General features: G+C 43.5%; 1 protein-coding gene across 3 annotated transcripts; it reads left to right on the top strand.

The window, feature by feature from the left end:
* Positions 1 to 20,230: 20,230 nt before the first annotated feature.
* Positions 20,231 to 35,994, top strand: C21H1orf159 (chromosome 21 C1orf159 homolog). Of its 3 annotated transcripts, none has more exons than XM_032201609.1 (11): positions 20,231 to 20,282; positions 21,399 to 21,515; positions 25,091 to 25,246; positions 25,392 to 25,482; positions 27,488 to 27,563; positions 29,470 to 29,574; positions 30,493 to 30,558; positions 31,893 to 32,027; positions 34,081 to 34,106; positions 34,427 to 34,457; positions 35,360 to 35,994. In XM_032201609.1, the coding sequence occupies exons 4-11, from the start codon at positions 25,411 to 25,413 to the stop codon at positions 35,455 to 35,457; spliced, it is 609 nt and encodes a 202-aa protein (XP_032057500.1). In that variant the 5' UTR covers positions 20,231 to 20,282; positions 21,399 to 21,515; positions 25,091 to 25,246; positions 25,392 to 25,410; the 3' UTR covers positions 35,458 to 35,994. The 3 variants fall into 3 exon arrangements, with proteins under 3 accessions (XP_032057500.1, XP_032057502.1, XP_032057501.1); XM_032201611.1 differs by lacking the exon at positions 20,231 to 20,282 and adding an exon at positions 20,430 to 20,479; XM_032201610.1 differs by lacking the exon at positions 20,231 to 20,282 and adding an exon at positions 21,171 to 21,197.
* The last annotated feature ends 24,954 nt before the right edge of the window (positions 35,995 to 60,948 follow it).

Below are 60,948 nucleotides of genomic sequence, written 5' to 3'. Positions count from 1 at the left end.
TTTACACCGCTGACAACCTGGGCTTGCCAGAAACTTTGGGAACACCACCCAAAAACCCTAAACCATTCGGGACAGCCACACTTGCTCGGCTTCAGACCCGAGGGAAGTAATTTCCACCTCTCAGCAACTTCGAGAAAAACTTCTTTCCATGCCATAAAGTCAGACAAAAGCCACCACGCGGCTCAGAGCGTGGCCAGCCCCGTCCTGTAACATAAACCCCGATGGTATCTTGAATTTAGCGCTACCGAGCAGACAGCAAGTCAAGAGGCGTACGGCAGATTAAAGGCTATAAATACCTGGTCAGAGGGCAGTTAGAAGGAGCAAAGCATGTTCTGGGCTCTTGCTTTCTACCCCTGAAGAGTCTTCTTTCCAGAGGATAGGCTTAGGATCGCAGTCTTTTTATTTACAAGTTTTCTTCTGGCATTTCAGCTCCCGGCAGCTTTCTGATTTCTCTCCCAGCGGGGCAGGTCGGGCGAGAGCAGCGCCCTACCCAGCTCCCTGCGCCCGAGTGGCCGCGGCGCTGCGATCCAAGTATCTTTTATACCTTCCTGCCTAGGGGTGACTTACCTGCTCCACCTGCCTTTCCCAATTACCCCGAACCCGTCATTGGCTGCCAGGGCACTTCCACTCCGGGCCGGTTCCTGTGACAAACAGGGCAGGCAGGAATGCTCTCGATAAGGCGCCCCGGAGAGCAGAGCGAGCTGCTGGTGGCCAATGCCCCCGGGAAGTGCCGGGAAGAAATCTTTGTTTGTTCGTCCTCACCTTGCTGAAAAATATCCTCCTTGCAAGTTTTTACAGCTCTTCGCCCAGTTCAGATGTTTTTGTTTTTTTTTTTTAATTAATCTCTCCAATTTTCAATGCCTTGGGATCCTGGGCACTTTTTTCACAAGGCAGCAAATCACCCGAAGCAAAGCTTCGGGACACCTAAAATCAACAATTATTTTCCTCGTGTTTCTTCCCAAAGGCCAAATAATTTGAAAATGCCTTAGATTAGGGGCAGAAACGGGATTCTGACAGTCAAATTTCTTGTGATTGGTAGGAAAAAGGAAATAAAAGGTTGCAATAGAAAAATCCAGTAGAAATTTAAATGCACAAAAGATGTTTATAAACTAATTGAAGCACTCTGTACAGTTCTACGTCTGCTTTCAGGCTCCTGTGGAATCACTCAAAATAGCACCGTGTGGCTTCTGGCAGAGAAGGACTTTTATTCCTTGCAGCTTTTGGCAGTTATTGACAGGGAAATATTATTCAACGTACAAGGCTTTTGTAGTTCAAAGGGCATCAGTTCACGATCCAGATAAATGAACCAACAAATTCGTACCCGCGTGCAGATAAGGAAACAGATGTGGGGGCGAGGAGGAATGGACAAACCTGCAAAATTTAGCCTCGTTCTCATTTGTTGCAAGTAATTCTTTGCTTTGCTCAATTTCTCCAAAAGCAATACAAGATTGTGTGTGGGTTTTTTAGGGTGGTGTCAGGAAGTCCCTTATGGATGGGAAACTTTGCTGTAAAGTGCATGGAACTGTTTGCTTTTTTTGGGACAGAGAACTGTCAAAATCCCCCAGATTTTAGTGACAGTCAGAGACAACTCACTTTGGCTTCTAAATTCCTCTACTCCAGGTCACACAGCTCAGCTCTAGCGAGCTGAAACCCTAAAGGAGGCCTTCAGGAATAAAAGAATGGTGAAACGACTTGAGGTTTAAGCAAGCTTTAGGCTTAAATCTAGGGTTACCTGATCCTCCCACAGCTGGAAGGACCTGGCCTAGGGCACGGTCCCTGCAGTGAGCTCCCACCGAGCTCCACGGGCTGACAAGTGCCTCAATGGAGAGGACAAATTAGGAGCAGCTTTCCCAGACCTTAATCAGTGGGGAACATCCCTCAGCAGGCTGTATTGATAGCAGGAGAGATAGCAACAGCCCCCACAACTCGGCTGAGCGATGCTTCCCATCTATTTATAGGGCTGCGCGGGGACGAGCGAGGCTGGGAGAGCAAACGGTGCGCGTGGCTGACAAAGCAGGATGTCGGATGAGTGGCTGCAAGGCAGGATTTAAGCGTCTTGCCCACTTAGTCACCTGCGTGAGCACTTTGGTAAATTGAGCTCAAAATGAGCGATGTTTGGGTAACGTTGCAGCGTGCCTGGGGATGCTGCTTTGGGTAGCGCGCTTTGGGTACGGCTGAGATCCTCTCCCCGTGGAGTCACTGGAGCACCAGCGAGCTTTTTATGATCAGCAGAAAGATGAGCTGTGCTCTGAAGCCAGCCACAAGCACACTTTAAGCCCTTCACCCCTTTAGTCAGCCCAGAAGATGGGGAACTGGGCCAAACACTTGCCCTCGCCCTCCTCCCCCCGTGCAGAGGCTCCGGCTGTGCAAGTGCTGCGTGCGCCCAGGTTTAGCGCCGCGCTGGGTTGATGATGATGATGATGATGATGAAGGGGTTGGCTTCCAAAAGCAAGTGGGAGGCTGTCCCAGTGTTATTTCTGTCCTCTGCTTGGAGGAAGATGCTGAGTGTGTCAGGAGCTGGGCTAGGAGGGGGATCCACGAGGACCAGGAGCACATCCCCACACCTTGGCACTTAGAGACCCCGTGGTGCCAAGTAGGAACAGTTCCTCTACATAGACCTCTATTCATCATTTCCAAAATACATTTAAAAACAGGGCTATCAGCCTTTTTTCATCATAATCTTTGTCTGCATTGTGTATCTGGATGGGAACTGGCTCTCACATAGGGCTGGTGGCCCCAGCCAGAGCCCTGACCACGCAGGACCCCACCTGCAGCAAATAACCCCGATTGAAACACTGAAGCCTTCAATTATTGCAGGCTCTCCACCATCACCTCTCCTTATTTTCCCAGTATCAGCAGCCCTTGTCATCTCATCTAGGACTGCGGGTGAAGTGATGAGATCTTCTAAGTAGTATGTACTCTTTTCGGGGACTTTGGGAAGGTTTGTAATGGAAAAGATTGTTTCTAACAGCAGCTACCAGTGGGCTGAGGATGTGGCCATTTAAAAACCTGCAGGCTGGTCTTCTTAGTGTAAAAAGAAGTGTGTATGGTACGGAGTAGTGAGAAGAGACTGCTGAGTGTGGCTTTAATCAATTTCCTTGGCTTGTCTTCACCCCTGCTGCTGTTGCTCAAACATAACACCTTTTGTTTTCTGTGTAGTCCATCTCAGTGTATAAACTAAAGCCACTAAATAAGGATGGCTGGCAAAACAAAGAAAATAAATGAAAAAGCACCAAGCTGCCTCTGACCTCTCTCTCCCTCCCTCCAAGGCTAGCTAGTTTCTCAGTATGGTGTGCTACCTGCCTGGGGATGCTCCTTTTTGCTTAGGTTTCGGGTACTGCCTACAGCTCCTTCCCTTCATTAGGACACAGCCTAGGGCTGTACAGAGCCTGGAAGGGCTCTGGAAGGTCTTGCATGAGGAGAGGAGCCTGAGGGAGCAGCTGATGAAGCGCAAAAGCATCCCGAGACAGCCTGCTCGGTCTCAGCTTTTGCAGGACAAAACCAGGCGAGAACAAGCCCACCTAAAACAAACCCCCTCGTGCAACATATAACAGGACCCTGCACGGGGTTAAACGCTCACAGCTGGGCGATGCTGCTTCGGGTGTGTTTGCTATTAGCTCACACACTTCTGTGCCTGCTCCCACGCTTCTGGAAGGCAGTGAAAACATTTCCCACCCCCCCCCTCCACAGCCTCTGAGGGTTTGGGCACGGCCCCAGCTCAGTAGCTCTGCTCTCCACCTTCCTCTTTCATCTTAACCAGGGGGTGAAGAAATGGTGAGAGGCAGTAGTGGGTTTTCCTGGCATCCCTTTTTGATCCTCCGGTGTTTCTGGGAGTCAGAAGGCCCGGCACTCCTGCAATTAATGCTCTGGGGTGGTAAACAGCATTACCGAGTGATGTTTCCCATGCTAACTCACGGGCTCTTGTGTTTGTCGGGCTCCACGTGCAGCCAGGTGTTCCCAGTGAAGCCTTATCATCGTGGCAGCAGTTTGTACCTGCGGCAAGACTGGGCTATTTAAATTCCAAAGCAGATATTGTGTACCGTCAGGAAAGAGCCTCGGTGAGTCACCAGCTAGACGGGAACTCACCCTGGGACACTTCTAACGCGATTATATTTTGCCCTGCCGTAGCTGTTTCTATCAGACAATCTCCAGACACTTTATAGACATAATGAGCTATGTAACTTCCAGTAACTATGGTTATCAAGGAAGTTATCTGACTTTATAGGAGGGGAACTTTTGTGCTGCATGGGGAGGCAATGTTGGGAAATGCTCCGTGCAAGGAGCAGGGCCTGGGCAAGCTGCACCCCTTAGCATGGCAGTGACCCCTCAGAGCAGAGGGAGAAGGTTTTAAACAGGATTTGGAATGGGAAACACCACCAGAGTCATGCACTGCTGATAAACATCCACTAAGGCAGCTTGGTATGGATTTGGAGAGAAACTGTTCCTGTTAGAGCTGTGGATTGAGCCCCTCAGGTGCCTCCTGCCCTGTAAGCGATGCCCATCTTGCCTAACCCATCCAAACCCGAGTCCTGGGTCCTTTGCACTTCACCTCATTCAAACTCCAGATCCTCCTGGCGCCTACCTTAGCACTGCCCTCCACTTCCTGTAGTCACCAGGAAAGCAGCACGATTAGATAATCGTTACAAGGCACCGAGGCAATGCCGTAATTTTCCTGATACTCTGGAACTCGTGAGCGTGACTCCTCAGCAGCTTGAGGCTGCGTGATTCAGCCACTCATGGCTGGCTTCTCGAATAGCAGGAATAGCAGCCATTCCCTGCACATAAGGTCAGGTCTTTCTTTCTTTCTTTTTTTTTTTTTTTTTTCCCCTAGTCCATTATTTCAGGAGTAAGTGACTCGGACCGATGGATACACCGTGGTTTATAAATCACTGGTGAGCTGTGACACCGAGCCTAGCAGACTGCTGGCTTCCCAAATTGTGCTGCTTCTACAGTGGTTTGCAAGGAAAGTTTGATATCAGAGGCAGAGCTGCTCCAGATTTCACCAGTGCCTCCTACTACCTGCCACCAGGGCAGAAAACTGCGTGCCCAGCTGACGAACTCTCTGAGATTTCAGTCTCTACAATTTTTACTATTTTCTATAGTCACGAACCTGTGCAGCCCGTCTTGTATAGCAGAGAGGAATCACCTTACAATTTAGCAAAGCCTCCAGCGTTTGCAAGAAGTGAGAGCTTCGTGCAACACTGCTGTGCCTACACAGGCATACCAAATCTCAAAAGAACCGTTAAAAATAAAATAAAAATTGAACACAGCTGCATACACAAGTCCCTTTCCGCAGAGCACTTGTTGAGCTGCTTCTGTGGCTCTGCTAAGAAATCCTGAATGATGGTATAGGATTGAGAACCACCACGATATAGGATTGAGAACCTAAAGAAGTGAATATACAAGGTTGTAGCTCAAGCTTTTTTTTTTTTTTTTTCCTACCATGACTTTTCCAGCCTAGACTCTCAAACTGTTGTCTTTAAATGTGTTTATTAAATTTAATCAAATAAAGCTATTTGATTAAAATACCTTCTTTTTGGAAGGATTATTTTCATCAACCTGGCAGATCTAAGATGGCTTTTTGTAGAGCTTTTCACATTTCTAGCTGAGCAGGTGGCTTTTCCAGGACACCTGCTAATCAGTGACTGACACCTAGGACACCACGGACATCCTAACCCTCTGGCCACATTCATTAGCAAGAAGGGAAGGTCCCTGGCACTTCCAAAATTAGGGATCGAAAGATCTTAGGGTTCCCAAGAACTGCAGTGCCAGCTCCCTTTGATACTGTAAGTGGCTTTCAGATGGAGCACGTGGCATGTGCAAGGGAACCACAGCCATCACCCTCCTGAAACATTAATATGATGCTCTTCCCACGACCCAGTGAGGTGGCTGATGCTGTTGCAAGCCCTAAAATGAGCGCAGAGGCAGCTGCAGCCACAGCATGTTGCTGGTGAAGGAGACCAGCAGCAGGACTAGAGGGGTGGCAGGAGCAGCATGACCAGGCTCTCCCCAACACGTTATTAATTGCTCTCATGATTGTCCCGCAGAGGTCATGTTCCTGCGGTTACTCACTTCCCGGCCCTGTGCAGTGAGATGATGAATTTGGGAAATGGGGTGTGATGTCAGTGAGGAGGGGATGTCTGCAGGGACATCTTGCTTCCCCAGCAACTTCTCTTATGTAATGAGCTGCCTGTCCTCCGCTGCCTAAATCCTCCCCATCCATGTTGCCTAAATCCTCCTCTTCTCCACTTAAACTGTGCTTGGCTCAGCTTGCATCTATATGGCAGAATGGATGGTTCACCCCACAGTGGGTTTGTGTGCGCTCATGGGAGCATGTCCTGCCAGGACGGAGGTGTTGGGCTGCTAATTTATCTGACCAGGGATATCTTCTGGTGTGCCAGGCCTGAATTCCAGCACGTTGCTCCCCATCAGACCACTACAGAAAGGATCTGATGGTGACAAGGACCAGGCTCCTCCGTGGTGGCTGTGGTAAGCGCTCACACCCTGAGAGCTCAGTGCTAACGCTGATGTTTTGGGGTTACAAACAGCATTTTACGGGTTGATCCCTTTCACCTTCTTCAACCTGAAAGAGTCCACCAGCTTGAGGAGAGTCAAACGGAGTGCATCTTCTCAGCAATCTCCAAGGACAAACATGAATCTAAGCTCTCTATTTCCCTGTCGTGTTCTCCCACTTCAGGAAGAAGCTGCAATCTTCTTGCTCTTACCCCCACAGATGTAACCCTCAGTCCCTGTGTATGTCCACAGAGCCATCAAAGCAGGGAGAGTGGTGGACCTGGTAACCTCTAACTTCCAGCTGGGGGACGGACCGTCACACTTTGGTCCCAATGATACCACATTTCTGAGCAAGCATAGGACTCCACCTACTGTTTCCTTCCCTTTCCCATCCCAGAAGCTTAATTATAGCTCCCTGAGACGTATCATGGTCATAAAGCTCTGCAGGAGTGAAAAGCCTCTAAAGCCCCAGAGAGAAATTGTTCCTTCTCTGCCCTCTACCCACCCAACACAGAAATGATGGGATGTGTCATCACACACATCATCTCTGTGTAAGGTGTCTGTGCTTGATTTGCACTCCTTCAGTATCTCAGCCATTGATAGAGCTGATCTCCAAATGGTGGCTGAGTGTTTTTATGTGTGTGACACATCCGTAATGGCCAGTACTTAACTCGGAAGGATTCATCGGCTTAGTTCTTGTAATTGTATTTGCAGTTGGATATACATTTGTGTTACTATCATATACAGTTAATCATTCAACTGCTTAAGGAAGTACAGGAGGAGTAGAGGATGATCCCCTAGGTACAAGATTGGTTTGAAGTACAGTAAGCAAAGTATCTCAGTGCTTTTTCCATGCTGCAGAGAGCAGTTTGCACTTTGATCCTAAAGAATGCGGTGGGACATGAATGCAAAACATGTCCTCATATGAATTTGTAAATCTAATCGTAGATGCAGAGATATATCCCGAGTCCCTGCGAGATAAAGCAAAGTGAACAGCAGTCTGTGTCGCCACAAGGGTAAAACGCCCTTCTAGTGCATCAGATAAATTGTCACTATTACCTGTATATAGAGACATTTTTAAAAAAAAAGAAAAGAAAAAAAAAAGTGGGGGTATTCTTTGTGCCTTCACTAAAGTTTAATTTATACTTTCATCCCTGGGCCTCATTCTGTCCCCAAACTCTTTGTGACATCTGGATCTGGGTCAGCGAGGCGCCCTTATGCTTTGCGTTCCAGCAAGAGGCACCAGGTCAGTTAAGGATCCAAAGGGAAAGAGCAATCGGGAGCAATGTCCTTTTAATATCTCTCCGCCATGTTCCACATGCATATTTATTGTGCTATTTTGGCAAAGTAGGACACCAGAGCGCTTTGCAGCTCTCTCCTCGGGCTCTTGATGTTCACCCTAGGGACTGGCAGAGAGCTGGTGTTTCCCAGTGTGACTGAGAACAAAACCAGGCGATATCTCACCAGATCCTCTGTGGATACAAGTGGGTTTCACTCTGGAGTTCTCCAGCATGCTCATGGATGCTGAGGATCCAGTCCTCAGAGGAAGCAGATTGGCACCTGAGCAGCATTGGTGTCTCCTGTGCCCGGTGTGGCTGCACATGTACGCACACAGCAGCAGAGATAAACACTGCTCTCCTCCTGCTTACACCATCCTGCCTTGTTCTTTATTCACTGTGTGCTCTAAGCCATATGCCCCGAATCTCTCCTTTGCTCAGCACTTTGTACAGCACGGGGCATCAGCACCTTGCAGTTCCAGCGTAACAACAGCAATATTCCAATAATATCACAATATTACTGGGCAGGATCTCTGATTTTTTTTTTTTTACACTCACTTTCAAGCATAACCCAGTGTTACACAACTGCTTGCACCAACTTCAGCAGAAAATGAGGGTGCTCATCAGCTTCCAGGAACAGACCTTGGGCTATAAGGAAAATTCAGTGTATCCTGCCCTGCCTTTCATTCTGAGGAGAAAACTACCCTCAAACGGAGGAATGAAAACTTATAAAGTTAGGCAGTAAAGAACTATAATTGCTGCGTATTCTCCAAAGAATACCCCCAGCTAGTTAGCAGGATGAACGATTTAAGTTCTAGACCGCGGGCACGAGGCAGCAGCCCCCAGAGGCCTAGTTCTGAATTCACAGCCAGTGCTCAATTTTCGAGGCTGCCATGTGGACACACGTTTCTTCAGCTACTAAATGAACTGCATGCCCCAGAGATCCTTCCTATCACTGCTCCATCTCTGTGAAAGACATCGGGGAAGATATTTGAGCTCTCCTGCTTTGGTGAAGGGGAAATATCAGAACAGAGATGCTGAATGCACATAAGCCAGGGCAGGACTGGCCTCCAGCCTTCACCAGTTATTTTGTGGTGCAGGCTCCTGACCCCTCTGTCTGGGAATCCTTCCAGACCTAGAATCGGCCCCAGAAAGCGAGCATGAGAAGCCCCAAGACCCCCACCACCCTTTGTAGATGCCAGGCCTTCCTTTTAACTGCATTGCCCTCGCCTTGCAGAAGGAAAGTTAAATACCGAAAAGTCTGGCACCTCCAAAAGGAGGCGAGAAGCTGGGGGCTTTAGTTGCTCAGAAATAAGATTTGTCTCCCCAAGTCTGGCTTTGTTGCTATTTTCTGTAAGAATTCCACAACAAAATATATTGCAAGATTTTTTTTTTTTGCTATATACTTATTTATTTTGTGCATCATTTACATTTATTTTAAGAGTTCGTGAAACAAATGACATCCACCTGCCTTCCTCACCCAGCACCACCTACTCCTTCGTGTCTCTCCCTGAGCTGAGGGGTGAATTACCGTCCTGAAAACAGACTGAAATGCCATAAAAATAAGGTCTTGCAGCCTGATCAGTGGGATCGCTGGTGCAGCACCACTTACAGGCTGAACCACTTTAGGGAAGATAAAGCTTTTGCAGAAGAGACAGGTCATCTCCATGGTTTTTCTTTAAACTGCAGAACATCCTACTTCGTCTTATTATTAGTAACAGGGAGAAAGTGCCGGAGTTCTGGTTTTGTAACTGTGTGCTCTGAGGTGACGAGCTAGAAGACATACAAGGAGCCTCGGCTCGTCCTTGTGGCATTTACAGTGAAGGAGAGAGGAAAAGAAAAGCTGCTCCGTGCATAATCTGAGCGATCAAATGTGGCAGCTCTGCACATCTTTTATTTAGGGAGTTCCTTTTCGTCTGGGCAGGTGGATTCAGAGATTTTGATCCCCAAACCAGCCGCCCCCAGGAAGCAAAAAGCCAGCTGGCTCCATCCTGCTTATTTGTTTATAACAAATAAGAGTTTTAAGAGGTCTCTTTATGCCAACGCAGCACACCGAGGCAGTTTACAGCTGTCCGAAACGTGTCGCTGCGAGCGTGGTAGCCTCCAGCAGGTGAGAAATCACAAGTGCCATGTTCTAATACTGTATAATAGAGATTTTACAGCCATGAGTGGATGTCGGGAAAATTGCTGGTTCATCTGCTGGCTTCCTGCCCCTGAGAGGAGGCGCATTACGTGCTGGCCTTGAAGCCCTGGCCAAACACGCACTGCCTCACCGCCACCATGCCCCCAGGTGGTGATGGAGGAATATCGTGTTAGGGAGCAGGGAGCACATCATTTAGGGTGCTCAGCACCCAGGAGGGCTAAAGAGGCACACCAGTGGGATGGGATTGATCCATCAGAAAGACCATGAGGTGCCGAGGCCATGGCTGGACCTGGTGGCCTTGGGCACAGGAGAGCCGGTCACCGCCAGGATGAGAGCGTGCATTCCTCATCACTCATCCCCTGCTAAGGTCTAGAGGCAAAATGCTCACAATTATGCGACGGTGAGCATGTTGTTTCATTGTCTGGAGGGTTAAAATTTATGTTTTCATAAACATTCAGGTGAATTCCTTAAATTTTTATTGCTTTGTAATATGCTATGCTCTTGTCTAAGCTTTTTTCCTGGGTCTAGTTGTTTACTTTTCATTGTATAATCTTTAGGAACATTCAGAAACTCACAGAACACCTTTTTCAATTATTTCCCTTATTTATTTGCATTTTCTGAGAACTACATATTTAAAAAAAAAAAAAAAAAAAAAAAAAAAAGCTGCATGTGAGGATGAAACATTACTTCTGGACCCAGAAAACTGAAGGCACGGAATGACAGATTAATTAGCTATTACATAAAAGAGAGGGGAGAAAAGGGAGAGAAATCATCATATTTTTTTGCTCAATATAAGGCAAACACGGGGTTAAAACCACTTCAAGCCAGAGCTCTGATCAGCCAGCTCCTGGAGGTGTGCCCACTGAGGAGGTGTTAATTTGGGAGGACTGGAGCATAAATAGGCAAGCCCAAGCCTAGGAAGGTTTTTTTTCCTCCTTTTGTTGTGCCTTTTTCTTGGTGAGCTGAAGATAGAAAACTGCGAATCAAGTCTTGGAGGATAAACCTGAAGAAAATGAGCTGTGATTACGAATTTGATGCCCACTGATGTCTCACCTGCGTGGCAGGTGGCAGTGATTTCCATTTTATGGAAGCTCTTTCACTTGGCGAGGTCTTCTGGAAGATAGTGCCATGCTGTCATGCCTGGCTCTTCAAGAAGTTTTTCCTACCCTTTGTGTGCATCAGGTAGCTCAACCTAGTGAGCAGGTTATTTTCTGTAAGCCTCTCTTGCCGTAAGCTGAACTAATTCAAATCAAAATATAAGTTTTAAAGCTAGCAATGGATTTCCTCTGTTATTCGAGATGACAGCTCAAAGCTGAATTTGTGGGCAAGTCTGAGAGCACAAAAGCAAGGGTTTGTACAAAGTGGTAATAGCTTTTAGTAGACGAATCTGTTAAGCTTTCAGCTGTGAGAATGGCTGAAAGAAAATTGCCCTGAGCTTTAATGGAGAGATCCAGAGATAGGGATGTGAGGCTGGGGATCATGTGCTGCTAGTCTCCAAAACTATGGGAGCTATTTACTTTCATAAAAGCAAAGAAAAAAAAAAAAAAAGACGCCAGGCTCCTTCCTCTTTCAGCAGCTACATGCGTGCCTTTTGAAGTATGCTGTGAATTTCCTGGATGTGAGAAAGATATTTACAAAATTATCAACTGCTTGCTCAGGAACAGCAAACGTAAGCCCCCGGGGACAGCTTAATAAATGGCAGAAACCTCATTCTCCGTGCTGCTTCAAGCAGGAGAGCCATCAGACCTCCCAGTTTCGGGGGCTGCAACAGAAGCCTCCTGGCAGGAAATCCTCTTGCGCAAATCTGTTTCCTTCTTGCTTCCTCTGCTGCAAAGTTTTTATTTTTTTTCCAGAAACAATCCCTCTCCTGAATGTTGTGGAAACTGATTTTGTTGTTTCTTGATTTATCCTTCGCTTGACTGTTCTCTTAGGTCCTTTTGATAAATGCTAGAGCCAGGCTTGCTCTCTCCAAGATGCTCTTGTGCTCTTTTCTTTTCACGTAGGGCAAGCTGTAAGTGCTGAGCTGTGAGCTGGTTTTTCTGAGACTCGGTGAGCCTCCTGCGAGCAGAGCACAGACATGAAAGAGGCCCTGACAAAAGAGGAACGCAGCGAACACTGACAGTGGGTACGGCAGTGAGAAAATGCAGCAGTTCACTCCAGTCCAGATAAAGAAGCTTTTCAGGGGAGGAGAGCAAATTTCCCTTGCTGCTTCATAAATTGTGCTGCTCTGACAGCTGCTCAGGTGCACCTGGGATGGCGAGGACTTCATTTTTGGTGCAAAAAGATGAGTTTTTTCTCTGTACGTGACCATATACCTCACGTATTGAAAGGATTGTGGCCTTTGGTTTTAATATATAAATAGAGGGGCTGCAGAAATGATGGTGCTGTATTTTGAAAATGCAGTTAACGATTCTGATGGCTCAAGAACATGATGCTTCTGCCCTCAACTTGGTACCAGCCACCTCGCTCAGACATTGCTCCTTCCTTCCCAAACACATTCGAGTTGATTTTGTAGCAGGTCCCATGCCAGCATATGTTGTGTTCGGGGACACCTGGGCAACACACTGATCTCTTCAGGCCGTGATGTGCCTTCACTGACACCAATTTTTGTGCTTATCAAGCCAAAAAAAAAAAATATATCCTACCAAAGCAGAATGCAATTTAGTTTTTAATAAAACTTAAATGGAAGCCAATATATCACTGGGAATCTCTTTTCAATGTGATAGTAATTAAAGCTATATATAACTGGGATCATTAAAACTTTAATATACTCTCATGTTTATTTATATAGCTCATATTTAATCTTTGTACTCACACCAAGAGCCTCAGGAGTGATTTTGTTCCTCCTCACCTCTTTGCCCTCCCTTCCTTCTCCCTGGTTGTGAAATGCATAGATAATGTTTACAAAGCCAAGGAAATTGGACAAGATTTAAACCTTATTAGGTGTAATTCATTTAATTATGCATATTTGGTAAATTTACCCTCAACTAAGCATGCGGAAATAAACGGTTCATTAGGAATGATGAATATTTATGTTTTTCCACTTCCTACCTTTGCGTGCTTGGCAAATGTTTGCACGCGAAGACATTGCTTTGTTATATCACAAAGAAAGAACACCCAAGGAGAGAAGAAAATGTGTAACACCACTACTACAATTTGCAGAGTGCTGTTTCTAGCGCTAGAAAGTTTAGCTAATGGAAACATAAATCATCCTGATGCTGTTCTGTGCCTGTATAGAAATCGTTTAAATTAAGTAGAACAGAAGATCCTCCCAATGTTACAAATCAGCAGATAGTTGGGTAAAAAAAAATATATAATTTTTTTTAAACAGTGGAACCTAGAGAGTTTTCAATCAGTGTTGTATTTATCTATTCAAATTGCTTAGCTGCACAGGCTGTTGTGTACTTGGACAATCCTTTTCAATCCACTTTTCCAGGCAAGCTTTGCCTGCAATATTTAGCATCGGACAATCTGCTTTGGAGGTGTAGTCTTCAGTTAGGTTACACGTAGATGCTTACACTGATTAAACCAAATAATAGTTATGGTCTTAAATTTCTAAGCTGAAATTAATTCCTTAGTATAGGAAATATAAAAGTGTGTGTATGTCACATACTGCCTTAAAATTATCAGGGTTTTTTATACATTTAAAAGCTGCATTTTGCAGTTCTCATTTATACAGTGTCAACATTTCTGACCAAATGCCAATAAGCAAGCACGTAAATCATTGTCTTGCAATGGGGAAGAAAGATTTTAAGAAAACTGAGAGAAATCTATTCTAACATCTATGGCTCTGGCACAAACGTCGCCAAAGCTAACAAATAATGTTCTGGTTTGGAAAGGAGTGGCCCGTGACACTGGGGTTCCTCCCAGCACGGGTCCTGCTGCCAGGGCTGGATGCTGGGGGGGAATTTGCAGCCTGACAGCCCTGCTCTGAGCGGGGGACAAGCCATGGGCCAGCGGTTGCAAAGGCATCTGTGCAAACAGCTGCCCTTGGCTCTTGCTAGCTTGCTGCACGGCGAAGGCGAGATAAAGATGATGACCAATTTCAGCACGTCTGGCTTCCCGATGGAGCCGAGGAGGTTTCTAGTTTGCATACTGTAACTCCGCCGACCTGCAACCGTCGCTGCATGGCAGAACACCTGATGCGACCGAGGAGGAGTTGACTCAGAAATGTCAGATTTAAAAATAGAAGGCTTCAAAAGTCGTAGGACAGCCCTGCGGCTCGGGGAGGTCGGTCATCCTCCTACACATGCAAAACAGCAGCAGGATAAAGGGTGGGGAGCAGGCTGGGATGGAACAAAACCCGAGCCATAATGACAAATGTCCCTTGCAGAATGAGTTTGCTGTTGTTCCTATGGTTCCTAATCCACGCTTTGCAGATATCTAGGAATGCGTAGATTACTTCAGGGAGATTTACATATTGGTATTTAGCTAAGAAAAATAGCCCTGGTTCCTCCTGCGCAGGAATCCTTTACAAAGAACTGCACAGCTCCATTAAAGGAAAAATAAAAAAGAAAAAAAGAAAGAAAAGCAGAAATGGTTGAAAAGCACCATACAAAAGAGAAGTTTTCAAGCTTCTGTTCTTTCTTTGTGTACTACAGTAGGAGCAGTGTAATTACGTAGGCAAAACGATTTTGTTGTCTGGTAAGCAGAATGCTTACAATGACTCTGAGCTTTTCACCGCTGTCTACAAAACCACAAGCGTGGTAGCAGATTGCCAGTGACAGCGCGGCAATATTCTTTATGGTAAACATAGTTACAGAGCATTAGTTTTCATATTTTGGAGAGAAAGGAGGTTTATCATCAGGGACAAAATTTTATGCTTCTGAACTTACTGTTTTTTTTTGCTTTTCTAAACAGGAAAAAGTCCAGTTTCAAAGCAATATTCTTATTAACACTTGATTGCGTTTCCTTTAACTGCTTGTTTTTATGATGTGTTTTTATCTCCAGTCCTTTCCAGCTGGGTTTCCAGGGATAAAACTGGAATTTCAGCTGACCTTCTAAATGTGGACTCCCAAAATATTTTAAACGGTAAGGTATTTCTGAGTTTGCACAGGTAGGAAAGTAATACAGGGTGATTGTAGCCTGAAGAAAAAAAGGGCTTGAGTTCTTCTCTGATAATTTGTACCAAGCTTGGACATAAGAATCATCCCATTGTTTTTAAATGTCTTTTGTTCGCTATCAGACTACATGTAGTCTGTGGAGTCCTTATCTCATAGCTTGCTATAAAACAAACAGCTATTATGCCCATCTGTTTTGTTCTTTTGAACTCTGGAAATATCTCCTGTGTGGATCAAGCCTGTGACTGCTTTCCTTTTATGTTCTACGCTAAAACTTGCAGGGTTTACCATAAAAAGCACTTGCAATTTAATTTTCCTTTCTAGAGCATTGCCTTAAGGGAAAAAAATGTGTAAAGGAAACTTGTAATTAAAATAAAGTCAAGTGATATGCATGTTCTTTCTGGTGCTATTAAAAATCCCAGCTCAAAAGAAATAGTAGAACAAGTTGTTTTAGTGGTAGTACATTCGTTTCAAACTGTCCATGAAAATCATTCTGGAATAGTCCCCTTCCCACCAGGACCCCTGTGCTTCTGCTTGGTAGGAGCATCACACACGGCAGCATACAGACCCATATGTTTTATTTCAAATGCCTAATCTTTGAAATATCTTTTGGCTTCTCTCGGTGTTTCTCAAGAAGGTCTTTCATTCCCATAACCCAGATAATGAGAAGCAAGGGAATCATCTCCATATTTCTCAATTAACAGTTAGGTATTCCAAAGATGCTAACTGTACAACCACCTCAATCTATCCAATTACACCGGTAATACAGTTTGGAACGGTTGCTATATGTGCCACGAATCCATCAAGATGTTTCCCCAGTCAACAGAAATATTGCCACCAGATTAGCAGACCATAAAACGATGTCAGTGCTAGCAGTGATTCTTTTGACAAGACAACTAATGTTTTTACTTCTGTTATGTAGGTCATATCTGCTTAAGAGCAATAACTTTCTGCTTGACTGCCTTGCTGTGTGTCATCCAGGTAATCTTCCAGGAAGAGTACAGGATGAGCAAATGTATTTGCAAAATGGAGTATCGTTTACCATCTGGCATGCATTGTTTGAGTCTTGTTACAAATTTTACAAACATCTTGTATATCCTTCATAAAAGCAGAAAGCTTTCAGGATTTTCCTTAGTATTAATGCATATCTACCAGTGGGCTTTTACCGTTTAAAGCTGATATGCGAAAGAAAAGGCTTAAGCTTTCCTATTACTGCTTTGATCCAAACCAGACCTTCACAACTGTCAATATGGAATGAGCACTGCTTAGTGAAGAGAAACCCTGGATATTTGTGATGTTGTCATTTGGAAGCACTGGCTGGCAGGACAGACAGCCTAACAGAATTTCTGAGCAGGAGATTAAAGATCATGACTAATTTGGGGCAGTTTGAATAGGAGTGAGTACGTATAAGAAGTAACGCTTTAATTAGCTACAAGTATAGTAGGTTGGATCTGGGAAAGCTTGTCAGCATGGGTACAGGTTGTGTTACGCTCTGCAAATCAGTTTTCCAAGTTTTTTTTTTCCTTAAGGATATGGCATTCACTGAAAATTGTCACTGGTCAATGAAAAAAGGAACAGGCTGTGCTCTGGGGATTCCAGCTTTCTACAATAACCTTTACTCTCATCCCCGTTACCAAATCTATCAAAGCATCCTTTCAGACAGCAGCATCAGCAGGCAGTTGGGAATTTTCTGTGCTTTGGATGACAGCAATCAGGTTACACACTGATGTGCATACCTTTAGCAGCCTTGCAGAACAACTTTGTGGCAGGCTTTCTGTAAGAGCAGTTGTGGCGTAGAACAGAAATCTCTGAAGAAAATCATTGCCCAGGTAACTGTGCGCTGTATTTTCTGCTTTGCTTCCAAAGCTGCTATGTAATGTGCACAGTGACAGCATGTTTGCTTTGTTTGTTAGAGGAAATCTTGGTAACTGCCTCAACCGATAGCTGAAAGCCACAAATCAGGAAGCCGTAAGTGACAGAAAGCATTAGTGGCAGTTGTGCACCGAGAGAGATGAGTCGGGAAGCCGAATACAGAAATCGAATGTAAGTGATACAGAAGCAAGGCTAGACTAAACTTGTGGGATGCTAAAGTATCCCTAAAGACAGCAGAGATGGGGCAGCTTCCTCGCAGCTATACGGACCTCTGGGGATGCCCACATGTCACGCAGATGTACTGGGATAACCTGCAGAGAAAATAGATAATGTGATCTGTAAGAGCATTTTGTTTTCCTTTCTCACAGCCTCACAACAGCGTTGTGAGACCTATCAGTTAAGCAACATGCAATAATGGTCTTGTTTATATTAAAGCAATTTATAACTCTCGGTCTACCAAAGAAATGCAGTTTTGACACATTCTCTGCCAAGCACTCAAAAGAATACACAACAGTTAAAAACACTGCAAAGTGATGTCTGCCAACATCATATGTTATGTGAGGGAAGCTTAATAAACAGAGCTGAACAGAATAAAATAATTCTTACTCTCTTGAATTAAAAGCAGTATTGAGGAATAGTAGTCAGCCTTTGAAAAGACTTTATGAATCATGTATCTGGATGTAATTAATTGTCATAGTAGCTTGCATTTTTTTGCACAAACAATGAAACTTTCCATAATACCCCAATTTTTCCCCAAGCTCAGATTGAAAGGTCACTGCAAAAAGCTGCCTGAACCTTATGTCCCATTTACTTACTCATTTGTGCTGGTGAAACTTGTGTTCATGAGCAGGAGTGTACTTTTGAAGGACTGCACTTTAGTTTTACTGCTGCAGTGGCAATAACTATGGGACTACCCAGAAAGACAAATATTTAGTGTATTCATTTGTTTTGTCAACATCTACAATTTTTCCAGCAATTTTATTTCACAGCAGTGCTGCCCACTGAATTATGGAAAAGTAATAATAATAATAAAGAACTAGCCATGCCTGTCAGAGTGTGCAGAATTTCCTCCTGACTTGTAAATTAAAGTGTTTGTTGACCCTAAATTCAAAACTCACAATTTCTACCTTTTCTGTCACCATCCATAAGCTTTAAAGTAGCAAACCTTCCCCTGCACAGGCATGTGTTGTACAGATACTGAGTTTTATGAAGTAACTCGTTATTCTAGTTATTGAGAAATGTAGTAAGTTTGGGTGTTAACTACTAAACTATTCATCAGATTTAAATCACAGCCTCTAACATGCATTGAATCTGTTAAGCAAAAAAATAACAATTAAAAAAAAAATCCAATCTCACTGTCACACAATTTGTTCAGCCAAGTGTCCTATTTTGTGAAACGTTGATAGAAGGCTGGAGAGAGAAGGGATTGCAAGCAGATTATGAAGCTGCAAAACAAATTCCTAGTGACATATTTACAAAGTAATGCAAACCACAACATGCGGCTGAGAAAGCGAGAAATACTTCTCCTGGCTGTGAAGACATCACAAGTTTTATAACTAGTGAACAACACAAAAAGCAGAAGGCTTAGTTGTTGTAGAGACAAGGATAAATCTGATATTGAGATGAAGAAGTGCTTTTAAGTCAAAATACTTTGTCCTACTATTTTATGTTTTCTCATCAAATAACTCACAGATTCCAAAGGCATTTGAGAACCTTTTTAACCGTTCTGCTAATGTGCAAATTATGCATCTCTGCAAGTTCTGCCTAACCACAAGTAAAAACAATGATAACTTGTTAGCAGTTTCAGCCCTTCAGCTACTTGGTGTATTTCTTTAGCAGAAGCTGAACTCCATATATCACGAGATGCTGCACACAGAAGAACAGAGAACAAGTCTGTCTCCCCACTGTCTGTCTCCCCCTCTTCATCTCTCTCAAGCAAGATGTACTGTATTATACCACAAATTCACACTTTGTGGGAGAAACACTAGAACCGTTGTATCAAAAGTTACTTGGAGGAGTTTTCCTGCTCTATCATTTGACCTTATTCTCAAGTAGTGCACTTCAGCCTTTCTTTGAGGTTCTAGGTTCTGTTCTGAATCACTGTACCTACTTTAAACAAACAAACAACAATAAGTTGTGGTTCTTCTAAACTATCTAGATTACAGAATTTGTAAAGAGTGTCATTTAGTTTTCATGTTTCAGCAGTTATATTAATATTCTGTAACTGAATATGAATGTAATTGGTAAATATTTTTATTCTTTATTACACTCAAGTAGGTCGCTTCTTAATGGAAAAATATTTTTTTTTTATGCTGTCCACAAATTTTCAAAGAGTTTAAATATTTTTGATTCTTTTATTAAAAAATAAAGTGATAGAATGATTTCTGTCCCCATTTGGCATCGCCTATAAGCTTTATAATTCAACCTTGTAACAAAATGTACTGTCCTGTCAAACTCAGAACAAATTGTAGTTCACTCTTCAAGAGCTCAGTAACTTTCTCTGCAGGAAGCCTTAGATCAGAAGCACGGCTTTTATCTTGCCAGCTGTTTCAAGTTTTGAGTTTTGCCAGGAGGCTCTGCCCTTTCTGCCACATTTCAGCAGTAATTAGTCAGGGTGAGGCAGGACGATGATAGCAGCGTGCTGAGGTGGGCAGTGGGTGTCATTCTGGAAAATGAGCGTTGCCCTGCGTTTCTCAAGGCTTCCTTGAGAGCCCAGTGCTTATCAGGAGGGTGTTATCAGGGTGATGCAAGGGGATGACATCAGGTTACTGGTGTGAGGTGGAGGGGCAGGGTTTGGCCATGCTGCAGCCTCTTTGTGTTCCTGTCCTGATAAGTGTTTAATACAACATTTAATCGTTTTGTCACGATAACCCCTACTTAGTATAAGGCTCAAGGGGCGAGCAGACTAGCCCTTGCTTCTCACTTGAACACCTTTTCCCCCCAAATTGACGTTTTTCGCCTCTGCTCAGCTCCTGAGCTACCTGCAGCCCTCCCCCCCCCATCCCTCTGGGGCGTCTGCGTCGCCCAGCAACCCTCAAAATGGCCGCGGCCGCGCGGTGCACGCCGGGAGTTGTAGTGCCTGGACCCTCCCATTCCTTTGCCCGTCTCCAGGCAGAGGACTCGCTTTCCCATGAGGCATCGCGCGCCAGGGGAGCGGCGCCGGCGGAGGCGCTGCGGGAGTGGGCTGAGGGAGGGGATTTACCTGCGGGGAGGCGGACACAGGTAGGGCGCGGCGCGGGGCCTGCTGGGACTTGTAGTTCGGCGCGGCGAGCCCGCTCGCTGGGCAACAGCGCAGCGGGCCGGCGGAGGAACTACAACTCCCAGCGCGCCGCGAGAAGGAGCGGGCAGGGCGCCGCCTGAGGGCGGGGGGTACGAAAGGGAACCTGCCGCCGGTGCTCCCGGGGGTCGCCCCCTGAGGTGAGGGGACGGCGGGGGGCGATGAGGGGAGCCCCGGGGGCTCTGCCCAACGCTGTTGGGGGTCGGGGGCGGGCAGGTGGGGGGCGAGGAGGCGAGGGGGGAGGCCTCAGGCCCGCTGCCGGCACCGGGCGCCCCCCTGAGGGCCGCTGGGCGCCTCCTGCCCCCGGCCTCGCCTCGTCCCCGCCGCGTTAATTGGGGTGTGTGTTAATTAGCCAAGGCGGCGGGTGGTGTTTCTGGCGGTCTGGGGCTGTGGGTGGGTTTTTGGGGTGTTTGTTTTCGTGGGTAAAGCCTCGAGATGGCTGTGAAATAGATATTAATTGGGCTGGTTTGGAGGGGGGAGCTGGTAATTTGGGGCCTCGAGGTGGTGGTGTGGCCAAGGGGGGCAGCGGCGCCCTGGTTGTGACAGGGAGGAGGTGACCGTCCCCTGTATCTGCTGTGGTGAGGCCAAACCTCAGTGCTGGGGAGGCTCAGGTTGGAAATGAGGAGATATTCCCCCTCAGAAAGAGCAGTCAGGCCTTGGGACAGGTTCCCCAGGGAGGTGGTGGCATCACCATCCCTGGGGGTGTCCAAAGAAAGGTTGGACGTGGTGCTTACGGTCACTGTTTTAGTGGGTGACATTGGTTAGGAGCGTGACGGTTGGACCAGGTGATCTTGAAGGTCTTTTCCAACCTTAATGACTCACGTTTCCAAAAGATCATCCCCTGCAGTGTGTGGCTACGCCATGGGCAACCAAATTACACCATGGGCAACCAAATTACACCCCTGTTCACCTCTGCTCACACTTCTAAAGACTTGTAACAGCAGGAGGTGTTACTGTGCGTTGACAGAGCAGCACATGTTGGCATTAACTACCGTCTCCTCTAGGTGTGTTCCAGGCATGTAACTGCTTTTGAAGCAAAGCCTAGCTCAGAGCAGGTAACTTCATTGTCTTGTGCAGGTGTGTCGTCTTAATTGTTGGTTGCTGGCGCATTATACAAACATTTGGATGTAAGGGCAGGGACAGTAGGTCTTTTCACAGGTGTATGGTAAGGAAGCTGGAAAAACAAGTCCTGCTTCAGCTTTAATTTAGGAAAGATTGTTGTAAGCGCAACCCGCATCTGTTCTTCTACCGTGCAGGTTTATTGTGAAACACTTGCAGTGTCAATGAGAAATTAGCAGTCAGCCACACATCATCAGCCTGCAGCATTACCCGAGGAAGATGCGGTGTTCTAGAGCATGCTTCTGAAGGAGCTGGTAAGTGAGAGCTTAGGCTGCTTTGTGAGTCTGCATTTTGACTTTTCTAATGCTTTGCTGTCTTATCACAACTAATTCAAGGTCACATCAGAATTAAGAAGCACCATGGCAGTGCGATGAGGGTGATACTGGTTTAAACTCTGATTTGCTTAGTGAATTGTAAAGCCTGAAATTTAGGCAATGTATCTTTTTACTTCCTTTTTTTTTCCTTGTACTTGAAAAAATTGCCTTGCTCGTACAAAGCTCCTGCAACACTCAACGTGAGAGATACTGACAGTGCAACAGAGATAATAGATGCACAGCTGTATGTATCCAAGGTATAGACTTAAAGCTTCACTGAAGGACTTCAGATTCCAGGAGTGGGAGGAAAAAGTCATTGAGTGTTTAGTATTCATCATGAATTGCTTTCATTTTTTAAAAGGCAACGAGAGGAAGAGTTTACTTAGTGAATCTTGACATGCTTAGCTTATGTGTATTGTGGCATTTGAGACGCGAGTTGACAGTGATTTGAGATTTCTTTCTAATGTGGAGCTCTGGTGTGAAATACTAGTTTTAATTAAAATGTCTGTGTTCTCATAACTGTTGGCATCTCAAGCATAAATACGTTCTAATTTGGGCTCCAGTTTGTGCATGACATTATCTTTTTTTTTTCCTCCTTACTCCAAAGAGAAAACACTACCAAACATAAAACATTCTCAGAGCTTGCAAATTGTTTTGCTGCAAGTGTCAGATCCCGATCAAACTCGTGCTTAATTTAAATACTCAAACCTCATCTGTCTCATTCGAGGCATGGTTAGTCTTCAGTGTGTACTGAACATCTTAGAGGCTCTAGGGTTTTCACTTCCTAAAGTTTAAATTACGGTGAAATACATCATTCAGGTTGGCAATAAAGTGGTTCTGATTGACTTGTGGCTGGAAAGCAGTAAAATGGGTTGTTATTTCGGTGGTTTTGCAAGGAGAGAACAATTAACAGTACAAATCCCTACCTGAAGTTGCTTTCTTGTTTCAAAGTTCTGAGCTTGATTTATTCGTTGTGTAAGTCAGAAGCACTTTGCAGCCTTGCCAAGGTGCAGCACAATCGCTTTAGGAACACTAGATGTGTTTTTCATATTACTGCAAATAAAGAATATGGATGCTTAGAGCTGTCTGACACCTTTCACGGGCATTACCCTAAATGAAAAAGTAGCTGTCTAGCGTTACCTTCATGGCCTGAATTCTCCCTCTTTCAGACAGATGTTATTTATGTATTATCTTAAGGGCTTGTAATTTTTCCTGGCAGAAAGCGAATCCAGCAGGATGTGAAGAAGTGGTTCTGGGACCTGGATTAAAATGTAAATTGAGCAAACCCAACATGAGTTTAATATGTTTGGGAGTTTGAAAGCAGTTTGTTCACGCCCGTCTTCCTTTTCCTGCATTCAAAGCTGGTTCAACAAACAATGTATATAGAAAGCTTAAATATTCTGTCTCTCACGGGGTAAAAAATTTGATTTGAGAGCAAATAGATCTCATGTCCTATTTCTCCTGGAACAGCTGCAGGACATGTGTTCTAGTTTGTTACAACCAGTAGTGGCTGTGAACAAATATCTGCCTGTAAATGCAGCAGGATTGTTGATTAGTATCTTAATTTATTTTCAGAATGGAAGTGTAACCAATATTGAACTCTTGCTGTGCAGCTATTTTAATTTACAAACAGGAGGATCGGGTGGCTAGTTTCCCAAATGCTTTCTTGTTTAGCATGACTTGCTCCTGAAAATAAGTGGTTTTTCTAGGTAACAAGAATATGCTTGTTTAAATAAATGTCTTTTTCATCTTTGTTCCTCTAGTATTTACAGATATTATAATAGTAATTGGGTATTGACAAAAATCCGTGCATAGCTTCCAAAACAATTTATCAGCAAATGTCTTTACCAACTGTAACTATTTACCCCGGAGGAAGTCTTTCTCAACCAAGAAGCGGTATCTCACTTTGAAGGTGGGTTGTAGTGAACTGATAGGTAATCAGGCAAGCTTTTAAAATCCATCCATCCGTATGTAAATCCTCGAGATTGTTTTAATGTTACTCTGCGGGAATGCCTTGAAAAAACCCTCAAGTTGTATTACTTAACTTTTACTGCAGTAGAAGGGCATAAAAAAAAGAAATCACCCCATTTTTTAAAAGGTTAAATGCACAAGTTAAGGTTGCACCCATGTAAGCTAAAACAGATTTATCCAGAGCATTTATATAAGTGCTCTTATACTGCCGTGCACAAGGAAAGCTCTCTGTCAAACTGGATGAGTGCAGCGCCTGCATCAGCAGTCATTTACTGAGTCATAAGTGGCTTCTGTTCTGCTGAAATGTGCTCAAGAAGAAAGTGTTGCCTTCAAAGCTCTCAGCTAGGTGTTCTCGGCTTCTGGAGGTGCGCGCTGCGCTCCAGAGAGGTTGTCTCCTTTCATCTGCTGAGATGAGTTCACTTTTTTGTTAAAACAGGTGTTTGCATTTGAGGTATCTTGTCGCTTCGGGTATTGCTTTTTAAAAATATATATTTTCAGGCAGCGTTTTGTGAACCTAACTGTAGGATAGATATGTGTATCTCCATCCTTGCGATGTTTAAATCGAAAGGCATCGTGTCAGTGCAAGCTTTTCCTGCTCTCTTCAAATCCTCATTAGCTGGAGAAGTTACTTGTAACAGTAAAACTGGAGTGTGGCTTTCAGGATTTTCAGTCCTTGATCGTGAAGCTTTTAGCTGATTGCAGAGGATAATAAGGAGTTTTCCCACTGAGCTGGGCTAATCTTATTTTGAAGTTTAGGCACTGTGTGTTATACTTTAAGTGATTTTAAAAAAAGCTGAATGGAAATTAATCATAGGAACTGTTCAATGACTTCTTCAGCTAAACAGCTTGCCAAGGGTTACGATGCATAATTGAGAGTAATTTGAAATTCATCCACTGGATTTTTATTTGACAGAAATAGTGACAAATGTCAGTCTGTGAAATGACTCACTGAAGAGCTTTTCCCCACAGCTGAAGGCTGCCTTTCCTCTTATTACGCTCCAGAGAGAGGAAGTTGCCTGTCCCCTGTTTTATTTATTACAGGAAAGACTTTCTGAAGCTGCCAGGTATGCTAGCTGCGAGCACTGGGTGTGGTATCCAGCAGTGCATTGACCAGAGGCTGGGCAGGTGCTGCAGTGCTCAAGGAAGTGTCTGAACAATGCAGACCACGCATGACATGGCGCTCCTTAGCTTAGGAGAACAATTTCACAGGTGTGGGCCTTCTCCAGGTTGTGTGGAGTTATAGGTGGAAAGCAGAGGGGGAGCAAGGCTTGTAGCAGTGTTCTCTTCCACATTAAGGAGGTCTGTGTTCAGGCAGTTGAGAAATACTGCTTATTAGCAGACAGACTTCATTAATGCTTCATGGCTGTGCTGTCATGGGAAAAATTAATTGCGGTGTTGCCTTTTCAAAGTGGCGTGTGCTCTCTGTCCTGATACAAATCCATCACAGTTCAATGCTGCAGCCAGAGGAGGCTGTATCTGCGGGGAGGCTTATCAGTGGTGGTGCCAGGCAGTAACTGTTCTATTGCAATCACATTGATTTTCAGATCCTGGGTGTGGAACAGCCTCTGCGTGGCCCAGTTTGGAGCAGACTGATAAGGCTCCTTGTTCCTTAGCAACCGCAGTCTGCCATAGCCAGAAATCTGCCCTTCTGCAGCTGGAGGGAAAACTCTGAATGTCTCAAATCTGTGTCTTGAACCAAGGTAAGTCATCCCCCCCAGCATATTTAATTTAGAGGCCTTTGCAATCAAACAAAAGGAATGTCTTGGCAAAAGTTCCCTCGCAAAGGGAAAGCTTAACTTCTCTCATTAATAATTCATTCCAATTTCTTTCCTTGTTCTTGTGCAGACCTCTGTCTTTCCGGGGCATGGAGGTGCCATATGTCCTTCTCTTAACTAGGCTTGTAGCAGAAGTTGCCAGCAAATCTACTGAAAGTTCGGTAGGTACTTGATGTTTTTGTCGTGCTGGGAGCTATACGAACAGAAGGATCAGATTGCTTTCTCCTCACGTTGCAGTTTATGGAGGCTTTCTGATTAAACAGAAATGAACTATACTAGCAGTCATTAACCGAAGCGTTTACACGGGGTGAATTTGCTATGAGGGCTGATTGCCTGCTAAAGCACTGAATTCATCCCAGTCATATGCTTGTAGGCTAACAGGGATGCAACTGGCAACGCTTCACACCATGGAAAAAAAAAAAACAGCCTCATGATCGAGAAAACACTTGTCAAGCTGCTTGGTAGTTTTACTACAAATGCTTAAAAACATGGATACCAAAATGTGAACTTTTCAATTGACTGAGGAGCTCTGAAGCCGATTTTGCTTCAAGTCACAGGAAAAAGTCAAATATAAAAATTCTGCTTTCAGGAGAATCTGACCAGCAAAGTCTTAAGGTCTTAAGACTGTAATCTATAGGTCTTCTGGTTCTTTGCACTAGTCTACCTCCCCGTGATGTGCTAACAGTGTGAAGTCAGCCTTCTAATTTCAGTTTTGACTGTCCCGACTGTTTCTCCTGGTAGCTTTGATCTTTGTCACTGCTGGATTTGATGGATTTTGCTGATTAGCAGAATAATTCTGACTGTTCCATGTTGGGTACATCTAGGCTATTTATATGGCTGAATGTAGATCAGTTCTTGCTGCTTCTGGCTGAGAATACTTCATCCTTTTTAAGACTGATTTGACTTACTGCATTCTTTAGTGGAATGTACCTATAAAACTTAAAGGCATAAGAGTCTTGTGGTTTATTTTGTACAAATTCAGAGGGAGGATATACCCAAGTCTTTACAGGATGGCAGTAATATCTGTCAAAAGAACCACTTTGTTTGTAACAACCATTTATCTCTAAGCTTCTGTCACAGCTTGTTGTAATTTGTAAATCATTTTGAAATAGGCTTTTATATAAAGAAACAACAGAAGTAAGCTCTACATGCCTTCAGGTTATGTGAAGTTACTCTTTTATGTTAAATGTTGAAGGAAGAAGCTTTTGCATCTCTGCTGGATTGCTTTGCCTTATGTAGATGTTATCATCAGTTGTAATATAGGTGTTCAATAAAAAGCGTGTGTTTGCCAGTCATTTTGCCAATAGTATGTCCCTCGTTTGAGTTCACTTCTAAGTATGTCACACGTGAAATTTCAGCTCCTGCTTTCCTAATAGTATTGGCATCCTAACGTTAATACAGCGTATTACTCTATATGTAAATCTACTGTAGTTTAAAGTCCTTGTAATGCTCTAAAGAAGTTTTGTGAGAAGAGATTTCAGTATAAAAGTAAAACTCTTCAAGATGAAGTGGAAGGGGACATAATTAGTGTAGTTGCTCAGAGAATTTGTGCAAGTCTCTGGTCAACAAAGGGGAATTAGCATCATCGTCCCCTTTATCTTCAGCACAAGGGCAACTTGCTGGGTTATTGTGACCTGGGAAATATCGAAGTATCTTCAGCTCTTATATGTTACCAGAAGGTACAGTGGTCTCATTTGATTAGCTATGATGGAAGTACTTCACCATGAGTATTTCTCTTGCTCTGCTGATTCCTACCAACCCTGTGTCCTAGTGACTGTTTCAGGGCTTGTTTCATCAGTGTGCAACCACTGTGTCTGCAGAGAAATGATTTCTGAGCACATCTGCTAGGGCATCTGGTGCTGTGGGAAGGATAACTCCATGTCTGAACTGTGCTTCACTGAAGAATTTAGCAAATATATTTCTAAATCAGTTTTCTGAGGCTTTGTCCAAGGACAACAGTAGTCCATACATTTGTTTTTGAAGTGTTAGTTTGGGCAGCAGCTGCTGTGTCAAAATCAGCTTAATGGTGCATCTAGCTTGTTCTCTCATAATGCTGCTTAATGCCAAAGGAAAAATGCTTAGTTCCCTGTGTTCTCTGTAGATGTTCGTTGAATAATTTTTGAGAAGTTGAGAACTGTGGGAAATGCGTTGTGATTTTTTCCTTAGGTTCCAGAAGCAGAATGTTGTGTGGATACGTTGGATTCAAACAGTTCCTGCCCAGTAACCAACCAGTGCAGTCCAGGTATAGTGTGTCATTGCTTAATTAAATTCCAGATTGTTTTTCACAGTTAAGACCAAAATCCAGCACATTACTTTGTTAGTAGAAGAAAGAAAATAACTAGTTGAAGTTTCTGTTCCACTACATGTACAAGGTAATGCTGATTATGACTCTCAAATGTTATTCTCCTATGGTAAGGAGCATAGGTGGCTATTAATAAAGCTATATGCTTCATCTCTTTTTATTTAGCATGCAGTTGGCTTATGTAAGAGCTATTGGAAGTACTTAAAAGTCCATAAAATGGGCATAAAGAGCAAAACCACTGTAATGTATGTAAAGGGAGCGGTAAGAATAGTTTCAATGTTGTCTAGTTAGCACAGAATGCCTCGTTCTTCCTCGTATAATTGAAGTAGAGGCTTTTCTTCCTAAATGGAATTTAAACTTTTTTTGTCATTCTTCAGCAATAGCAGAAGGATGATCTTTTTTTAATACTGCTTTGTTTAAAATTGGAGTGTAAAAGCAGGAAAAGGGCTTCAGAGCCCACAGTAACGAGAGTTAGTGATTTAAAAACTGGGACACGTTTCTGGGTTCAGTCGTTTCCTTGTGAAGGTTGTTAAAGCATTTTAAGCCTGTCTAATTTTGCTGCCTTGTTAGCTTTAACTGTTGCTTCATTACTGCATTCATTTCTGTTCCTAAATGATTTTAGACATGGCATAAACAATTGCCTCCAAGTTACAGGAATGCATTCGCTTAAGTCTTACTGTAAACTGATAACCTACCAAAATCTTTGGTGTCAGATAAGGGCCTTGGTGCTTCCTTCTTATTACTGTAGAAAGTCTTTGCCCTTATATCGGGTCTGTTTGTGTTTAGATTAAATGTCAGATGTAATTTATTACTGTGGGCATCAAATGTGCCGCTTCCCTCTAAGGAAAATGTAGTAGCAGAGCTGTTTTCAAATCAGCACCTTACTAATGGTTTGCTTTATGGGATAATTGATACCGGTTTGGCTCAAGGCTCTAGAGAACTGGATTTTAGCCAGCACAGTAAGTTTTTTGCTCTAAAATGTAGACTGTAATATGATCTAGTTGGAATATCTTTCTAATCTTCGTGTCTTGAGTCTAAACCTCAAGTGAAACCACCACAGCTTTATTTTATTAAGTGAAGTTGTTATTGAAGATGTGCCCTAACTTTTTTTCTTATCAAAGAGGTAGCAATATGTGCATTTAAACAGAAATTGAGAGACTGGAACATGGAAGACACTGAAGATGAAAGTTTAACCAGTTTCCAGCCTATGTGGTAGGGTGACTGATATAAAACACTCACCAGCTGTCACAGAATAGTTTAAACAGGCTTGGGTTCTTCTTAAAGTGAAACAATTAGCACAATACTAGAGAACACTGAGGCACAGGAGAGATAGCATCACGTGTCTTTAGTTTGGCACTTTTCAGTTGATTGATTATGGGAATGGCAGCTTCTTTCATCCAGGTGTGCTTTCCTTAGCATCTTTGTCCCTGCCTACTTCAGTTTTTGCTCCTGTATATGACAATTAAGTTCTGTTTCAACAGTGTATGACCTCTGAAAATAAACGTAAGTGATGCTTTTTTTTTTAGTGTTGTTGAGGGTAGTTACATATTGTTAAACACAGTGTTTTTCTCAAAGCATGAAGCAGCGAAAGGAGCTATGTTCAAATTGCCTTCTGGGAAGTTTTGTTTTTGCTTGTAACTTTCTCCATTTTGCCCCTTAAATGGTTATGTCTGTTCTGGAATAAACGCTTTAAAATGAAACCTCTGAACTTGTGGAGCTGGAGATGTTTGTAACCGGTAGACTAAACCGGTGGAATTTCTGTCACTTCGACCTCTCTCTAAAGATCAGGAAATATCTCTGCTGCTTTTGTTGTTTTCAAGCATCTGTACGCTTTGTTCTTATGCAGGTTGTTACAGACGGTGGAACGAGGATGGGAGTAGCAGCTGCATTAAGTGCAAAAATGAAACTCTTCCTGTTGCATCTGCTCACAATCTGACTGATTGCAGAAATGGTGAGTCACTTATCCCGTTATTTTGATGGGTGTCTTTTGGTACTGAGGTCTCTTCTTGCATGTGTTGTCCAAAAAAGCTGTTCAAGAAGACATCAAGTGTTGCAAAGTTTTCCCCCTGACCTCTCCCTTTGGAAAAGGATTAATTTTTCAGAGTCCTAATGCACATTGGAGGCTTTGAACCTATAAATATATACCTATATAAAACCTATAGAAGCTTTGGAATTCAACTGTCAGAAGCCATTCAGTCTGGTGGAACCATTCCAGAATCTAGAAGAGAAAAGAAGTCAAAAATCTTGTATATTAGGCTACCTCATCTGTGAAATTGAATGCAACATCTTAAGGAAAAAGAAGAAAAGATAATTAGGCCCCATGTAAGCTCTTAAAATAAAGTCCATAACATCAAAATGATTAAAGTTACAAGCTAGGACCTGTATCAAATAAATACAGTGAACACTGAATTCTGTGCATGCTTTAATCTCTGCTGTCAGAAAAAGGCATTTGCTGTAGGCGTTTGCTAGGGACTTTTCCAGAGAACAAAATAGCTCAGGCAGTACTTGAGCTCCTTGAAAAATCTATATTGAGAAGGCCAGATTCGTTTTGTACGTGTGGTTTTTGAGAGGTGAGATCTGTTCAACTCCTCCAAAATTTTTTTAGTGCAAGAGACAAGAAACTTGATCTCAGCCGCTGAGAAATGCACCAATGAATTATTCTCTTTGGACAGATGATGAGTATGATGATGCCCTTTTACTTTCTTGGAATTCTTAAAGGTGATATTAAGAATGTTTGCTTTTTAATGGGAGGAGTCAGGATTCTTGTACAATTTCAAATAATTACTAAGAAATATAATAGCCTTTCACTAAGTTTTTCAACAAATACGTAGCTTTTACCAGATTTTACTTTAACTTTTTTTTATTACAGCTGGTATCAGAGGGATGAATTTCCAAATGAATATAAGCACCGTAACTCCTTTCATGCAGAACATAGGTGAGTGGCTAGAAATAATGATCAGATGCAGGCTTCATAATTATTCACTGCATACCAGCACTTCCATGACATGGCTTTTGGAACAAGTTGTAAAATACTTATTTCTGTAGGACAGGTTTTATTCCAAAGGTGGCAGCCATTCTTGCTTGTTCTGCCTTGCTTTCAACAAGAATCTTTTATTAAGTTTTAAAGCTCAATTTTGAAGTAACTGTATTTTACTGTATGTTCTTTCATCCTGTCCTAGTGATTTTTCAAGAGGCTTTCTGGTACAGATTGAGATGGTTATTTATGAAACCCTGTGACTTGAATTTTGAAGCTTATGCAGCAATTTGTTGTCTAATCCCTAAAAGAAACATGTAACACCTGTTAAGTGTCTAAAAAAAAATGATTAGCCTTTCTCTAGATTGATTTTCATGTTTTTTAATCATTGCTGGCCAGTCACTTCTATTTAGTCTCCTAAAAATACTTCAACACGGGTGAAAATAATGTAGGTTAGGAATATTTTAGATATCCTACTGAAGTGAGCAATGATGGTATGTGATGCCAAATGATTTGCTATTATACATGTAGGGTGGGTGCTTACAACCAGTGCTCTTAAAAAGGAAAGCTAAACAGCCATGTCAAACTTGGGTGCTGCTGATCCCTTTCAAATATTTGTCCTGTAATGTGCATATACTTGAAGCATTTATTGCTGTTTAGACTGGACTTCTCAAGCAGAGCTTGTCTGAGATATGTTTTTCCAGTTTGTCTGCAACAAGATCATTAGCAACTTTTTTTTCCTAAAATACCTGCTCTTTTATATCATAACCTTAAATAAAGCAACAGTAAAATATATAGGCATTTTTGGAGGTAGGAAAGGGGGGAATAGAGGTAGAGGGGAGCACCTCTTGCTACTGTCTGCCTCTTTGGGATAGTTTCTATATCAGTCATTTGTGGAACACACAATGCTGTGTGTACTGTACTGCTTGTGTAATGTCTGTTGACAAGTTCTGTCTTTATTCCTTAAGTGAAGTCCCCTAAAATAACAATAGTAGTGTTGAGTGCCTGCCAGCAGTGGTTGTGGAAGTTACATAAAAGAAAAAGAATAATGGATTAAAAATGTCTGTCTTCAGGAAAGTAAAGACTAAGACACTTTTGGGGTTGGAATGAGTCTGGGGAAATTGTTCATATAATGAAATCAGCATTGGATGTTTCAGTGAGATCTGTCTTTATTTAAAGAAAAAACTACACCACCTCTTCTGTAAATGTGAAGAAGCTGATCTGTATCTTCTGCTAAACTCTATTGTTAGAACAGATTTCTAGTGAGTAACAGTCTTTCCTCTATTTTTTTTCAGGGGGCCCAGAAGTGGCAGCCTCTCTCATCTTAGGGACATTTTTCATCAGTTTATTCCTGATTCTGTCTGTTGCTTCTTTCTTCTACCTCAAACGTGCCAATAAGCTTCCTAATGTTTTCTACAGAAGAAACAAAGGTAAAATACCTCTAAGTAATTGTGCATTTCATCTCGACAGTTCTGACCTTTGCTTGGTTTCTTAAAGTTAAAGCACTGATGTGAAGTTTAAGGGGTTTTTAACCTATATAGCTACTATCATCTCTTGTTTATCTAAAACAGTGTTAACTAATGCAACATTTTTCTTGCTATGTGCTTATAATAGTGTTATGTTTTCATTGCAATGCAGAGGACGTCTGTTCTCAGTCTAAGCATGCCTAGGTGCATATTAGACAGTATCTCTCACTAACCTAGGTGTTTCTGTAGCTTTCAAAGATTTGCTGGAGTACTATACTTGACGTTAGTTGTCACTGAATGCTAGGTATCTGATTTTAAAAAAGATATCTAGGCTTCTTGCTTACAGGGCATTTTCAGACAACTTGTGCATTTCAAGACACAAGATGTCAGACACGTATAAAGCCTCACAAAAAGTTGTTTCTTCTTGATTTAGAGCAAAGGAAACCGTAGCACTGAAGGGTATCATATTTACCAGAGATGTGTCAGCAGCAGGAGAAAGGGAGTGGAGTTTGAGGTTCCCTGTTATTGCACTACTCAGTCATCTGTGTTTGCCCTCTCAATGCAGGATCTCCTGGGACTTGGAAAGGCAACTGCCTGATGTGTTGGGTTTTTGTCTTCTTTTTTTTTGAAGTAGACACCCAGAGCTCTTCTCTTTTTAATGTGATTCATTCTTCATTTCTTTAGTTCATGTAACTGAGAAATGAAGCCGTGTAACTAAAATGCAAACAGCTGAATTCTTTGTGCCAAAGTGATTTCAGAATAGATAGGGAAAGAACACCTGGGGTGTTCTTAGCCATAGGGCAGTAAGATTTTTATGCAGAAGAGTGGCTTTTTCAGATGCTTCATTTTTAGTGAAGTGGTTCAGTGTCTCCACACTTGTTTGGTCTTCAGTTCCTGGTAGTTGGTGAGCAAATCCTGCAGAAGGTGACGTCTGTGTTCTGCCTGGTGTTTTGAATGAAACTGAGGCTCATTTGAGTGTCCATCTCACTCCTTCTACTCAATTTCTTTGAATCATTCCTATGACAACCTCCATCACTGCATTTGCTGTGTTAGAGCTCCTTCTGTTGAACAGAAAGCTGTTTACTGGTTAGGTGTGCTAAACACAGACCTCCTGTAATTTTCATTGATGTCTTGCATGACAAGTCCAGGCTTTCCTATTCAATAGAAATCTTTTTAAAAAGAGGGGAAAAAGATGGATGGAGCAATCAATTCTGTTGTTTGGCTAAGAATGCTGCATCTAGCCCTAGCAACCTAGTGGCATGCCACTGTGGTGTTGCTTCATGTAAAAGTATGCAACAGTAGATACCTAACGTCTGAATTGATCGGTGCTACAGGAGCTGCCAGTATCCTACTGACTGTCAAATTGAAACCTCTAGGTTGCTTTTGCATGTGTCTTCAAGTAAACTTCGCTGGGACAAGATTCTACCTCGGTTTTTAAGTGTGACAGCAGAGCTCTGAGGCTTCAGTGATACTGACTTCCTCGTTTTGTATTGATAGTTCACTTTGGTCCAGCAGGTTAAAGCATTCACATCCTTCTTTGAAGGAGAAGCATTAGAAATATTTATCTGGCTTGTTAACGCATCAGCTTTCATTCTGTCTAGGTGATTATTACCATGTGCCCCATAAAGGTAGCAACCTCTTGTTGAAAAGGGCTGTATCTTTCACTGCTCAATCACTTTTTTACATTCTTTCTCTGTTAGCTGTCTCAAGGTGCTTTTTATTCCTACTGAAGCTTCTTCATATTGAAGAGATACTGCTGTGGTTACTTTCTTAAAAAGCAAAACAAGTCGTTCTTGGAGACCTTTGCAGCCCTTTATTTCAAATCTTGAAAAGAGTCCTACAGACAATGTATCATACTAATGGGATTTCTGAATGTTCTGATCTGTTTTGGTGGTCTTTGATTTAAAAAAAAGTATTGTCACAATAGAACTATTCTGTTGCAGACATACATTTTTTAAAAAAACTAGCAAGTCTAGCCTTCTAGATTAATGATGGTTAGTCTGTCTTTCTCTTTCAGCATCTGTTCTCCAGCCTAGTGAAACAGTAAGTAAATTCTCTCCTTCCGATAAGAACAAGCAAACGTAAGACATGAAGTAAACATTAAGGTGAAGTTGCAACAATTCGTTAAGGAGCTATGTAATCTGATGTATGAGAAACAAGTGAAAATGAGATGTTTGGGGTAACTGGGAAAAAGTGTGAAAGATGAATACTCACCATATGGATTCTGTTGAGTTACTTTCTCTAAGAAAGACTATGTAAACAGTAAATATTGTTGGAACCTTAAAATTTCCTGTATATTTTTTTGAATAAAAGACTGAATAATAAGGTGCTTTCTTTGACATGATCATTCTTCTGTTATGCAGGCATCCATGATACCTCCCCCTACTTCTTCAGGTGAGGAATTGTTCTCTGGGGCATGCTGCTATAAATATTTTACCTTTTAGCTTCCCTTTTGTGCGTTTCATTACTGAAAAGCAGGCAAACTGTGTCAAAATAATATGCTAAGAATGATATGCTTTTTACAGCAGGTGAAAGTGATTACTTGTAAGGCCTCGTATAGAACTGTGGACTCTGTTGGGAGCACAGAAACCAAATGAAGAATATCCAGATCTTTTTGATGGGATTTATTGCTTTAATTAATGTAGGCATACAGTACTGATGGAGTACTTTACTTTAAAATAGATCTTCAACTTCTCAATTCTAAGAAAAGAAGCCTTACAAGTAGATGAAAAAATACTTTTCAAAGAGTATTGCAGTCTGGGACTCATTTTCAGGATTGGAATCTTCTTCACAATGCCAGGCTGGTACATTTTCAGGCTCACTGATTTGAAGCACATCAATTTCTTGAAACAAGCGACACAGACTGTTTGGAATATACCATTTTTTTGTGTTTGTGGCATATGGGTTGTTTGTTCTCTTTGAGAAGGTAAGTTTCTAATAAGCATGGGACTTTGTAAGAAATATATTTCTGCCTGAAAAATTAAACAGTAGCTTGTCTCAGTCTTCTTCCCAAGTCTCCATAATTTCAACCAATAAATATTACTGGGAAGTTCATGCTCTAATGTACTGTTTTAGACCAGATCTTCATAATCCAATAGCAAAAAAATAGCTTTTTGGTGGACTTCTATTTGTGTTGCTTTTAGGTTTGTCTTTTGTTTTTCTTTTTAAGGCGCAGAATGACTTTAGCCAATTTTAGCCACTCAGGAATTGTTGGATGGCATGTGGTGGTATGAATTAGTGATAAAGGCATGCTTTTGCAGCAGGTGCTAATGATGTTTCTGTGCCCACTCTTTCAGTTCGGAAGCCACGATATGTCAGACGAGAACGGTCGCTAGTGACGTCTGCATCTGCTGCTATCATCTCTTCTTCTGAAACCAGGGTCAGCAATGTGTAGCATTCATTCTTGACCGAGGACTTTATAACTGCTCACAGTGTCGAGAAGAAACTCTACTGAATCTACTGAAGTGCCAGGAAAATATCGCAAGCAGCTGACCTAAACGGAAGCCAAATTACTGTGTCGAAGGGTTTGTGCCAAATGTTAACAGAGAAATGAACTAACGCAAAGATACCGAAGGCAGGATACATCCAGTTCTGTGAACTGCTTTGGTGATCTTGAAATGCACTATTCCAGCTCTGTGGTTTCATTTGTCTCCCACAGATGCTATGTTTAATCTTTAAAGAATCTGTCTGTCTTTTGGTACGCTTTCAGTTTTGGCAAGTTCTTCCCGTGTTGTGATGTGTTCTGTGTCCCCAGAGCTGAATGTCTCGGTGCTGCAGGCCAACACAAAATACTGGGAGTACTCAAGGATATGGAGCTGTTTGAAGGACCTACTTGTAACAGTTAACACTAAGTGCCACTGCTTTGATGTTTTAGGACAATATAACAATACTTAACATGCAGTATCTTTTTGAAGCAAAAAAAAAAAAAAAAGGCCTTCTGGAGCATCTTCTTCAGCTTATGACGTAGCTGACCCTGGTTTTTAACTGTGACTATAGACCTGCTATCCAGATCCTGTTGTCCTTGATACTTCTGAAAGCTGTGGTTTATATAGGCCTGTTCCTACAAATTCTCACACTTTGGAGGGTTTTCAGATGACTTCAGCTAAAATAAGGACTAATAGAATTAAAAAAAACATTTGCTATGGATTTGCTATGGCTTTGCAACTGATAGGCTGCTATGCCTGTCCTGCAAAGACCATCTCCACTAATTTACTTCCTTCAACACAGCAGTCGAAGGGAAACCAAAAGTCCTGCAGGGTATCTGTGTAGCTATTAGACACGTCACTGAGTATCAAGATGAGCTGGAGAAGCCAGGTGAATTTCTCCCGATGCAATAAGGGGTTTCTTTTGTCAAGCCCTACGTTAACATGCCTGACATCTGCAGGCCAGCACCTTATGGCAGAGTCCTTGTTTAAAGTGCCAGCCTAAGTAGCCCCTGGTCTCAGGTGCTTGTTCTTGCCCATCTTATGCCAGCTGAGTAGCCATTTGATCAGGAAATTGAAGGAGCTATAAAATAACTTTCTTGGCTAGGTTCTCTCACCAAATTGGTTCCTGGCATGGTTAAATCTGTTGCCATGTGAACGCTTATATCAGCACAATGGGCACAGTAGTATGGGCATGAGAGTGGGTGACTGGGGAATGACTGAAAAACCTGAGGTTGCTAAATTGGTTGAAGCATTGCTGCTACCATATGGGAAATGATTTCTAAGCAGCTTGTGCATTCCCACCTACCTGTGTTGCCTGTCTTGGTGCAGCAGGAGCTCTGTTATGGGTCGGTACTCCTAAAATAAATTATTTTGAAGCTTTTCACCATCAGCCAGTGGCATGAACATAATGGTCAGGAACTGGAACAGTCAGTTCTCTTCAGAAAATGTGAACAGAACTGTCTTAAGCTGATGTGATACCCATATGGAGAGTGCAAACCTTGTGATCCAGTTCCTTCTATCTGAGGTTGAAAGCTTATTCAAAGGCAGAGGAACAGAACTGGGATGGGCAGGGATATGAATTGTACTAGATAGGCCTGTTCTTGTATAAATTTCTGTGCAGTTGTATGTATGGGCAGAGATGCAAGTACAAGGTAACAAGAGCTCTTGTAGCATCAAACAAGCTAGGGCAAAGACTGGGGATAAAGAACAAACCATGAAGAGGCACCCCACCCCCAAGGAATCAAGGGGTGAACAAATAAAATACCAACCAACCCTGAATTACTGCATGGAGAAACCGAAGATCACCTTTCTGTCACAATGATGTTATCAAGCTTTTTGTTCTACTGGGCAAAACTAAAGACAGCAGACAATGCCAGTTGAGACACTTGGCTTTCAATACGAAATGTGCTTAGAGTTCCTATGTTCCCAGTTCAGGAAGTGGCAGTTCTGTCTCTGTAATTTTGATGTCTTTTTTTATCTTTGTGCAGCTGAGATTTTTCCACAGGTAGAAATTGTTTGGAGGTCATAGGTTTTTCTTGAACTTAGTTGCTGAATATTTTCTTAACCTTTAAGGAAAAGGAGTAACTATGCAAATAATACAATGCCAAGAAACTGCACCTTTTGAAAGCAGGGAGGTTCTGCTTGCAAATCTGTCAATGATCGTGCATCCTTGTATTGCTTAGTTGCTAAAGTATTCTTTCTCCACATAAATTATTGAAGGATCATTCATGTCATTGTACTGTCTGAGCTCTATCTTACCATCAAGTGCATATTGTAACTGAGTTCAATGTCAAGTGTTTAATGCTCTAACTTCTGTGTGGTCATGTCTTTCCTTAATGATAGCATCTCTTCCCCTGTTTGTATTCCTTCCTCCAGCAAACTCCTTAAATGCAGCAGATAAACTTCACCATTTTTTGTTTCAGGAACTTTTCAGCTTTTGGTTTTGCTGTCTGACTGTCTGATGCAGTGGACTCGTGATCTAAACAGTTTTTTACTCATTTGCACTGTCAATTTAAATATATGATGTGTTTTGGTTTCCGTCTCCCTCCAAAATAACATATAAAATTGGCTTTAATGAACCCTGATATTTAATGTATTTGTGTATTTTTAAATTGTGCCAAAATAAACATCTTTTGAGCTTTTGTAATGACTGTGCAGGTCACTTGTTTCCTTTTCAAGCACAAAATGAAGGGAGCAAAATTAACACCTAAAGCAGATCATTGTTTCAGCTCATATGGCGTGTTACCTCCACCAGAACTGAAACTTCAAATACCAAAAAAGGGAGAGGTGAGTCTGAATGATCCTGCCCAGTTCTACAGTAGGATAGCCAGGCTGTTCATCTGCAGCTCGTCTCTTTGCACCTTGAAGTAATATTTTGAGCAAGTATTTGTAATGGTATATAACAACATGACAAAAGCAACTCATAATAATTACCTATAGTATGCCAAAGTAACTCTTCAGCAGAGAAGGCAGCTTTAGTAAATGACTGATTTTTTTTTTTTTTTTGATGCTGAATATTTAAGAACACTGACAGATAGCAGGTGCAGCAAGAAGAGTCTAAAAGAGAAGGCTACTAAACAGTGCCAAACACACCAGAAGTTGAGATCATCAAGACAATAACATGAATTGAAGGGAAGGTGATGGGTTTGGGGATTCTTGGTCTTCCACATCTTTGCTTTGGAAAAAAGTGTTTGTTATTCCTTCCTCTTCCTTCCCCTTCCCTCTTTGGGTACTTGGTACTGTTGTTGGGCTTCTTTTACTTCCTTACTCTTCATTCTAATGTATCTTGTGCTCTTAACTGCAGTTGCCAAAACAATCTGCAACAACAAGAGCTGAGCCAAAGGAAACCGGGATGCTGAGCCGTACAGCCTGAAACACGGGTAGTTAAATTTGGCAACCCTCTTTTCCCTCGCAAAACGAGTTGAGTAGCCTCACGCGTGAGAAAGATGCTGCTTTTAGTGAGGCGTGCTGATGGGGAAGGCTAAGCCAAGTGCTTTAATGACTACTGTGCGTGCACTATGAAAAGTCTAATAAGCTTGGTTGTCAGAGCCAAGGTGACAGCGTAACACACGAGGAGAAATTGACCTGGAAAATTGTCCCAGTGGGAGAGGAAGACTTGAAAGTGGATTTGTCAGTTAAATGGGCTCTGACCACCGTGCACACCAAAATATAGCAGCCTTTGGGAAGAGGAAGTACTGAGTGTCCTTGCCTCTGTGCCATTAGTCACCTGGCTGCATCCGATAGATGAAATTGGCAGTAAGTGAACTGGGGAGAACCGTAAGTGGCTGTGCAGCAACAGGGAACAATTCGAGGCACATTTTGCACACCTGAGAGGAGCTGTCTCTCAGACACGACACTGTCTGAAGGTGAGTGCACCACAGATGGAAGGCTGTGGCAATCATTTCTCAAAATCACAAGTCTAAAACCTCGTGTTTCATTAAAAATCTGATATCTAGCTATAAACCCTCCAGCAGGCTGGCATCATGTGCACGAAGAATGGAACAGGATGACATCGTATACAGATACTCTGAAGTATTTTGTCATACAGCTGATATGTACAAACTGTATGAAGTATGCTAAATTAAGTGATAACACTATGTACAAACAGAATAACTTAGGTCCAACCCACATTCATTTAGGTATTAACAAAATCTCATGGAATTTGTCCTTAGGTTTCTTCTCATATCTTCCTATGCATTTTTTTTCCTTCTCCTTCCCCCTGCGTCTGCCTCCATCCTCCATCCAAAGCTTATTGGGAGCATTGCATGGAAATACACCTGGGGCTATGGGTTCAAGCCTGTACCTTTGTGTGAATAAGTTTTGAAGGCTAAAAGCTTTTAAACCACAGAAGAAATAGAAGGGGAGTGGGGGGAAAATAGCGTGGGTGGGTGGTGAGATGGGGCTTAGGTGCTAATTGGGGAAAAACGAAGAAGATTTTTGCACTCTTTGTCCTTCTACGGTTACACAGGATGTGGTCTGACTTGCGTGGGCACAGAGAATGTAAGAGTGAGAAAGAATGCTTCAATTGCCACAAAAACTTGAGCCTCTTGACTTGAGATCTGCAGATATCTGGGTGGTGAGATCCAGCTGTGTGTGACTGTGTGGAAACGCTGTCTGCTACAAATGGCTGAGCTTAGCAGGAAAGCGTAGCTCTGCTGTGGCAAGCCAGTGCCTGCAATGATGTGATAGTAGCTTCAATTAAAAAAAAAATAAAATCTGGTCCAAGTGCAACTTTTTAATTTGGTTCTGTTTTTTTTACGTTGTTTGAAGGAACACTTAAGATATAGTCAGTATCTGACGTGTGCTTGTGCTGCTCTTGCCACCAGCACAACTTGACACGTCTAGAAGCTGCTTTGCATTTTTGTCATTTATTTTTAATGCTTCCTGGTGAGGAAAATGGTGAAATGATAAAGTGCTTGTTATTTTAATAGCCTTGCCATATTTTTATTGTGAGCACTATTCACATAATCGCATTTCTTTTTTTTTTTTTTTTTTCAGGTGATTTCTGTTCCTTTGGCAAAGCGTTAAAAGTATTTTAAAACCACAATTTCAATAACAAGTGATGCAGCTCCGAGGTATTTGCTGCAAATGATTAAGTCTTTATCATTTAGGTGACTGTAGCAGGACTAATATGGACGGGTTTAGGCGTTAGATCTGTCATACTCATTTTAGGATGGCTGTCGTTTATAAATAAGTCATCTGTTTTGTTGCAGTTTGACATCCATCGGAGTAGAATATTCTCTTCTGCTTCTCAATCCCCGTCCCCGCAGGAATGCTGTCAATTGGAGTGGAGTGTTTGGCTTCCTAAAACACTCGGGCTCTTCCAAAACATTGTAGAGTAGTTCATCAGCTCGTCAAGTTTACTGTGACTTGATGTCAGTGCTCGTAAGACTTTGTCTCTGAATTTCTGATGGCAATTACTCCCCTTCAAATGCCAACATGGAACTGTTCTTTCCTAGAACACGATCTCTTCTTACAAACTTAAGCCTCATTCTGCGACTTTCTCCCTGTGATCTTGATTGTGTTCGTGCTTCGGGTCCCCAACATACAGCCAACATTTGCACCCACTCCTTATGATATGAAGAATTCTTAGACCTAAGTGAAATCTGAGCTTTTTAGTGTGGATAAGAGAAAGGGAGACCCAGAAAGAGTTTATTTTAAATACGTGTGCATGTTTGTAAACTGAAGCTAACTTTAAATGGTGCTTAAACAATTTTTGGCAGAGCTTAAAAAAAAAAAAAAGCAGAAATATTTTTAGTGGTAATTATGCTGAAGGTAACAATTTGGGAATAGGTTAACTGTGGAGGTAGATCTTGTTTGCGTTCAACTTTATGAATTACATAATGAACAGCTGCTGAATAATGTATTGAGAAGTTAGTCATAAGAGTTGTGTTCAGGACCTTAGCTGGCTGAGGGCGCTTGCCATTAGATATTAGGGAAATTTTTAGGGAAAAAAAAGCTTTTCATCAGCACCTGCTGCTGATTCAAGTAAAGCCCAAACCACTGCTGACTGCAGGCTTGTGCTGCCTGATGTTGGGTGTGAAAGGAGCGTGCCAGTCCACTTCCACCCAGGCCTCCAGGTCTGGGATGTTTGCTGGTTTGGTTGATATTGCCACCGTGTGCCAAACTGCAGATGCTTCTGTTGAACCTTTCTGGCTTGATGTTCTTCTCTCCCGTGCCCCAGCCTACCTGTTCTGTGCCATAACTCCAGCAACCCTTGCCAAAGGACAATGATGCTGAAATTCACCTTGAGGTTATTCCATCCTCAGAAACGGGAGCTGTGTTACGTGGTAGCAGCTGTGTGTGTTCTGTTCTGCTTGCTATAATTTGTCCAAAAGGAGGACAGCAGTTTTTTTTTTTCTTCAGGCCAGGCCCCGTTCAAGTGAAACAGATGGAAGTCTAAAACAACTTGTAGATGAATGAATCACGCAGCGCAGCAAAGGGCTGCCTCGGATTTTGGAAGAATGGCAAACGGATGAGATAATGCTCGTAAACATGTAGTAGTCGATGTAAGGTATATATCCTCCGTAGTAAAGCCATCAGTTTTGTGTGTTAGGCTTCCAGAAAAATGGGGTGTGTTTAAATGCTCCTGCCTTGGAGCCAACGTGATATTACAGGGCTGCGTCAGGGAGAATTTGGTGTAGTGGCTCCATCACGCAGGGACTCGGTGCTCTACCAGGTAGGGTTTCTTTTCCCTTTGGCTTTCTGATTTTTTATCCTGGCTTCTTCCAGTTGTGCTGCAGCTAACAAACAGCACAGGTAAATGAAAATTAACATCTCCCGAAACCCATAAAATAGTTTCTGTGAGATGGGAACACACTAGCTGGTGTTATAGCACACTTCCTTTCCCTGTATTGCATCCTAACACTGTCTGTATCCTAAGTCACCCCCGACAGTATTTTCCCAGTACAGTTGGCATCGTAGCAGATCGAGAGGCAGATGCTCTCAGCTAGCAGGGCTGGTGCTCAGCAGGAGCAGCCATTTCCTCTTCTGTGCCTGAGCTGAGCTTAGGATGGGTATTTTCAGGAGATACTGCTCACTTCTGGTCCCAGTGCTTCGGGTAAGGAGCACGAAGAAGGTAGAAGATGAGGAAAAATAGAGATAAAAGATAAGATCCCCCCTCAACAGCATTTTTTTTTTTCTTCAGATGAAGAGAAAAGCTTGTACAGATTTCCTGTCACTATTATCACAGGCTATGCTGGCGGGTACATAGTTACTTTCAAAAATAATCACTAGTAGGGAACAGCAGCATGTGAATGCTCTGTGGTGTTGACCATGATGCACTCTCTTTGATTTTAAAGGGAAATAAAACCCCTGAGCTTCTGCTTTTAGGCCTTAGCTGATGGGGTGGGTGTTTTATTTTCCTTTTTTTTTTTTTTTCCTCTAGTTTGAATTTGGAAACAAATGATGACTCTTGTCCAGGAAGGCATTTTTGTGTATTTTTCAATTTGTGCCAGATATTAGCCTGCTGCAGACTAATACAGTCCCACCGAGAGAGGCTTGGGAGAACAGATGCTTGTAATCTGCCCGTTCTGCTCTCTGTAGCACGCTGCTGCCCTGCTAGGAGGATTGGATCGTGCCTATTGCATTCAGGGGAAAAAAGGTGTGATTTGTGTTCCTCATCACCTCCCCCTGTTTCTGTGTGAAAACTGAGCACACATCACAGCAGGCAAACATGAAAAAAAAAAATGTAGGAGAGACAAAAACGGCTGTTAGCCTTATTTCAGTGGTGTTGGCTGGACCTTGACCTTTAAAATTAGAGCCGAAGCACAAATCAGGCACGGCAGCTCAGGAATTATGGATGAGACAAAAGATTCCCCGGGTCCTGGGACCCCTATCACCGCAGAGTTATTTTCAGCATGACCTTGTCTGATAAGGGCAAGCTCACACAGGTGCCACCCGTCCTCCAGCAGCCTTGCTGCCGTCCTTACTCTAAGTGAGCAGGATTTGAAGGAAGCCTCCTTGAAAATCCCTGCACAACCCTTTCTCTCCGAGCTGTTAGCATCGTGCTGCCTTAGCTTGCTCGGTTGCCAGATGAAGGAGATGGAAGCTGGGCGACAGCTGATGCAAACCGGGACAATTTGTGTGTGCGTGGCTGCCATCAGCTGGGTGAAACTAAATGCATTTTCTTCATTTTCAAGAGAATAGCTTGAGCCTGCAGCTCCAGCGGTCGAATAACTGACAAAAAGCCAAGAGCAGCAGAGGTTAAGCATTACTTGAACCGTGATGCCCCTTTGATAGCAGTGTAGGGTCTGTATCTTCGCTAAAGAAGAGCTGAAGCAGGGAAGGATGGGGTTTTACTCAGGCCACAGAATTACATTTCTACTGCTGTAGCGATAAAGACAATTATCTAGATGGAGGGTGGTGCAATTCAGAAGGAGATTAAACCTCCTGTCTCCAAACTGCTCTGGGTGGCGGACTTATGTCCCTGTGTCACCCTAGTGCTGTGGGCTCTGCTGGTGGCTCTGTGTGGCTCTGCCTCACCTGCGATGTGAGCGGTGGTACCTCCAGGGGCTGTGAACCTTTGTGCCCATCCATTTTCCTGCGTTAGCTCAATTTATCAGCTTCTGGCTGTGGACCGAGCCCGCCTGTCTGCATTGCCTTGGTCTGGGCTTGCCTGGAGCCTTCCTCGGGCTCCTGCATGTGCTGCAGGTAGCTGTGGGGTGCTCTGCAGTCTGGGCAGACCTCGGTGCAGTGGGCAGCTCTGGGTGTAGCATGCTTCGAGTTCCCTGGAGGCTTGCTGTGGGTGTCTTCGTGCTTTTTATGGCTTGTCCTGAAGCAAAGCGAGGCTGCCTGCCGGTTGCAGCGAGCTGTAAGGCAGGTGCTAAATCACTCCAGATAAAAATGCCTTTGAAAGTTCAGCACTTCACTCATCCTTTCATATTTTTTTCCTACCCAAAAGAATGTAAACCCTCGTTTTTCTCGCATTGAGCTCTTCCTCCAACCCCTTGTGCTTGCAATCCCACCTCGTAGGGTGATGGGGTGCAGAGCAAATGGTGAGTGCCCAGCCCCGAGCAGTGCCAACGGGTGGCATCGAGCGAATTACTGCCGGGTGATGCCAGCTGCCTGCCAAACGCGCTGCTTTTCCTCTTGGCTGTGGATCTCTCTCCAGCTGGGTGGCGTCTTTGTGTGGGCCTGGCTTTATGAAGCACGGTTATTCCTGAGCAAAACGGCTCAGGGCTTTTTTCCAGCCTCGGGAGAGCACATCTTGCTGACTGCGAACCCTCTTCAAGTCTATTTACTTTGGCAGACCTGAATCCAAGAGGGCTGCTGTTTTGCAGTTAGGCTTCCTTTCTGGCTCACATAATTAGGGAGACGGGTTTTATCAAAATAAAAGCGGGTGATCGTTTCTTAAAGCTTTCTGGGAAGTTCGGTCAACTCGGTGCCAATGATTGTTTCGTGCTCCTGGTGGAAATTTGCCCAATGCACCAAAAATAATGGTGCAATCCCGTGCCTGGGCTTGACATCCTCACTTTGGGAGGCAGGAAGTAAAAAAAGAGCACAAAGACTTAACGGGGAAGCGTTTCCTCCTGTGGATATATACCTGTAGGGGAGCTTGTTTTTCATTTTCACTGCCGAATCGCATTTTGGTCAGGCAGAAAATAGCTCAAGCCCCCGGTGCCAGGAGTTGGGTCCGTCAGTTCCTCAGCCATCAATACCCCAGCTCTTCAAATTACACGAAGGCGAGGCCGTTAGTTAAGGGGAGTTAATTTAACGCTGTCTAATTCCAAAAGGAAAAAAAAAGAAAAGAATTGATACCTGATGTGGACATCCTGGATTCAGCCCCCAGCCAGGCAGGGCTGGCCTGATGTGTCGGGCAGGCTCTGCTATTAATTTCTCCCTCTCACAGGGGCATCTCATTGACAGCATTGAAATCTCTGCCTTGCCCTTCTCCTTCTCTGGAGTTTGTGATGGAGGTGCCGCTGGTGGTTCTGCCTGCCCAGCTGTACGGAAAGGAGCATCCAGTGGGTTTTTTAATTTATTTATTTCCTGCAAATCGCTGGCAGTGCTGGTTGGATTGCATTGCCAGCCCAAGCCTTCCATTCTTTGCAGGCTGTCAGTCATTCTGGCAGCTTTTAGCAGCTGTAAGTGAGCATCCGTTGTTAATTACTTTTTCATCAATTTCCAAGGAGGATGGCAAAGATCCTAACTAAGTTAATTGCATGATAGATTAGGGCGAGCTCTGAACCACGCAGAGTGTTTCACTGCTGACACCACTGGGAGCATTAGCTTTTTTTTTTTTTTTTTAAATGAAATAAATCCAACTTCAATACAATCTAAAAGAGGCACTGTCCTTTAAAAAACAATAAAAAATATTACCTAGCCAGACAAACCAAGACTTTCCCAATGGAAACTGATGTTCCAGCCTCAGCCTGCTATCGCAGTGCTCCTTTCACAACCCGGGAGAGGTTTTGTTATCTCTTGAAAGGCACCAGCTGAAATCGGCTCCAAACAATACTTTGTTGTTGTCGTTATCAGTTAATTGTTATCATTTTAACATCCCATTGCAGCATAGGCTAAGCAAGAAACGTGGAAATACAGATCTACATCGGCCTTGCTGTACTCTTAGCGGCCTCGATAAAGGTTTGCAGCAGCTTTCATCAGCTGCTCAATCTGGAGAGCGTTTATGAGCCTGCCCATACGAATATTGTCTCGAAACTATTGTTTGTGTTGTAACTGATGCCTGCAGGTCAGGGTTGGGAAACATAACCCTGCAATTGTCACCCCTATTTTTCTCTTCTTCCTCCGTTGTGCTCCAGAATTAGAATTTCCCCGTTATGCTCAGGATACCCGCAATGAAAGAGGCATAGTGAGCCCAGGGGTCATGCTGCCACCAGGATTTGAGCGGCTTCCCTTTAGGCTTTGCTCATTGACCTCGCCCCAGTTACTTGAGAACAAAAAGGCAGCATTATTTCCAGCCTTACTGGAGAGCACGTGAAGGGCTGGAAATGCTCGGGCTCCGTGCGCTAAGTGCGTGACATGATATCCAGGCTTTCTAGCTATACGGGGCTAGAGAGCGCGATGCAAATGGGGAACTCGAGCACCACTTGAGAGCTCAAGGAGTGAGAAGTAAATGGGAACAGCTTCAGACATGTATGCTCACCAGCCTCGTCTCACAATAGCCCCGTTTGTGAGCCCGTGCCCCTGCCCTCCTCGACATATCTGAGCGCTGCTGTAACTGCAAAGGAATGCTGAAGGACCGGCGAGGAAAGAGAGCCACCAGGAAGATCTGCTGAACCCAGGGCTAGGGCAGCAGCAGAAGTCAGGGGAGTGGGATAGAAAAGTAGTAGTTAAATAGTTAAATATATCATGGGCTGCAGGTTTCAACCAGGACTTAGCCTGGGATTATTTTGAGATACAAAGCAGATTTTTACTCTTCCCACATGCTTTCACTTTCCCATTGTGTCTAAGGGGCAAAAAGCCCTATCCCCCTCTTAACAGGTGCCCCAGCCCAAATTCTCAGTAGATCCGATGTGAGGGAACCGGGTGGCTTAGCACAGGGCTCAGCTTGGATGTGCCAGTTTTATCGTAGGCCTTCAGCTCCCTGGGGACCTCTGAAATGAGAGGGGTTGTTGAAGCACCTTTATAATATTGCTCTTTGTAGATTGCTTTGTTTGTTGCATTTCAAGCACCACCTGCATTCCCCTGGCTGCCTGTTCAAAGTTAGAACAAAGCACTTCGGTTGCTCTTGGCATTTCAAGCTTCTATCACTATAAATTAAGCCCAACTACGCGATCTAGGTTTATCAGCAGCCCTTAAAATCTCCTCTCATATCACACCAAACAAGTGCTAATTAGTTTTTAAGGCTCACCATGAAATGTGTTCATCTGATTCGTGTGAATATGGAACAATGTTAGGGCCGCATGGTATGATGAATGTGACCTTCTGCCTTACATACCCTTGTATAACCACAAGTTTTAGAAAAACAGAGTGGTTAATGTCTATAGTTCTTGTATCTTGCAAAGGAATGTTTTAGCAATTCGTGTCAATAGAGAGCTTGAAGGGGAATGTATTTGGAGGCTTTTCCTTGAAGTCTCTGATATCTGGGGGGGGTTTTCAGAATAACTCCTAACTATTATGACTATTGCATGGGACACTATGCAAGTCTCTGATATCTGGCCAGGAGATGAAGGAGACAGAGAGAGCTGAAGAACAACTAAAAGACAAAGCTAGCAGGGGACGCTGCACAAGTCTCTGACATTCAGCCAAGTTGGACAAAGGAGAAGGACAAGAGGGAGGAAGACGATGAGCCTTCAGCACGAGAGACCCCCAGAGGGACCACCGGAGACTGATACGCATGCTCTAGTAGGAGGGTTTGGATTCCGGAAACTAATTATAATAACGCTGGTTTTTTTTAGAAGTAGTAATGAATATGTATTAGCCTAGGAGCATAAAAATCAGCGGCTTGATGTAACTGGTCTGCATCTTGGTGGAGCAGAGACTCCCGGCGCACCCAGCGCTGTTTGCTTACCTCTATTCCTTTAATAAATTGTAAACTTTGATTATAGTCCTATTTTGAAGACTGAGCCATTTATTACACTCACCACGAAGCAGGTTGCTAAATAGCACCTCCAGATTCATCTGATGTGACCCAGCTTCAGACACGGGGGCAGGGGATCAGGTGCAGACCCAGCTTTGTGAGGACAGTGTGGTTTGGTGTGTTTTAAGGCACAGCATAGACAGAGATGATTTCTCTAGCTCTCTATTGGATTTATGCAATTGAACTAAGACCTGGCCTGTAATGGCAGAAATGCCCTTGTGCATTTATCTCTTTTATTGAGGGCAGGCGAGCTCAAGGAGAGAAGGGGACTTGTCCTTTCTATCTCTCTTTCTGGGCAATGATTCTGCCTGTTGGTGTCTGGAGATAACCTGGTACCTCTGCTGATCTTCCCAGAATTTGGCAAGGAAAGCTGAAGAGTCCGAGCTTCCCTGTGCTGCTGGTTCCTGTAAGTGCTTATAATGACTCCAGAATAACGAGGGAAATGACGAAATAAGTTTATGTTTATGGTCTAGCTACAACCTGGCAGTCTTGCATGACACTTATCAGCTTTCTAGCATTACACGTCGCTGTCTGTCACTACGTATTAGGGTTATGACCAGCTGGTGCCTACACACCCCAAAGGTCAGGTGTAGGGAGGCTGCTGCTGGCTTCTCAGCCTTGCTGCTAACAAGGAGCTCTTTAATCTGCTGTGCCTTGCCACGCCGCCCCTTTCTCGAACAATGCGGTTCCCGCTGCCTCGGGCACTATCTGTGAGGCCCGTCTGATTATTCTTGCTTTTACCAGCATCCCAGTAAATACTGCTCCAAGACAAGGCACATATATCGACGTGCTGGTTTACAGCACGCCACAAAGCTCTTTATTGCTGGGTGACACAAAGTCCAGGACCGTGACCTTTGGAAAGCTCTCACTCTCCCCTAAGGAATTTTGTCAGTAAATCACTGCCTCTTTTCTTGCTGATAATTGTGGTTGAGCAGTGGGGAGCAGGTCCCCTACCTTATTTGCTTTTTTATTTTTTTTTATAGCGTTCTATACAGTGAAGCATCATAAGAAGGGGCTAAAAAAAGAAGGGGACACTTGATATGTGTCCTTAACGTTTGATTTAAAAATAAAAAAATAAAAAGATTTAAAAATAAAAAATAAAAAAATAATAATCTTGGTATCAGAGGCTTCCATTTCCTTCTAAACTTAGAGCAATGATCCAACTGTTTTAAGTCTGATTTGTGAAAAATCACAATCCATGCCAGCTACAAGATTCCCTTTATGCCTTGCATACTTTCCATGTTTTAGCCATGCTTTGCTAAAAACGCACCTTCTGAAGACAAGGAGGGGAAGGAGAATTCTGCCTCTCCACAACAAAACTTGGTTTTAAGTGTTCTTGTGCAGGAGCAAATTGAAAACACTTAACTGAATGCTTGCTGGAAGCCAGTTTCTGTCCCTCCTAGAGGTAAGACTCTGCTCTGCTGTCAAAATATCTAACTTGATATAGCTCAAAGCAAATGCTTGTCTTGCCTACAAGTGCTCTCACTCATGACCTGTTTCTAAGAATGCTCCTCTTGTTAAAAAAAAAAAAAAAAATTAAAAAAAAGCTAGATAGGTCTGCAAACAAGTTTTACAGCTAAATCCCAGGGAAGAGAGGGCTGGAGATACTTGTTCTTGTTTACATTTCGAAGGCTGCAACTGCGTCAGTTCTTGAATGAATCTTCTTTAACAATGATGGCTCGAAGAGATAAGTGCCTCCTTTATAACCCATGATTTATACAAGTAAACAAGAAGCTGGTCATGACCAGTATGGAAACAGGACCCGTCCTGTCGCGGCAAAAGCAAGTTCCATCTAGCTCTGCAGTTCTGGGGCTCTAGGAACAGCTTGCCCAAAAGGGAGGCTGGGCAGAGCCAGGGATTATGTGTGTCTCTTTGTTCCCACCCACCCAAGGAGCAAGGGATCTGAGGAGCTTCTGGTGCTGCTGTTTACTGTAACTAAAAAGAAAAGGATCTTTTGTTATGTCCACATGACACGAAAACTATCACATTAGGGCTGTGATGCTGCAGGTGGAAAAGCTGGGATGCATGCAAAAAAATCACGCTAGTGGCTTGCAGTTTGCACCGCTTAATATTTGTGTATAAATTTTTGTTGTGTCTGTCTTTTAAAGCAAGAGCTGGGGGCTGATGAGGATAGCCAGTTCTGGCTGGCTGTACCAACCTCCTTGTCCATGGGAGGCAGCACGTTGGGTACCAAGGGCTTTGTGCAGCGTGTTTTGCTCCTTTGACTCCAGGTGCCTCTCACCAGGCCGTGGACGAGAGCTGGTACCCATTTTTACAGAGCAGCAGACCTTTTATTCTGCACAAGCTGCCTGGGGTCCAGCAGACGATGGAGCATGTGTTTAGCACACCAAGACCTCGGGGCTCCATCCTGCACCCCTTCCCAATCCAGCAGGAGCTGGGAGAGCTCGGGAGCCTTGTTTTCACCTCCCAGGGCTCCAGCATCTGGCATCAGTGCAGCAGGAGGTGGGGAGCATTGTGGAGGAGAGCTTGCTCTTTGCTCGATGCTCACATGGCTGCTGCTCCACCCCTTCCCCTTTGTTCCGTGGCACATAAGAGAGCTTTTCTGGTTCTCAGCTCCAGCCCCGGCTCCGAGGCCTCTGCTTTTCCTGGGAGGTGCAGAGTCCTGCCGTGGTATTTATAGGCAGGAAGAAAGGCAGGCCTGTGCAGTGGGACAAAGCTGGCATTGTGCTGTGAGCTCAAACAGGGGCTTGTCAAAGGCTTCGTGCGCTAAACATCCCCGGGTCAGCGCTTGCTCGAAAACCCCAGAGTGAGTGCCACTTATGGGAGGATGCTTTGTCTGCAGGGGAAGGAGAAGGCAGCCCCAAATCAGAGCTCAGTGCAACCTGCAACCTGTCAGTGCCTAAAGAGTGACTTAAGAGCACAAAGGAGGGTGTGATAGGAAGGGAACTGCACAGAAGCAGCACAGGCAAGGGGGTGCTGCCCTGCTCCCACCCCCAGAGGCTCTGGGCAAGGATCGGCAGGGGGTCCTGAGGCCCCTTCATGCATCGAGCTGAAAGGGATTTTTTCCTTTTCCCAGCTTCCTGCCTGGGTGATCACCCAACTTATCTCACTTAAAAATACTTTCTGGGTAATCTTCTGTAGGACTCGCTGGTAATTGGCATAGATTTAGCTGTCAGAGGGCTTTCCTCTCGAAGAACCAGGCAGCTTCACCAGTGTTCACCCATTAGTGCTAACTGTACAATCTTAATATATCCTGCTTTGGAGCAACAAATCCAAACTTTCAAATCAAACTTTCCTCGCAGAGGAAGCAATGCAGCATAGCATCTTCCTTCTTTTTTTTTTTTTTTTTGGTAGGGATACAACAAAGTTCCATATACTTCTGACAGCAGTCGAAATTTTCATGCCACAGTTGGTTCAGAAAGCATTGGGGCATCAATCATCGGGTAAAACTATGAACCTTTACATCATGTTCTGGACCACCATTCCCTAAAAAGCAGCCTGTCATCCAAACTTGGATGATCTCCCCCCAAGAGATGCCTCCTGCAGCAGCACCCCGGGACAGTAAGTGGGATGGGAGTGACACCTTGTGGTACCCAGCATAATCTCATGAAATGACACACAGCTGCAGGATGGATGCTGAACCAGTCTGCACGCTGTCCTGATGTGGTTGTCGCCAAAATTTCATTGCTTGTTTGCTCCTGGGAGGTCGAAGGAGTTGATGGAGTTTTGCCAGTAAAGACGTAGTTTCCAAAATAAATAAATAAATAAATAAATAAATAAATAAAATAAAATAAAATAAAATAAAATAAAAATATATAATAATAATAATAAAGAGAGAAGCAAGTTTTTGGGTTGGAAGGTGCCAGGTGCCACTCCAGAGCTGAAGAGCTGCTTCTCTGCATGTTGTAGCACCTCACAGCAGTGAAATGGCAAGGCACACACTATTAAACATCAAAAAGAATCCAATCTTCCAGAGAAGCTGTCTCTGAGCTGCATTTTTTATTGAAGATCGGGAATCAGTACAGTGGAAGTATTTGACATTTTAATTGGCTTGGTTGTGAATAATTTTGAATATGTACACCACCTAAAATAATGGTGGCTGCCTTATTTTTTTCATTAGAGATTATTTCCTCATTCTCTAATACAATTTCAGTAAGGAAATTTATTTCTGATTAAGAGGGAGAGTGAAAAATAGAATCTCATTATCTGTTGTGATGATAGGAGAAGGGCTTTATGTTGAATGAGGGAAGAAAAAGCCCTACTATCACATTTAATTTTAGTTTGCAACCTGTCAAAAAATCTCCCGCTTCATGAAAAATTCTGAATCGGGAAACATAACGAAGAGGACAAGTGGGGAGATAATATTTGAAAATCTAATTCAAAGCATATGCTGCCCTCAGATAACGCAGCAAGAGGTAATCTGGTTCTCCAGGTAAATATCCCTTCAAGAGACTCGGAGCTGAACAGTGATTAAGATGAACAGAGCATGTAATTTCATGAATTATCTACATTCCCACTTCAGATTCAGTAGGGAGACTGCTTTATCTCATCCCACAACCAAAAGGGAGACAAGTGGTCTGAGCTGCTCTCCGAGGGCTCCTTCATTATTTCCAATGTTGATTTTGTTTTTAAACAAATTTTGACTCTCAGTAACGGCGTTGGCTTGAAGGCTTCTGAATTTTGGCTGAGCCCTGAAAGTAGGGTTGGTAAGAGTGTAAGAATACCCATGCCAATATGTGTTTTAGTTTATGAGCCTGCATTTTCATGTGGTTAGAGCATCTTCCCACCAGGACGAGAGGTCAATCAAACACAGTGAACACAAGCAAGTCACTGAGGAGTTGCTAGAGCTGACTTTTTATCCAGCACAGAATGGGGATAAAATCAAATCACCCTAAGTGCCATGAAATGCATCAAGTTAAACTGCAAACAAAACAAAACAAAACAAAAGTGCATTTGGAAGAAAAAATATATTTTCTGAGTGTGCTTTTCTGTGGAAAATGGGATTTTTCTAAACAAGAGGGGAGTTGCTCACTGCCCAATCTTTATAACAGCTGCTACCTATTCAACCCCAACGCAAAGCAGAAACCACCCAGAGAATTTTAGGGTCCAGTTCTAATACTGATGAGGACAGCAGTTAGAGCTGAAGGAGAACGAAAAAGCTGATGTGGATGCAGGGCATCCCTAGAAGGAGGACTAATGAGCAGGTGAGGGATTAACACCTCTCCCCAAGTAAACTCCAGCGACTGTCAGGAGGCTGCAGTAATGCAGGGCTTGTAGTTCTCGTGGCGTGTGGGGTGGTTCAATTATGCCGTATACAGTACAATTAACTGCCTGCAATTAGAATGAGTGCCTTAATTACTATGTTTACATCTTGCAACCTCTCTGCTCTGATCAAACAAAGCCTTCTCTGCATATAAAGCTGGGCATAAACATTTTGCTTTTCACTCTTGTTTCCCCACCATATGCTAATTTAAGGAGCCAAGATTGAGTTTCAGCAGATGATTAGCTCCAATAACATAAAGGAGCAAAGGGAGCAGTTTTTACAGTTATTTTGGTCTGGATTTTTTGCCTTTATGCTTAATAGATATGGATGTTTACTAATCACTTCACATGCATTCATAATGAGTCCTCCCATTTGTAAGCAGACATAAAATGGACTTTAAAACCTCTTAAAAGATGTTTTGTCTGGAGTTGCCTCCATTTCCCTAAGCACTTTGGTTAAACACACGTCTTTGTCTGCTGTTGCAGGCAGAGGAGGATATTTTCCCCCTGTCCCAAGCGGCTGCTGTGTAAGGTTTATTCCTGAGGTTTTAGAGAAGTTAACAACATATTTTCAGCTCCCTCAGAGTATCAGGTTTGGCTTTTGAAAGTCCTGAACTCCTACACTCTGTATATGTGGCCAACTGGCTTGCATTGTAACTTCACCACGTGCCTTTTCTAATGTGAGATGCTGAGATATCTGTGCATCCACTGAAAGGACCCGAGTGCCCTGTGTTGCTGTATTGCAAAATGAATTGCTTGTGTTGACTTTGCCTGTGGAGGTGAGACGAACTCAGCTTGCATAATAAGTCCAAAGCAACTGATAAAGCATCCCAGATCATAACACCTCTTCACTGCAAGCACAGTAATGGAAAGGGCTACCCTGGAGTTCAACATGCAGGTGATGACTCCTAAAGCAGATGCGTAATTTCTCCAGAAGCTGTCAGGTCCGACAATGTTTTGAACTCATAATTATTTAACTCTGCAGTAATTTCTGATAACAGATCTGTACCCCATCAGTCCGCAGATGTTTTCTATAAGAACCTCTAAAGATGCTTCCATTTTCCATTAAATTCTGCTGCCTACAGGTGAGGAAATGAGGAACAGACCCCAAAGAAGGCTGAGCTAGGTGGTGTCTTGCTGGGTTGCAAACCTGAGGCTTGTAAACCTCACCACCAGGTGTCAGCAACTCTTAATAATGCTAAAGCTGAAGGGACTGGCCTTTGGTAGGGTGCTTAGCACCCAGGCCATCTCCTACCAGCACAACTAGAAAGCTCAAGGTCTTGCAAAGTCCATGGAGAACCGTGAATGTAAAACGGGTCTTCGGGTAGCTATTCCCTTGTCTTATGTATGGAGCACTATCTTTCTCTTTTTGACCCCAAAATTGCACCCTTATGGATGGCTTTGGCCATAGGAGTGCTGTTTGCTTTAAAAAAATCACCCATGTGTTGTTTCTTTTCAAAAGGAAGCCTATTTTTAAATGACTATAATAAAATAAGGTAGCTCTTCGTCTTCTTCCTGTCTTCCTTAAGCCTCTGAAGGATTTTGTTGAGCACATGCAGGGAAGAAGGGAATAGTTGGCCTTTGCCAACCAGTTCACCTGTGAACATGCTGAAGTGCTAAGTTAACATATTGGGGTCATTTATCTTGGTTAAATGAACAGAGCCTCCTATTTTAGCTTTCATATATGCTCAGCCCGCCTCATTTATAAGAAATGCTGATTCTTTGCTACTTGTAATTAACTCATTTTGTCTTCAATTTTCTCATGTGAACCTTTGGGAAAGTAACAGATACTAAAGCTGTGTGGCTGAGTTCAAGTCTGTGTTTGAATGAGAATTCTCATGCATTTTTTTCCCTCTGATTCCCCCTACTTTTGTAATAAAACATGCTCCAAAAATGTTTTAACACCATGGATGTTGCTGTTTTGAGAAGCAGGAAGCCAATAATTGCAAATCAGTAGGTGTTATTGACTGTGCTTTGACCTGGAGAGCAGATGTGCAAGCTGGTATTGAAAAGCAGTGGAGAAGAGACAGGCTCCAAGCCCAGCTCCCTCCCCCTTGGCCTTGTGTTAATGACACTGGGATGGGTGGGCCAGCAGAGAGTGCAATCCTCAACAGGAATGGTCTGCTCTTTGCTAAGAGGTTCTGCTCCAAACATGAAATCACTTAAAGCTCAGGGGTGTTTATGTCTAGGATTGTTTTCAGGTTTGCGTCTGCTGTAGTTTTTAATTATTATTTTTTTTAATATTGCTTCTCTGTGTTCATTATTGTAAAAGCTCCGCTAGCAGCTGTGGTCTCTCTTGCAGTTCTTTTATCTTCAGCAGATAAATATAAATATGCGAGAGGCTGATACAGCAGCAGTTTTGCAGTATTTCAGGATTTTGGGAAGGAGAGGGAGAGCAGCCTGTGTAAAGCGTGTTTTATAGTCAGGGCGTTAGGAACTAAATATTGGTACTGTTCCCATCAAAATGCAACAAGTGACAACCTGTGTCCCCTGACATACCGCATCTAGCTTCATATTTTCTGCCTGTACTTCGTCATATTGCAAAAATTAATAAAAAAATAAAAATACTTTTATTGGGATGTGCCTTCCTAGAAGGCACCTGGCCTTGATTCTTAAGATTTCCCGTGGGGGAATTCCCGATATCCTTAGGTAAGCTGCTCCTGTGCTTTAATTTCTCTTGTGATAACTTCTGCAATGCTTTTACATCTGCAGACCACCCTCAGATTAAAGCAAGATGAGGAACGCTCTGTTTCCTGGTGTCTTTTGTGTGCCATCCCTATGGTCTGGGCAATGGGAGCTACCACCAGGCAAATATTTGCTTTACAAATTGGGTTAAACAGGATGGAGAGACCGAAGTATTTTGTGCTCTAATTGGAGTAAATTATCAGATTATGCAAGTAAACCTGTGTGGGAGAGGTGACTTATCTGTTTGCCTTATCTTAATGCACGCTCAAAAATAGGAAGGCAATGATAAGGATGGCTCATGAAGGGAGGGAAAAAGCTGAAGGGGCAGAAGTCAGAGGGCAAAGGGATGAAAGTGAAGCAATTTACAAGTGAACGTCCCAAACCTCAAGGATTTAACTCCATGTTCTGCTGGTTGGTGGTTGAGGGGGCTCAGAGCTGCATACTTTGGGGTAGGTGGGGCTGAGTGCTTGAGGTCACCCATCCCTGAAGGGTATGAGGCTCTGTGCTCCAAAATAGTTAAAATTCTCTTCAAATTAAGTTCTTTTTTTTTTTTTTTTTTAAGGGTATTTCATATCTGGCAAGTTAATTGTCATGGTCTCATCATTCTGAAAATACAGGCCTGGGTTTCCTTTCCTATAATAGCATCAAAGACAACAGAAAACGTGTTACCTTTCCCATGCTGTTCTCCTTGGTGATGTTATCTGTTCCAAAGATACTTTTATTTCACTGGATATTAATGAGTCTTGAGAGGGAATGCAAAAATAGAAGCTGGTAGAGAGACTCGTGAGCTGATTGCAGGAGCTGTGTTTGATCAGCTAGGACGGCGTGCGTTCTTTCTGCTTTGCTGGTAAAGGACAAATATTTTGGGGCAAACATGCCGAGTGTGGCTAGGGAGTAAAATTAGGAGACTACTCTTGTTATTCTCTTTAGATAAAAGTCTGTGATTTCTGCAGCAGTTGTGTGGTCTTTATGCTTATATGGGGGCAGTTTGGGGGGGATTTGGGTGGGATGAGGGCCTCTGCCTGCATCCTGCTGGATGTGTCCCTAGCAGGGTGCTGATGGAGAGAAGGGATGGAGCTGGAGAAGGTGAAATATTTTTAAGCCATAGGTTCCCTCTTCGTGCATTTTTCACACCAGACAGGTGTTTACCAGACGTGAGCTGTTTCCCTTCACTGCTCCTCTCCCCATCAATTTTGGGGGAATGTTTTAGCAGTTAATTACTATTTTTTCCCCCCCAACTCATGTGGAATGCCACATTGCTTTCGGAGTAAACTGACGTGGAGCTGCAGCTGTATTTACCTTCGCTGACTGCTTACAGTAATCCTTCACCTAGCTGTAGGTGGAACTGGGCTAAATGTGGGGCTGCTGCTTCACAGAGCTCCAAGTGCTGCATCCTTTGCAGCCTAAAAGTGTCTTTGGCACGTCGTGATGGCGAGCAGGCTTTGTAGGTTTCAAGTGTCTCTGGTGAGATAGTCTGAGCTGTAATGCACACAACTGCCAGCCTTGATGAGCACTTTTGTCACAAAATTTAGTGTGCAGCTGAAGGGGAAACAAAAAAATAGCAGTCTGTTGAAAAGGAGGTGGCTGTGGAAGGTGGTGACCTCTTTGGAGAAGACCAAGGTGCGCTGGATGCATCTTTGCAGCCAGATGTCTGTGCTTCCCTTTGTTCTGCTCTGGTATGAACCTTGGTGGCTCTATCTTCCCCTCTCATCCTTTTTTTTCCTTTCCCTTTTGCAGCTGCAGCATGCTCTGCTGCAAAACAGAATCATCTCAGCAAGAGAAATCAAACGTTTCTCCTGCTACAAGGCTGGCTCTTTCCCTGAAGCCGTTAAGCTCTGGCTTGCAGCATGAACTAGTGTTGGGATAAGAAACAAAGGACTCCTCCACCTGGGCTGCAGCCAAGGCAGTCCTTCCTCTTACTGGTGTCACGCCTGCCCCCAGCACTGGTCAGTGCCTTCGTGTCCCAGTGACTCCCAGTACTGGCCAGTTCTCTGGGGACCTGCTGCCTTTCAGCTGGTCATTTGGTCCCTCTGCCTTCTCTTCTGCAGGCTGAAAATACCCAATTAAATTGGGTGCTGCTTCCATACCATGTTCGTGCCCTTCTGAGGGATACAGGTACTACTTCTGGGTACTTCTACAGGAAAAAAAAAATAATAAAAATCCATCTCTGAAGTAACTCCCATTAAACTTTGCACTAGAAATAGATATGGCTGGGTGGAGCCCGATGAGCTCTTCACCCTCATAGGAGCTTTTGAATATTTGAGGATCGTAAAAGAAGTGGACTCCTTGGGCACAGAAGTTATGCTGTAACCAGCACTTTCATATAACCACCATCCACAGGTTAATCCTCCTCTCCCAACGCACACCTACTCCTGCAAGCTGTTCGTTTATACCGGTTGCCTCTTTGCTAATAAGCTTTGAAAAGCAAGTTCGTTAGTGCGGTGGCTGCCAGGCTGTGCTTTAATGAGCCTTTCTCAATGCCTCCTATCTTATCTTGAGCACGATAAGTACAAAACGTTCCCGTGACATTGCTATAAATCACATTTTATTGATGCATCTCAATACGGGCTGGCTGCTGCAGTTTGGTGTCTGTTTGCCTTGGAAGCAGCAGTGCTGTACAAATACAGCTCAGTGAGGCTCTCTGGTGACACGGGGGAAGATTTTTCTTGAGGTGCTCAGAGGCTTTAGCATGCAGTTGGAAGAGGAGGATGTTGCCAGCTGCCTTCCACATCAATCGTTTCTTGAAGGGTGCGAGGTTATTGCTAATTCCAGGCATTAATTTTGTGTGAAGTGAGGACTTCCTCCCCTCATCCTGCACTAGGCAAAAACTCCTGGGCTGCCTACAACAGGTAGGCCTGTGATTCAGCCTGCCCGTGGCTAAGTTAGGCATTTCTGCTCTGCTTTGCTAGTACATGAAAGCATTTAAAATGAAGGCAGAAACCGAGGAGGCACACATAACGTTCCCCCTGGGGTTTCCAGCAGCCCCAGGACTGCCGGGACTCACAGCTGAACATCACCCTGTGGTTGTGCCTCCTACCCTGCTTTGCGCAGGGAGGTGGAAGCCACCTGCAGAAAAAACCTGATTTAGCTGCTTTTTCCAGAGTAAATATCCCTTTTCTGCCGGTGCTCTGGGATAAGAGACTAAGCTTCTTTAATTAACCCTGTAAGCACAATTTGAAATATCTCTGTGTCTTCTGCATCTGCAAAGGACAAACACCTCGTGTTTCCTACATCCCCAGCCAGGGTGGGGAAACAAACCATGCCTTGGAACCCCTGGTGATGTATGATGATGCTCAGTGATAGTTCCCCATTTTTTATGGGCAGCATCTGCTGGAGAAACACCTGTGTGCGTGTCACCGAGGTGTCCCGAGCTGGGTGTGAGTGGGTTTGCTTTCAGCAGCGTCAGTCCCGGCTGTGCTGGAGGTTTTTTGTTTCAGCACTTTCAGCTGATGCTCAGTGTTATTCACGCTGCTGTTTGTCTACTTGTAAAACAGGCCAGCCGGCCTTTCAGCCCTTCCCCAGCAGGCTTTTTATTTCCAGTTGATGCAAATTTCTAATGGCTATCAGGAAGTTGACTTTGGGGAAGTTTATTGTTTTAGGATTTAAACAGTAAATCATTTCAGTTTTCATTCAGCATAGCTGTGAACATTTGCCTGTACTTGCAGGTGAGAGTGTCTTTGAAGTCACGCTTCAATACTAATATAAAAAAAAAAAGTGTAAAAACTGTCTATAGGTTCACATTTTGATGCTTCTGCTGTATTTGAGATGGAAAATATTGTTTTAAAAACTTTTCTGCTTTCTTTGTGCCTTGGTCAATTTCTGCATGTTATTTATCTGTAACTGTGGTGCCAAGTGGCTTGAAAACAATACTGCTGATCTCTTTGTGAGCCTCAAGGAGTCTTCTGAGGTGTTTGATGCCTCCTGTTGATTCCAGCGTTGGTTGGAAAAGGTAAGCCCATGCCTGGGCTCAGAAGCCAGCCCTTCCACCACCCCTACAAACACAAGAGCTGCAAGTTGCATCATCTGCAGCACATCCAATATCCACGTGTCTCTAACAATCCCTTTTCCAGACCTGCTTCATCATCCACCTGGAAGGTTCCACATTTATTTTTTCCACCCATGTTCTTGCTTTTCTTTTTTTTTTTGCTTCTGGTGCAGGTAAACAAGGAAGCGCATCGGTCTGTTATAACTGCACGCACGGCTGTTTGTACACCCTAGACAGGTGTTTGCTCAACTGTGTTGTGCAATACATGATGTGTGTGACAATAGCCTACAGAAACAGTGCTGTAAGTTGAGTGTTGACAATTTCTTTTAAGAGAATGTTTCCCTCTTCTCTGAAATATGTCTGGCTATACTATACCTGGCTATTTCCTGCTCACAATTGAGGACAGACCTCAGCTCACTGTATGAGACACGTTTGCGACAGAAAGCAAGATGGAACAAACCAGGGAATTTTATTTTTCTGCTTCCTGACCAGCCCAGAGCCTTTATTTGACTGATTTTTCTGGTCCAACAACATGTAATCAACAGAGACAGCAACTTTAAATGTCTGTTTTAATGGAGCTGTAATTGTGCAGGTGCTCGGCAGCGCTAATTCCACAGCTTGCAGGGTGGAAGAGGGCAGCTGCTACCCTGTGCTGAAGAAAAATGATGAAACCTGGGTATAACCACGTATAACTGGGTATAACGTGGTGCCTTATGCAAGGACGGAGGAATTTGCAGTGGGACATTGCCAGGTTTATGGTTTGGTGTGTCTGCATGTGTTTCCTCCTGCAGGAGAGGAAGCTTCTGTACTGGGCTTTGTTGTAGGAATTGATGCCTGTTAACCCAAGGAAATGCCATCGACCTGGAACCTCAGCAGCCATAGAGGGTTTTGAAGAATGCACATCCCATGGAGGCGTTTGCACGTGGGTCCTCTTGCAAATCCAATCGTTTAAAGATCTTACAGTTCAGGGGACCAGGCCTACATCCAGCTCTCCCACTGGTTTGATATATAACTTCTGGCAGTGCT

Source organism: Aythya fuligula, chromosome 21 (genome assembly GCF_009819795.1).
Source record: "Aythya fuligula isolate bAytFul2 chromosome 21, bAytFul2.pri, whole genome shotgun sequence".
Taxonomy (NCBI): domain Eukaryota; kingdom Metazoa; phylum Chordata; class Aves; order Anseriformes; family Anatidae; genus Aythya; species Aythya fuligula.
Note: the sequence above shows the minus strand (reverse complement) of the source record. Positions and strands in the feature narration are given on the sequence as shown.

Bases quoted from the DNA above. Each gene is read 5' to 3' on its own strand.
- C21H1orf159 (XM_032201609.1), top strand. From the start codon at position 25,411: ATGGAGGTGCCATATGTCCTTCTCTTAACTAGGCTTGTAGCAGAAGTT. The intron at 34,107-34,426 runs GTAAGTAAATTC...TCTGTTATGCAG, and splicing joins TTCTCCAGCCTAGTGAAACA to GCATCCATGATACCTCCCCC. The intron at 34,458-35,359 runs GTGAGGAATTGT...CCACTCTTTCAG, and splicing joins ACCTCCCCCTACTTCTTCAG to TTCGGAAGCCACGATATGTC.